Source organism: Vigna unguiculata, chromosome 9 (genome assembly GCF_037176805.1).
Source record: "Vigna unguiculata cultivar grain cowpea cultivar isolate G323 ecotype 2 chromosome 9, ASM3717680v1, whole genome shotgun sequence".
NCBI lineage: Eukaryota > Viridiplantae > Streptophyta > Magnoliopsida > Fabales > Fabaceae > Vigna > Vigna unguiculata.
Window position 1 is genome coordinate 3,700,728 of NC_140800.1, and position 72,089 is coordinate 3,772,816.

The window sequence follows — 72,089 nt, forward strand, 5'->3', positions numbered from 1 at the left end:
TATGACTCAACTAATTTGGATACATGCATTGAGATTAGATCCAGGCAGTTTTACACTTGTAATGGCATCTCATGCTTTGTAGAGGGACAACAGATTAAGAGTGAAACTCTACCAACATACAAAGTTAGTTTGTTAACACCTTTGGTTAAGGAAAAAACCATAGGTTAAGACCTTCTGCTCCTCTCACCACATATTTTATTCCTCTCTAATTAAGAACTTGAATGGTTATTAGAGTGTCGGGATAACTGTCAAGACAATCTCTACTTCAATGCATACACTACCACAATTCACATTTAATTCTCCTTGAATTAGTGCTAAAATATTTAAATGCTAATCAATCAAACATAATTATAAAAATATCAACATCAAAGTCAAACAATATCCAATAGATACTGATATTCTCACTCAGATTCCATAATATCTCGCTTAAGCGACAAGTACATGCTCGCCTAGCGACTAACTCCTTAGAGCTCCAGAGGAAAATTAATCACTTAAATCGCCCAGCGAGTAAAGACTCGCCCAATGACATAAGTTGCTCAAGCGAGACATTCTCGCCTAGGTGAGAATTCAATCAAAAATGATTTTCTTGCTATTTTTTGCTTAAGCAAGATCCACTCGCTTGGGCGAAAATAGTAGATTCTCACCTGCTCACAACATATAATTCCAGAAAGCTAAAGCAACACCAACCAACATTCAATTCAAGCCAATACACTCATCAATTCAGTGAAGATTACATAGAATCGAACCAAAACAAGCAATACATTTTCAAATCTTAAAAAAAAACAGTCTAGATTCCCTTACATGTGAAACAGTGCAGAAGACTAAGCTCGAGTATCAACCCCCTCTAAACTTAGCAGAGATCACAATTCAATCTACAAACAACAATAACATGATTAGGGTATATGAATCACTGATTAATAAAGAATCATAAGGACAACTCAGATGACTCATGCAAGAGAAAAATTCTCACATGCAAAAGGATTTCCATTAGACAATAGTTAAGAGCAGAAAATCAACTTACTATGTTGGAGAAGTTGATCGAACAGAAGTTGAGGGATTACCTAGTGGTCTCTAATTATTAGATAAATGAATACATAAGTCGGAATTTTAGAGAGAAGGTAGAGATAACTTAAGAAACAATTTCTAGATAGATAAAGTCTTTATAACTAATGAAAAAATCGTTTTTAGATTTTCTATTTATATTTAAGTATTTTAATAATAAAATAATTGAGTTCCATTATTTTAAACACTTTCTCATTCTAAACTACTATTTTCTAGGTTCTCACACAAATAATTATTATTTTTTCATAAAAAACAATTAAATAGAAAAATCTAATTAAAAAAATATGAATTCAAACACCTACTTAAAATATTTACAAAATATTATCAAATGATTAATTTACATGCGAATTAACCTTAAATAAACTATTCATATTATTTCTAAATAAATTCAAATTTGACATAATTATGAACTTTGACATCTCAACTATAATAATATTTTAAAGTTCATTAATTAATTTATTACAAAATAAAAAATATAGATAAAGCACGAGGATACCAAATAACTCATTATAAAAATTATATTTCACAAAACATAAACAAATTATATTTATTATGAAAAAAAATATAAATAAATACATAAAACATTAAACCATTTATATTATTATATAAAAGCTAAATTAACTAATAAAGTAATATATCAACAATAATGGATTATCTTGGTGGACTAAGCTAACTTTAAAAGATCTTTCAAAGTAAATTATCATTCCATTCATAAAAAACATGTGTGATATGATATCCGATTGGTGTTTTGAAATTAAGAAAATTTAAAATAAATATTCGAAATTGTTCTGTTTGCATATAATCTCTTAAATATTCTAAATATTCCAAAGCTACAATGTGAAATTATAGTAAATTTTACTATACTATCTGACTTTTAAGCTATGATGCACAAAAACTTCAAATTGGATCACATATCCATATCCGACACGTATCTGTATACGATACTTTAGGATACCTTATCGATACTTATCAGTGAAAAATATCTAATTTGTAAAGTTGTAGTACAGTACAAGAAAATCTTTGAATAATGATCAATTTTAGTAACAAAAATAATTAGCCACTATATAGTGACCAATTTAAGTATCAATTTAAAAACTAAAAATTATTGGCAACTAAAATAGTTCTAAAAAATTATAATTAGTCTCTAAATTGATAATTAAAATGATTTTTATTATGAATTGATTTCTAAATTGGTCACTAATATTAGTTACCAAGATTTTGACTACCAAAATAATTGGTCACTAACATTAGCTACCAAGGTTTTGACTACCAAAATAATTAGTCTATAAATTGGTCTCTAACATATTTTTTGTTACTAAAATTGGTCATTATTTAAGAATTTACCTACCTTGATACTTTTATGATGAGAATAATTTATATTTTTTATGTTGATAATTTTAGTACATATAGTTTTAATTTGGATTAATACAATAACAATCATATATTTATTATGTTTTTAAGAATTATTGTACCCATTTTTAATATTCATATATCACGTATCGTATCCTACTATTTTCAAAATAAATATATTGACGTATTAAATACGTCTCGTGTCTGATATACGTATCGTATCCATGCACCATAGTTTTTAAGCAATTCACATCATATTTTTATAATGTATTATTATAATAATAAGATCTCGCCTCAATCCCCTTTTTTTTCACTAGTTTTACAATAATTCACTCTATTTATATTTTTTACTTCAATTTTTAATTAATTTAATTATTTAAATATTACTATTATCTGTTATATGATCCATCTAAAAATTTGTTACGTTTCTTGTGTTGTATATTCACAGGTGTTTACGAATATATTCACTTCCAAAAATACTCTCGAAATATCGTATATTCACAGTTATTATAAATACTCATTGATATTTTTTATTTTAAAAGAATTAACTAAGGTTATTTAAATTATAAAATAAAATGAAACAATTATTTTAAATTATAATTCAAATAGAATTATAATATAAAATATTATATAAAAAAAATTATTTTTTTCTAAAATGAAAATTCAATAAGTTACACTGCAAAATACATATTTAAATAAATCAATCTCTTTAAAACTGATTTTAACTTTATAAGTTTAAATAAAATATCATAAGTTTATAAAATTAAAATTATAAATAATTCTTCCGCTGATCAATATTTTTCTTACTAATAAATTTACTTTAATAAAATGATTTTAAAATACAAATTTAAATATCAATTTTGACCAAATATAGTCATTCTCGTTCATTCTATAAGATGCATGATATTCATTCTCGTTTTATTAGTAAAAAAAAAAACAATTAAAATAAATGTACCCATTATCTAAACATATACACGGATAATGATATTCGTTACAAATATCCGCTGTATTACTTTGTTTTTGTCATCCTTTGAATAAGGATGCCCTGGTGGAAGTTTTTTATTTATTAAATTTTAGAATCTATTTAAAACCTCTCCTCAATTGGACCAGTATAAAATTAAAAAAAAAAAGTCATTAGATCATCATCATAATCATAATAATAATAAAATTAACATATATTTAAGGATTAAAATGATGATAACAAGTTAAATATAAAGATTGAGAGAGAAAATAGATTAAAATGATTTTTTGTTTGTTTGAAAGAGCAACGTTATACTGATCGAAAAATCAGAAAACCATAAAGAAAGTAGGACAAAGTTTGAGAAAAAACAAGGCTATGATGGGTTAGCTGAAAATCAACAATAGACAGTGATGAAGAAAGGTTGAAGAAGATATATAGGAGAAAAAAAAAAAGCACGCGTGGAAGAAAAATGGAAAAGGTGGCAAGGCTTGTTGAAACTCTGATACGTACAAATGGCGACAAGACATGGACAGAGAACATTCGCGGTGGCTCTGACTATCATTAACCATTCTTCCAATACTTGTTATCGATTTTGATTTTGAGCTGTCATTCAATTGTTTTCTTAATTATCATAATAATTTCTACTTATTGAATACTTTCTTTTGTTTCTTCCTTCATAATGCACACGTGTTGTTGTAAAATAAGTTGACTTGAGTAAAATGGTTGTAGTATGAAGGCTTCGCTTATATTCAAACGCGCTTTTCCTCTTCAGGCAGTAGGTGGTGAGAGTGATTGGATCGCTTCACGTCATTAATCATAATCATAATCATAATTATAATTATAATTTATTAATCATTATCAATAATTATTCTATATTTAATGTTTTAATGGATTTAATTAAATGATTACTTTTGGGTTGGATAATTTCAGTTACATTTATATTTATAAATTGGATATGTTTTTTTTAATGAAAAGTTTTTAAATAAATCATCTTAATATATTTTATCATGCTCTCTTATGTATTTTATACTTATATTTTCGTAACATGCTATTAATGAAGAACTTGTATTTTTCCAAATTTATGTTTAAGGTTAGTTGTGATTTTATTTTCAATTGTTTTCCATTTTTGGTGTTATTTTATTTAGATTGATGACTTCATTTATCATTTGTCTAATGGCACAAAAGGAGGAACCGAACCATATATGTATTTTTTTACTAAAAGGTTAAATTATGTCATTAGTTTTTATTTTTATAAGAAAATTTCAAATTAGTCTTTTCTTTTTATGTATTTTAGTTTAACTCTTTTTTTTTAATTTGGTCTTATTTTATAAAAAAAATGACGCAATTAGGTATTAGTCATGGACTAACGTGTCATGTAAATTTATTTTATTTTTTAATTTTTCTTTAAACCAATTTAAACATTTGTATAGAACCAGTACATTTTTTTAAACTAATTTAAACATTTGTGATTCAGAAATAAATATAAATAAATAAATGAGAATAAATATAAATTAAATATATAGGACCAGTACACAACTTAAAATAAATATAAATAAAAAAATTAAATAAGAAAAGGTACTAAATATAACTTGAAATAAGGTTAGGGACACTTCATTAAAATGATAGATGTCTCTCCCACTTATCTTATCTTAGTTGTGATGGAAAATACTTCAAGGTTGTATTAAGACTTTGATGATATATAGAATTTTCCTCTTTGTTGTTACTATGTATTAGGGGTGGGCATAGATCGGATTTTTAATGATCCAATCCACATCGTTTTAGATCCAAATAATTAGATTATATTTTCAACTCAAATCCATTTTTTTAGTAAAATTAGTTTGGATTTTTTTAAAATTCAGATCCAAATATTTGAATCAAGATTTAAATCCAATCCAAATATATGGATCAAGTTCAAAATTTAGAATTCATTTTTTATAAAAGAAATTTAAATTGAATTTTCTAAAATTTGTGTCCTTAAGGCCAACATGACTCAGTACGTACAGGTCGTCAGGCATGACTCGTCTGAGTCGTCAGGCCGACCCATCCTAGTCCATCTGAGTCTTCGAGCCCACCGTGCCCGTTTAGGTCATCGGGCCCGCCGTGCTCATTCGGGTCATCAGGCCTACCTAGCATGTTCGGTTCTTTGGGTCTGCTTGGCCTGTTCAGTTCTTTGGGCCCATTTGGCCCTTCGGGTCTTCAGGCACGCCTAGCTCGTTCGGGTCTTTGGGCCCATCTAGCCCGTTAGGATCTTCGGGCCTGTCTGAACTGTTCGGGTCATTGGGCCTGCCTGGCCCGTTTGGGTCATCGGGCTTACCCGAATTTTCCTTGTCGTTGGGCCCGTTCGGGTCATCGGGCTCTCCCAAATTCTCCAGGTCGTTGGGCCCGATCGACTCGTCCGGTTTGTCGGGCCCTCCTAGCCCTTTCATATCTTTAGGCCTGCCCAACCTCTTATGGTCGTCGGGTCTGCTCGGTCCGTACAAGTCATCGACCAAGGCCCGTCTGAGTCTAAATTTAGCCTAGTACATCTCAACCTTTAGCTTAACCCAACTAAAAATCTAAACTTAAAATTTGGATTGGATTTTTTGGATTATCCATATTTGAAAATCTTGATTTATAGAATGGATGCCCAATCCATAAAATATATAAGATGTAGATTAGATTGAAATCCAAATCCATTAAATGAATTTTAAATGGATTGAATTTTTAATAAAATGAATTTTAAATAGATTGGATCAAAACAAGAGTGGATTGGATCAAGAAAATTAGATTTTTTTCCCACCCTATGTATCTAATTCTCTCTTGCTTTATCAATTCTTCTCTATTTTATTTTACCTCCTCCACATGCCTTCACCATTCGTCCTATTTATACTACTAGAAAAGTAATGATTACAATTAGTTTTTTTTAACCAAATTCTTTCCAACATTTTGCTAATTACATTGATAACTAAAACCTCGTTCTCAGATTTTTTTTTTCAAATTGACGTTCATTTATTATTGTACTTCGCATGGTTACATGATTTTACTAATATATATATATATATATATATATATATATATATATATATATATATATATATATATATATTATACTAATTATTTTATTTATTTTTTACTTTTAGATAAACTTTGGACTGTAACCGTATTTTTAAAAAAATGTGGTCACTAAATATAATTCAATCATTTACCACAAATATTTGTTTTAGATTCATATTTTTTGTTTCTTCTATTATTATATTAAAAATGATTCTTTTCCATTACATATATCTACATATAAATTCTAAAATATTTAATATATTTTCTTATAAAATATTCAATTATTTGTTTATTCTAGATATTTATAATCTTTATATTTATATATTCATGATTTATTATATCATAATTTATTATATCAGATGCAACATACATGAAGAATAATATATTATAAAATTTTAGATGTTAACATAATTAAAATATGATGCTATAAATTTGGAGATGTTAATATATTATCTTTGGATCTATACACTAAAAAAAATTAATTAAATAACAATCAATTTTAATATTTAAATATTATTAGTCATTATATCGACTAACTTACATACTATTTTATAGAAGGCTTAAATATACATTTGGTCCATATTTTTGTTGATTTTATTCAATTTGGTCCCTATTTTCGTTTTATGTTCAATTAGATCCTCATTTTCGTCAAATTGTGGTCAATTTGGTCCTTTTCACTAACGGTGTTTAAATAGTTAACGTTTTTGAACAGTACATGCCACGTGTCAGCTCCTGGTTTTTTTGATTTTTTTTATTTTTTTTTTTAATTTTTTTTTAAACTTTTTTTTAATTTTTTTTAATTTCAAAAAAATGGTCCACGTGTCAAGTCACAATTGTGCCACGTGTCAGTTTGTGGTAGTATTATTTTTTTTGTTCAATTTAGTCTCTATATTCGTTATTTTTGTTCAATTTAGTCCCTATATTCGTTATTTTTGTTCAATTTAGTCTGACACTAAATTTAATATCTTTTATACAAATTATATTAATATCTTTTCTAAAATTGATCTTTAAATTTATTATTTTTTAAATTCAATTATAAATTATTAAATTTAATTATAAATTGAATAAATTCTTATATTTAATTTCTAAATAGAATATAATTATTTAAAATATTATGAAAATATAATTATTAATTTTTTTGCTAATATTTATATTCTAAAATATTTTTAAAATTGATATATAAAAATATTTTAGAAAAATAAACTAATATTTGTAAAATTAACATTTACATATAAAATATTTTAGATTTTAATATCTAAAATGCAATAAAAATATTAAATATTTTAAATTTAAATGTAAATTTTACAAATTTTAATATATATTTTTAAAATTTTAATAATTATATTTTAATAATATTTAAATAATTATATTATATTTAACAATTGAATCTAAGAATTATATTCAATTAATAATTAAATATTATAATTTATAATTAAATTTAAAAAATAAGTAATAATAATGTCAATTTTAAAAATTAAATGGTTCTATTTTCACAAAATTTGGGACTAAATTAAACAAAAATAACGAATATAGGAACTGAATTGAACAAAAATAACGAATATAGGGACTAAATTGAACAAAAAAAAAATACTATCAGAAATTGACACGTGGCACTAGCATTGACACGTGAACACTTTTTTTGAAATTAAAAAAATTTTAAAAAATTTTTAAAAAAATCAAAAAAAATCAAAAAAAAAATAAAAAAAAAACCAGGAGCTGACACGTGGCATGTACTGTTCAAAAATGTTAACTATTTAAACACCGTTAGTGAAAATGACCAAATTGACCACAATTTGACGAAAATGAGGACCTAATTGAACATAAAACGAAAATAGGGACCAAATTGAATAAAATCAACAAAAATAGGGACCAAATGTATATTTAAGCCTACTTTTCGAATAGCTAAACAGTAAACCTTCGTTCTCGATCTAAAACCTTCGTGTAAGAAGTTTTCTGTATATAAATATTTTTATTCATATATTAATATTTTTTATTTTTGTCATACAAGAAACCTCAGTATATACTCCAATAATTATTAGACTTTTAGATGTAAATATCTAGACTTCAATAGAAATATGAGAACTTCTTTATTTAATTTTTTTAATATAAATTTAATTAAGTGTAAAATTAATTCATTCTATATAGATTATATGTAATCAATTACCTACTTTGTTTGAAATTGACTAGTTGTAAAAATATAAAATTATATTTAAAACAAATTTATAATCAATAAATTATTGCAACTCATTCAAACTTACAATATGAATAAGATAATGCATAAATTGGTTTTCGTCATTATTATTATCTTTTTATTTGGGTAACAGAATTATTGAGCAACTCATCGGTAGAATTTAATAAGAGTTAGGGTAGTCTTGGTCTCCCAATCTACTCATCGTTTCGTTTTCGGACATTTTTTTTTTCTGAGAGAAAATTCAAAGGTTGATCTTACTAATGATCAAGGACGACACAATTATTTTATATTATTTATTTGCATGTAAGATAAGGGTGATATAGTATACATGTAGAAAGAAGAAAAGATCGTAAACATTACTTTGCAATATACAAAAAATGTTGTCACATATACATTAAAATTTCGGTTAATTTGATTATATTATTTTCGCATCTCAAAATTATTAATTAAATTATACATAGTGAATGAAGTAATTGTTGTATAAATAATGTTAACTGAACATTTTATTATTATAATGGAAAGGCTTGTTCAGTTACTATCAAAGTATGCATTATTTGAAGATTAGGTTGGCTCTCTTCTACTTGGAATGTATAATTCTAGAACTAAAATGATGTTTTGGCTTTTTGTTATTTGTTAGTTACCATGGAAAAACTTAGCTATCTAATTTAATTTTTCTTTTTGAATATACAATTTGAAAGCGATCACCCTCACATAATTTTATTGAATATACCACAAGTATAACAAACCTATTTTGGATTAAAAAAAAAAACAAACAAAGCTTTGTGAGTTTTTCGGTTGAAATCGATAAAACCTATTCGGATACAAAGTTATAGAAGCTTTTGGAGTTTCTCTATTAAAAAAACTTCGAGGTTTTTTATTTTGACATTATTTTTCGTAAAATAACATTAAGTTTATACATAAACTAATTTGTGAAATTATCTTATATAGTTTTTAAAAATGCTTACTTTTTTCATGAAAAAATAATTTTAATTTATAAGATATTTTATCCTTCCAAATATTTATAGACAAATACTATGAAAATACTTTTAATGTGTAGGTAAATAATTCTAAGAGCAAGAAAACGCTACTAAATGACTAAGTTATTTTTTTCTAAGCATAAGACACCGGATACTGATAGAAAAATATTTATTATTACATTTTTTTTTTTGTAAAAATATGTGTAATTTTTTTTTCATTAAAAATAATTATGATTTTTTAAGTATTATTTTCTGAAAAAAAAAAACACCGGAGTTTCTTACAAAAGATTATTTACAAAATATTTATACTAGTTGCATCGATAGTAATATTATATGTTTATTTTTTATAAATAAAAATCTGTGTAAAATTTCCAGAAATCGTTAATTTCTCTTTGAAAAACAATTTATAAATAAAAGTATTTAATAAATGAGAGAAAAATAGGCTGATAATATTTTTCTACAAATGTTTTTACAAATTTTTTTAAGAAAAGTAAAATAAAATATAATTTTTTTTAAGGACCTAAAAAATAGTTTAATTTTTGTAATGGTTTTAATAATGACAGTCAATTATTTTAATCATATAAAGTTTAACTATAAATAAATTTAATCGAATTTATTTTATAAAAATTATTATTACTCTAGTTTTTTTTATTAGAACTTCCTTTCTCTTGTCTTTTAACTTTATTTTTTTTTGTTTATTTCTCATCGTTTGACAATCAAAGATCACAGGTGGATTCACCTACAATTAAAAAAAGAGTTAAATATATTTTTGTCCCTTAACTTTCAGTAAATTTTGGAATTAGTTTATTTTGAAACTTTGGACCAATTTAGTCCTTTATCTTTCGAAATACGTGGATTTAGTCCTTTTAATTAAATTTTGTTAGGTTTATTTGATGTTTTATACACATTTCAGTATTGTATTTGAGTTGTTTATACTTTTTGACACATTTTTGTTTTAATGTTAAGTCAAATACTATTATGAAACGTGCTTGAAATGTCAAATAAACTTAACAAAATTTGATTAAAAGGACTAAATTCACGTATTTCAAAAAATGAAAGACTAAATTGGTCAAAAGTTTCGAAATGGACTAATTTCAAAATTCACTGAAAGTTAAGAGACCAAAAACATATTTAACCCTTCAAAAAATTCATATTTTCTGTTAATTATGTTTTGATTTTTTTATTTGTAGAAAATATTTACAAATTTTGTTATGAAAAAAAATTGCAGGAAATTGCTGTCATTTTTTTTGCAAAATATTTTGTATAAAACATTTTTCGCAACAAATTTTGTAGAAAATACTTACGAATTTTATAATTTTGTAGGAAATAATTACACATGAAGGAATTATCTGCCAATTAAAATTCTTAAAAGAAATAGCAGAAAAAAATCTTTTCTTACAAATTCTTTTAAGAAATTTGCAACAAAAATTTCATGTAATGAGAATTTGTAGTGGTGACGATAGAGAGGTACACACTTATAACCTATCAGAATCTCAAATTAAGTTCCTTTTTTATTCTATTTTTAAGTTATTTTAGCATTTTGAGTTATTTGTTTAGTTGTGATTGTCATAATAGGATTCATGCATATAACTCAAAATAAGTCAAAGTGAATTTGTTTAGTTGTGATCGTTACGATATACTTATATATGTGATATGATATTTGTGTAAGTGTATTGTGAAAACTAGAGCTATAGAAACAACCTTGAGTCAGGGATATTTTTTACCGGCGGATCTTGAACAAATATTTTAGAGGTACAAAAATGAGTATAGTAAAATTTTAGAGATATAAAATGTATAAAATATACTAAAAAAATAAAAAAATATTTATACATTATTTACACTAGCGAACACACAAGCTTTGTCGCGCTTGTGTATTCACATTTTTCAAAATAGTTGTTAAATATAAAATTATAAAAAAATAAAATATGTAAAAAGAAAATTTAAATGATGATTTAAGACAAAAGAAATTTGTAGAAAAATGATTAAAAGTAAATTATTTATAAAATAATTAATTTTTAAAATAACTAAAGGTAAAACGGGTATTATGAAATGTGGACACAAAAAGAGAAATTCTTTTTATTGTTATAGATAGATAGATATAGATATTGCAAAACAAAACAAAAAAAGTATGGAGAGACACTAACCTTTGCCCGTGGTATTTTCTACTTCAAGTAAGTGAAGCTTTTGTATTTATAGTAACTTCCAATTAGTAATTTGTGAATTTAATTTTAATATGCCCAAGTTAAGTTAATGTGTATGTGATGGATTAGTAACTACTACTATTATTACTTCTATTAAAATATTATATTTATTTATTTAATCGATTTCTTATATTATATATATATATATATATATATATCGTGAAACAATAATATAACTCTAGTATATTTTATAAAGAAAAATTATTGTACTATAAAATTTAGGTGTTGTAATTGACCAATACCAAATTGTGAAACATGTTGGACTGATGACTTATGAGATTGTCTTACTTCCTTAGTTAGCAAACTTCATCGAGTATTTCATGTCTCTTAGTTGAGAAAATATATATCTGATCCTTCTCATGTGCTACAGGTGGAAGATGTTTAGATCATAGAAAATCTCTCAATGGAGGTGCAACTTGTTGGCATAGAGGATCGCTAGACAAAGCAATTTAGAGAGAAATTTATCAGTCTAGTGAAAGTGATATAGATAGGAGAATAGGTGATTCTACTTGAGAGTTAGAAGATGATATTTTTTTTTTGGGAGGAGAATATGATGAAGTCTTACCCTCATTTGTTTTTTGGTAAGTCTAATTTTTGAGATCGAAAAATTTTTTGTTAAGGAGATTGTAAGAATTAATAAAATGGTCTTTTAGAACCGATGGTGATTTTAAAATAGTGAGATTCAATTATTTTAAGATTAAAATGTTTAAGTATAAATAGAAAGTTGATAAACGAGTTTGATTTTTAAAACACATTATCTCTCTAAAAATAACTTTTCCATTTTTTATGTTCTCTCCGCCCTCTCTCACTCTTTATTCGTCTGTTTGAAGATTAGAGACCGCTCTTGTGATCCTTGCGGCAAAGCTTTTGAGTCTAATCGATCAATTATTTTATTCGAGTAAGTTGATTTTTTTAGCTTTCCTTGGGTCAAATTTGTTACCTTCTTGCATGTGTTATCTTTTTGGATCGCATGTGCTCTATTAGTCCTCTATGTGGTTCTCTACTATCAGAGATCATAATGATGTGATCTAATCATGTTTGTGATGTTTCTATATATATAAATAGAGCATAATGTGAGCTTGGAGGTGTGTGTGATGTTTCTATATACCAAGTAAGGGAAGCAATTTTGTTGTTGTGATTATTCTTATATGTTGATATTTACACTACATGTGGATGGTGTGACAAATCTAATGTATAAATTATTGTTGAATTTTGTGTTAATTGTTGTAGAGATTATGATTTGTATTGAATAAGTGTTGTGGTATGTGTTTATGAATATAATGAACTTGGTTTGACATGGAAATTGAAAGAGAAGATTTTAAATTGAGAATTTTTCCTTATTGGTATCAACTAAAAACTGGTTTATAACTGTTTGAATTAAAGAAAGAAAAGTAGGTACCAATTAGAGTCAATTGGTCAAGCTAGATCCTTCCCATTCATTTTTCTAACTTTTGATATGATGTTAAGCGGAAACAGAAGGGCACCAACTTCAAAATTTCAAGGTTTGGAACCCTTTTACTATAGTTGTCAAAACAGGTCACCCAGCTCGGTCCGATCCACCACATGTTTGGCCACTTAGTAAGTCAACCCAACCCGACTCACTTATTAGTGAGTCCAAAAAATTTGAACTCGATCAGCCTAACTCAGGTTGGTGGGTTAAAGGGGTTGAATCACTTAATTAAAAAAAGGTTAAAATACTCCCTTTGTGACATCCCATTTAAATAGATTAATCTATCAAATAAAACATCACATATTTATAACAGTAAAGAGCACAAACTCACAGATAAACCATAACCTAGAAAGGCACTATTACAGTCATCCACGGAAGTACTTGCAAGGGAAAAATTAGGCATACAACCATGCCATAACCAAAACATAATCCAAAAGTTCACAAAATACCAAAGCAAGACTCTTAGAACTAGGAATAACAAAAGACTACTGCCATTTAAACACTGCTCTCAAAAGTCAAAGGGGACAGGGCCTTCTACTCCGCACCACCGTTACCGTCAGGTCCACCTTCCACATGCTTCCCATCTGCTCCCACCGACAAGGTGATCATTGCAAAAGAGAAACAGACAAGCACAACACGAAGATAAAAGGGTAAGCTAGAGTGAAAATATGGGTTACAATTTATAGAGCACGTACAAGGCAAGGCAAGTCATTACATTTAATAAAAGACACTCAAATCATGCAAGAACAAACCAATGCAGTTACTATGACTCGATATCTGGATCATACACTTGATATAGGATTCTAAAGGAAGTATGCGCCTGTGCTGGTTTCTAGACTCTGCAGAGTTTAGACGCAAGGGGTTATCACCCAACCACACACAAGGTTAATCCTCTATTGTCTCGGGCCCAAACTGTCCCAAGACAAGGACCTCCTGCCACTCTCACCACATAATCCATTCTGCTCTACGTGAGCGTGAATGCTTATTAGAGTTCAGGATACCCTCCTTTATCTAGACATCTCCTATATCAAGATATACACTAGGCATGCATATATATATATATATATATATATATATATATATATATATATATATATATATATATATATATATATATATATATATATATATATATATATATATATATATACATATCACTAGGGGTTTCCCATGAAACTCCCTCACCAACTCTGTTCACATGCCTATCCATCACCCAATTGTCATGAAGTTTCACCAACAAATATATCATGTTTCTCATTTCATACTTATCACATGCATACCAACATTCAATCCAACAAAATCATAACTTATCACCTAATCAACACTTTCATTTAAAACCCATTCAGGCATACACACCAAGCATGGCCACATACTATGAGCAAAGAATTAATTAACACACATATAAAGTCACATCATCCAACACAGTAGTCCCTGTCGCAATATCTCGCCCAAGCTAAAGGTCCTCGCCCAGGCGAAAGGGTTCCTTTCGCTCAGGCGACCCCTCCTCGCATAGGCGAGAGCGCGACAGTGGCCACTACAAGATTCTAGCGAGTTCTCGCTCAGGCGACAGCGTCTCGCCTAAGTAAGACTGCGCCTCGCTTAAAAATAAAAACTAGTCGCCTAGGCGACAACACGAGCTGGAACCCAGGGTGAGTTCTTGCTATTCTCGCTTAGGCGAGGTCACTCGCTCGGGCGAGATTAGTAGGTTCTGCACCTGTTGATACATGCATTACCATTTCAACCAAGCATACACACGAGTTTAGAATAGATTCACACCACCACAGACATCAGCCAAGCACTAGACTCACAAAACAGACCATAAATGAGCAAAAATAACCTAAGAGCACAAAGTTTTTAGCTTCCCTTACCTTTTTGGGGTACTAACACAGAAAATGGGAACCCAAGCAAGACCAAACGAGTTCTGGAGCAACCTACATAACTGAAAACGACCACTCACGAAGATGAGAATGGGTATTAGGGGAAACCTACAACAAAACCGAAGTTTTTAACTGGAAAAGAGGAAGGATGAAGTTAAAGCTCAACTTACCTGAGAGCATTAAACAGAGAAGGTAGTTGGAACAACCGGACCTATGCCCTAGCAGAGCTCTACTGGAATTTGAGAGGTGTTTGAGGGAGGGAGACAGTCTCTGAAAAAAATTGGCACAAGAGAGGGAGTGAGCTGCAAGAGTGACAAGGGCTCCCTACAAGGCTGGCCTTGGGCCTGCGAAAGGTCAGGCCCAAACACAAGGAGTTGAAAAGAAATGGGGCTTACACCCTTGGTCCATGTTTTTGTTGAAAAATCTCAAATAGGTCCTAAGATTTTTTTTAGTCTCAATTAGGTCCATATTTTTGAAAATGTGTAACAATTAGGTCCATTCCGTTAGTATGGTGTTAACGGTGTTAAGGATATGTCACGTGTCAGCTTCTCATTTTTTTTAAATTTTTAATTTTTTTTTTAAATTTTTTTAAATTTTTTAATTTTTTTTTGAAAATTATTCATGCCATGTGTCACATCAATATTGTGCCACGTGTCAAGTCAGTAAGGTGACACGTGTCAAGTCATTGTTTGAATCTCAATCATATATTTGTTATTTTAATTATATTTCAGTCCATTTTTTTTTAATTTTCAATTTCATCCTTTCCAAATTGAGATCAAATTTAACTTTTATATAAATTTTATAATGATATTTTTATTAAACATTTTAATAATATTAAGTTTATTTTATATTTTGTTTTAAAATTTTAAAATATTTATTTTAACTTGTTACAAAATTGTTTTGAATAATCTATATACAAATGTTAGAGTTGGTTTAAAATTAACAATTTTATAAATTTAAATATAAAATTTTAAAATAATTTTGTAAAAAGTTAAAATAAATATATTTAAAAAAAATTTTAAAAATGGACTAAAATGTAATAAAAATAACAAATATATGGACAAAATTGAGATTCAGACAATGATTTGCCACGTGTCACCTTACTGACTTGACACGTGGCACAATACTGACATGACACGTGGTATGAATAATTTTCAATTCTTTTTTAAATTATAAAAAAAATTTAAAAAAATTTAAAAAAATGTGGAGTTGATACGTGGCACATCTTTAACACCGTTAACTCTATACTAACGGAATGAGCCTAATTGTTACACATTTTCAAAAATATGGACCTAATTGAGACTAAAAAAAAATCTTAGGACCTATTTGAGATTTTCAACAAAAACATAGATCAAGAGAGTATTTTAACCTTAAAAAAAGTATTTCAAATTTGTTTTTCTTCAATAAAAAAAATTACAACATTTTTCTACAAATCGTGAATGCAAGTCCAATATACATTAATTAGCATTTCTTGACTATCCAAAATTTACTTATCTCATTCATAAATATGAAACACCATATATAGAAGGCTTATAATTCATTCACTACTAAATGAACTCTAATTAAACGAAAAATAAAAGCCCCAACAAACCAATACACCATCTAAAATCCACTAAAAAGTCATTAGGGTTTCTTTTTGTAATATAATTTAATATTAAGAATTTATGAGTGGGTTGGTGAGTCAACCCGACTCACCACAGGTTTAATCTAGATGAGTCGGGTTTTAAGTGGGTCGGGTCCATTTTTGGTCTGTATCAAAATTTGTAATTTTTTTAACCCAACCCGGCTTGAACTCGTAATGGATTGAGTTGACTGACGAGTTTTAACCATTTTAACAATCCTAAATTTTGCTCCTGGTGCAAAATGGTTTCGTTGAGTGACACTTTGACAATGGTTTTTGAACTTGGTTTTTGCTAGGCAAGTCTATGCTCCGCTAGGGAAAGCAAAGTCAATGAGCTTATTAACTTTGTACCGCAGGGTGCCACCATGTGCCACTAAGCATCGTCATGTATCATTAAACGTCTATCTTCTATATATATATATATATAATAATAATAATAATAATAATAATAATAATAATTTATAGATATGATATTTTTTATTCAAATTTATATATTAAAATTTTTAATTTTAATAAAATTATAAATAAATAAAATATATAGATGAATAATATATAAAAAATTAAATTAAAATCCTATTGATATCATTTTATATTTTAATTTCTATAAACTAACTTAATTTTAAAATGGATAAATTAATTTTATGATTTTAAAAAGAAAAACTAATTTATTAAATAATATATTACTAAATTTATAAAACTTATTTGATGTCAAATAAAATATTTGATTAATTATTCTTAGAACATGTACAATTATTAGTCATTTTAAATTTTTTATTTAGTTGACTCAATTATCACTTGTTATTTTTGAAACAATTTTATAATAAAATGCATTCTACCAAAAAAAAATATATATATATATATATATATATATATATATATATATATATATATATATATATATATATATATATAAAAGTTAGATATATTTTTACAAAAAAAAATAAGAAATATTATAATTTATTTTTATAAAATAGAATCTTTATATTAAATTTTAATTATAGTCATAAATTTATCTTATTTTTTTCAAAAACTGGTTATGAACAAGGTTAGGTCCGAACAGACTCGCATTATCCTATGCTCACGAGTGCAGACTCACACTAGTTGGTTCTAGAAGGGTCCATTATCATCAGATAAAACCCCTATCTCTATTTAGGGTTTTATTATCTTCATTTCAGCTTTTGACGCCCCTTCTTCCTCATCCAAACCTCTCTTCTTCGCATCTACTAAGGTAGATAATTCCATTCTTTTCTCGCAATTACTATTCTTTGCTCGTCTAAACTTAAAATTGTTTGCGTTTTCACTGATGAATTTGGTTTGTGCAGTGTAAGCAAGTTCCAATCAATGGCCAGCACTCAGCTCACAGCAATAGCGTCATCAGTGTCGACGACGTCGTTTGAAAGGCTTCGGCCTTCGGCATTTCAGATGGGCCGTGTGAGGATTGGGAATCTTCCCCAGAGGTCCTTCAGGGGGTTGGTTGTCAAAGCTGCTACTGTTGTGGCCCCAAAGGTGTGTGTGTATGTGTATATATTCTTTTAACTCTTACTTTTGTATATGAAAAAAGATGAATTATTTATAGCTTCTTTTATGTGCTGAATTTCTAATGGTGAAACGAGAGTTCTAGAGTAGGTTTCTGAATTCTTTATTGTGAGTGTATACTTAATATAGATGAATGAGAGATTATTAATGTATGTTTAGTTAGGTTTATGTATCCACATCCAGAAAAGAGAAAAAATGTTAGCTAGAAATACAAGTAACTCTTCTGAAAGTTAAGATTAGTTTATTCATAAAATAATATGTATTATTAAGAGGAACTAGTATGAAACAAACTTATTTGATTTCTATATTTGTTTTGTTCTTCTAATAATTCTTGTATAATTAATTAATTTTAGTAATCTTCTTTAATTAGAGAATATTAATTCAAAATGAAAATTCCTCATTTTTTTGTTCCACACAGTTGGACAATGATGTACCAAATATTTAGTATTTTCTCTTGGCTTTTATTTTATTCTGGATTTTCTTGTAATTTAGTTATGCAACCAAATGTTATATAATTGATGATTTTGAAGCACAGAGCGTATTGCTACAATTTTGGTTTATTGAATGAAAAGTTTGTGCTTTGATAATCCAATGCTTCATGGAGCTGTTGGTTTATTGTGCAGTACACCGCAATTAAGCCTCTGGGTGACAGAGTACTGATAAAAATTAAGGAAGCAGAGGAGAAAACTCAAGGTGGGATTTTGCTTCCCTCAACCGCTCAAACTAAGCCTCAAGGGGGTGAGGTGGTTGCTGTTGGTGAAGGAAAGACAGTTGGGAAGTCAAAAGTAGATGTTAGTGTGAAGGTAATGCTGCTGCTACGTTGGAGTCTTTAAACCTTTAGTGTCTGTGTTTAATTTTCTGGGGAAGGAGTGAGGTTGGCTCTCATTGATGCTTTGATGTGTTGGGTTGTCTTTATACAGACTGGAGCGCAAGTTGTGTATTCTAAATACGCTGGTACTGAGGTAGAATTCAATGGTACAAAGCATCTTATTTTGAAGGATGATGACATTGTTGGTATCCTTGAAACTGATGAGATCAAGGATCTTAAACCCTTGAATGATAGAGTCCTCATAAAGGTATTTCCTTTGCTTATTCCAGTGTTTGGATCTTTAGGTAGAGAGTGATATTAGATCACTTGACAACCATGTTCTTAATTATATAATATAATTCTCTTGATGTATTTAGGTTCTGCTCAGATGGTATGTTTTGTTAATCTTTTTATAAGCAGCATCTAAAGGCGCTGTGGTCCCTTGGGAGGCATGTTTTTGCATTTTTTTCATACGTCTGTTTCTGATATTTATCCAAACCTTTAGACAAAAGGTTATGAAACATCTAATATAGCCAACATTGTTCTAAATTGGGGTAGGGTTTCGTTGTGATATTTGACACTGGGAAAACAGGATTGTTGCCGCTGCAATTACTGTTGCTATGCATATATTGTGAATAGCCATCACGGTAATGGATCGCAATTCAAAACCGTGAAACCGTGATAGCCAAATGAAACACTGAAGTATGTATAAGATAGAAATGTTTTAGTTCCAGATATAGTAGTTGTCTTCTATATGAATGATGCTCAAGAAGGGATTATTAATTTTAGTTCCACTTGCAGGCAATATGTAGCCGTTTATGTTGGTAATGCCTATGCAATTCTTATTATTGGTTTAGTGATGCTGTAGAAGTATCTTTTTAATTTGAATTTTCAGAATAGCTGTTATATTGGTTGTATGTTTTTTTGAATTAGCATATCTAAATATGTAGCCTACATGCAACCTCCTGAAATCAAATGTATATCTAATATATTTTTAGTATTGAATTGCTGCATGAAATGCATATCAAATTTATGTATCCTCTGATTGATTAAATATTGAATGCAGGTTGCTGAAGCCGAGGAAAAAACTGCTGGTGGTTTGTTACTTACTGAGGCAACCAAGGAGAAACCTTCTATTGGAACAGTATGCACTCTTATAATATCCTATTAGTCTTCTTCTGTCTGAAAAGATATTCTAGCATGTCACTGATTAACTGGATTATGTTTAGGTCCAATTTAACTATACTTTGTTTTGGATTAACAATTGTAAAAGTGAGTAATGTTTTTGTAATACTTGTTATGTTACAGGTGATAGCAGTTGGTCCAGGGCTTTTGGACGATGAAGGCAACAGAAAACCATTGTCCGTGACTCCGGGGAACACGGTTTTGTACTCCAAATATGCTGGAAATGATTTCAAGGGCAAAGACGGTGAATATATTACCTTGAGGGTCTCAGATGTCATGGCCGTCCTCTCCTAGGAACAATATGTCTGGTTTTTGTAACTTCAAATTTTCGTGTCCATCTCGAGGATAGTGGATTTTTTTTATTGTAATGACGATTGAAAAATATAGTTGATTTCTATCTATTCCTTAGACAATATGCCACATCATTGGATTTTGAATCATCTTCTGCAATATCTTGGAACATTTTGTTAATTAATGTGAAGATAAAGTAATGGATTTATGAGGATTAATTAAAATGGGTTAATTTGTAGGGTACTTGTCAGCATCTGTGTTTTAAGGGACACATTGAACATATTTAACAGGTTTTTTATTGAACATTATAACATTAATATTATGATGTTAATTGATATTTTAATTTAATGGATTTTAAAATAAACGCATCTATTTTGAATTGATAAAATTTCAATTTCAACCGTTTTAGTTTACTAACTATTATGCTCTCACTAAACTGGAGTCAGAAATTGGTTATTACAGTTATCTCAAATCATATTAGATCAGAAGTGAAATAGATTGTTAAAGGGAAAGATAAAAAGAAATAAGGTAGAATAAAATAAAAAATAAAGTAATATTTTACGAAAATACATTATAAAGAAATGCTCTAGAGACTACGCTGGTGTAGATTGGTTAAGATCACCGTCATAAAGGAGTAAGAAACAGAATACACTTGTTAAATCTGGTGCGGCAACCACAAGTGAAATTAAAATAGGTTGCGACAACTCTTTACTAACTGCAATTATTAGAGAATATCAAGTACATTAAGCTTGTTTACAATAATCAATTCTCTCTTTATATTGCGTCAAATTCAATCTTCCGTTAATGAACTAAACACCTATAAATTGTGAGAGTAAATGTTTAGTTATGGGTGATTATTGAAGATATAATCTTATCATGCAGTAAATAGAGATTTTGTAATGTTGAAGATATGATTTGATTATTGAAAATATACGACATATTTAGCATATATGTAGAAATTTTATTTGACTTTGTTACCATATTTATCAAGTACACAAGATTGTGCCTATAAAGATTGTTACCATAAACAGTCATTGTGCCAATAGCACAATTCCTGGAAATCCACACAAGCTAAAGCACATTATACCAAAAAGTGCAAATAAGTGAATAATTGACTTTTCTTGATCATAAACAAACTTCATAATTTCCATCATGAAAACAACGTAGGCACTTGTACAAAAAAACTAGCATTGACAATTTGGCATGTATTGCTTAGTCTCCCTATCATCACTTGGTTACCTAATTTCTTCATCTAACTTTAAGGACAACCAGATTTACAAAACTGTAAGTAAAACACTTTTATATAAGAACAATACAATCATATATATTATACACCAGCTGACCTATATGTCTGTATCTTGACAAAAAGATAAAAAATCCTAAGCTTGCACTAGCAGCCACAAGAAAAACAGTTCTCAAGATAGAATCTGCATCTTTCTGGCAATGGAATCTGGTCTTGGGACATCCAGGTATCTAAACTTCTCTCTCACCATTGACATTGAACCGGATGCCTCTATGTATCAACCTGCTCTACACTACCCCATCATCTGCATCCCGTGCAATGAATTTATCTCCTTTCCACTGGTGATATATAGAAACACCAACAAGAAATTTTAAGGGTTAAGTTAGTCTTCTTCCATGTCTCAGAATATACAAGTTGATGACTGCTCCAAAATGTCAATACTAGACATCCTTATCGGTTAAACGAGGCTGCAGAGTTATCATCATACTGTCCCCTCCATGCATTGCCATTATCTGTCCCACTACAAGCTTGATTGGGGACAGGAACATGTCCTAAATCTCCATCTAAGCTCATTTGCTGTACCTCAGCAGATGACAATATCTTTATGCTCTGGACACAGCTTACAAATTCTCTGCAAGGAATTGCAAGTTTTAGACTAAGACCAAAAAATCTGAATGGATGAAATATTAGTGACTATGAACAACTAGGAATTGACTACTTACTCCCAAGGGTCATCACCAACAAGAAGAATGTCGTTTTCATGATCTACGTAGACTAGTTTCCACTCTGTCCTTTGAGGATCTTCTAGCTGCCCTTCAATTCCAAACATCCTAGCCAAATCATGCCGGAGTTCATCATATCCCTTGTAACGGGTGACATCAATGCATCTTCCAACAGAGCCACATTTTTGAACCTTCAAAATATGTGAAACAGTATCAAGCATTTGAATATCATCCAAATAATGTATTAAGCCACGAGTAATCGAGGCTAAAGCATTTGAGGTTGATTTTTGGGTAACAATGCTGAACAGGAGTGACAGTTATTATGTAAGTGTAACCACCCCCTTAACATATTTTCAGTCCAACTATGAACTGATGATACCCACTTCATAATCAAATAGTCTCAACGGACAATACAGGTTAACAAGTACTACAAAGTGCAGCTTATACTTTTATTGATCAATCAGTGAAACTTACATACAAAACTCTTATTTCTAACAAGCACATTCCGAATCAGAAAAAGATAAGGCCGTTGGTCATGATTGAATTGGAAAGGAAATCATTAGGCAAATACATATGCAGTGTTAAGATGGGGCAAGATCGTGACCGTACTGGTGTTATGCTAAAATTATTACCTTAATCTTAGTGGGTCAAAAACTGAGAACGTAACTTAGGATCAAGAGTTGAACTAAGAATTTCAGACAATAAAAAAAAAATATAGGAAAGGTATCTGATCATGAACATTTCACATATATGCCACTAAAATATAAATACCAAAAAGATGTTTGACTTGCATGACATCCCTATTTCTGTGTTTCACGAAACATTAAGACAGCGTATGTGTTCAGAAAATATAATAGGTGATAGATTTTTCAATAAGTAAAGGACGAACCTTAGTATATGTTCTCATTCTTTGAGTCTGACTAGCCCACAAGCCATTATTCAAAACCCCAGGATCATTGATTGCAATGTCACTGGAGCATCCAGGCTTAAAAGGCATGTCTGGCACCCCAAATGGCTGTGAACTAATGGCAGCAGTGGACAGCTCGGTTTCAATGTCTCTTGGAGCACCACCATAATTGGACAGCAAGTTTTGAAGATCTTTTTGAGAATCATACCCTCTTGAGAGCAAAGTATCAGGTGTTAATCCATCAAGATTAGAGGCAAATGGAAGATTATTTCTTGGGTGTGATTGGACATCACCGTCCATGCAGAAACTGGGAAGTTGGAAGTTCTGGTGGATATTATTAGGATCAATAGAGTAAGATGTTCCAGAAGAAGCTTCCATCTGATCTGCAATTGTCCCTTTGCACTTCAGCTGGTCAGGTCCTCTTACACCGGGTAATTCGTGTTTGATCTGCATCTCAGACTTTCTATGAAGCTCCTGTATCAAATGATTGGTTGGTTCAACTACCGAAGGTCCTCCTAATGGGGTTGGTACCTGTTGATTTCTTTTAATCAGATTTGAAGGAGATATCTGACAATTATTAGTAGACGGTGAAGTTGAGCATGATGGGGCATCTCCATCTGTAAGTGTTGAAGGAGCTCTAGTATTAGTTAATGATTTCTGTGTATTATGGGATTGGTTCATAGGAAGCTGCTGTGTTTGCATCAAAGCCGAAGAAGAGTAGTTGTTGCCATTGAAAAGCTTCTCCATTGAGAAAGCATTGTTGCCAAGCTGTTGAGGCTGATGACACTGTGATAGAGGCAGCTGCGGTAATTGCTGGTTTTGTTGCTGTAGAAGCTGAGACTGCAAAAGTGGGCTAGAAGTGGAAAGGAGTTGTTGTTGTTGCTGTTGTTGCTGTTGCTGCTGTTGTTGCTGCTGCAATTTCTGTAGCAACTGCAACTGTGGTTGTTGCTCTGAGCTGTTTTGCTGTGACATTTGTGTCATTTGTGGTTGCTGTGGTGCCCTCTGTGACATGCTTTGTTGCAATAACTGCAACGGAGATGATTGCAACTGTGTCTGTTGCTGCTGCCTCTGTAAGAGACTAGCTTGCTGGTCTATTTGCTGTTGAAACTGAGATTCTTGCGGTAAGGATGTCATCAGCAATGCATTCTTATTGGGTGATTGAAAACTTTGTTGGGGTGGCATATTTCCTGAGAGTAATTGCTGTTGCTGAAGCTGGGAGTATGTCACTGGTTGCTGCACACACTGATTTGGAATCTGATTAGAAGAAACTGCCCCATTATTCATGATGGTCTGTTGACATGGCTGCTGTTGCTGTTGCTGTGGCTGTTGTGCTCTCTGTTGAGGCATTTGGGGCTGTTGTTGCTGTGGTTGTGACAGGTTTTGCAGTACAGGCATCTGTTGTTGCCTCTGTTGCTGCTGTTGGAGCGGGTTTAAGGTTGTTGGCATCAGTGACTGCACCTTCTGCTGTTGTTGCTGCTGCGGTGGCCATGATGTTTGGGGTTGTTGCAATTGGTTGACTTGGTTTGGTAAGTTAGGTTTGTTAAATTGTAGATTTGGTGCAGAGAGGACAGGAGCTTGAAAGTTCAATAATTTGGATGGATCATCAGTGGGAAGGTTACCATGCAGTGTATTGGATGAAAGCATGGATGGGGGCATAAATCCAGATTGGGCAGCGGAGAACTGATTATTCTGCTGCATGCTCATCCATTGCACCAAACTCAAACCTGGGAAGATTGAACTTGAGGCATCCTTCATTCCAATGTCATCTCCAAGCCAGGGCATAGCTCTCTTGAAAGCATTTTCTATATCAGAATCATCATCTGCAAAATCAAATAAGCAAGCAAATATCATCTGTTAGAATCAATCTATAGACAACTAGCCAGTGATAAGAGAAGAAGAGGAAAAAAGTATACAGATTTCCTGAATGTTACTCTTCAATAAAGCTATTAGATGTGAGATTATACTTTCTTCATAGAAGCAACTTGATTTCATTTAATAGTGAGTAAATGACAGATTAAGAACATTAGATTCCAAGAACAGTAAAATCTGAATAAAATTTAAAATTTTTATGGTGAGTACTCTTGCTACCTGGCATTCCTGGCTGCTTGGGAAACTTCGGCCTAAAAAATGGAGGAGGACAAATGTAGAAAGGAGTCACTACTGGTTCAATATCCCAAATTGAAACTCTGCTTGGGCGCTCACCAGCTGTTGATTCATCCCATCCAACCTATCAAAATTGAAAACATGATTCCCTCTCTCATTATTGGTCACATTACAGAGTTATGCACATGCTCATGTAATGTAGATTACAGGACATTAAATGCATGTTTTAGATCAATTTTATTTATCTTTTCCTATTTCAACTATACAAATAATGCATTTCTTATGATAATACCTGAAGATTGCGCCACTGTGAACTCTTCCATCTGACAGGATCCAAGTCACTGATCCCAGTGATTGTACCCATATGTCTGCGCACCCCTGACTCCTCGGTCTCAAACATCATTCTGAATCTCATTCCAAGGGAAACTTGATTGTAGAGAGCTTTATTATACTTGGCCAATGGAATTACAAATTCAGCGGGGCTGGCCCTGTAAAATTGACAAATGTCTATAAGAGGCTGTCACAAATATTCAATGGATGCATTCTGGTAATTAAATAGTAGTAAATATATGCCAAAAATATATACAGCACCTTGGATTATAGAAAATAGTAAATGGGCTGTTATTTGAAGCAGCATGAGCTGCAGCAGCAAGAATGCCAATGTGCATGCTGTCACTGGATATTACTGATGAAGATAGTGCTGGCTGCTGTCTGTTAGCTCTTTTAATACCTAAAAGAAGTTGTTGTTTTTCATCCCTGAATATAATCACAATTAATTGACTCAGCAACAGGGTGGAAGTTATTTCCAAAGTTTCAAATAAAAAATTTTATGCCTTACCTGATAAAAAGAACTGAATCTCCAGCAAAGAGCCTTTTTGTGCTAACAAAGACACTCCAACCCGTAGTCAATAGATGCCTCTTTGGTTGTCCTGTAACCGATGTTCTAGAAATTTTAGCATCCAACCATGTAAATCATCAAATTATGCTTAAGTTCTATGATCATAATTTGGTCAAACTTATTATACAATCCCAATGTTGATAATCCTAGAATTTTTCTGGTGTAAGTTTAGTTTAAGTCAAATGATGTGTTTTAGATAACAATGAATCCTGTTGGGGAATCAATGAGGCATACATAAAGAGAAAGAATGATATACTATAACAAAGGATGAAGACAATGAAGACCGGTAAGAGTTGCTTTGCTATACCTCGATAAATATGTCTAAATGTCCAAGTACTGTCATGCAAATCTTTGGCAACAATCTCCTGAGCTGGAGGTTGCATTGAAAAATCCTATCAAACACACTTCTAATCAGCATGAAAAGATCACATAAAATCTCCAACCCCGTGCAAATGAAAAAAATATTAAATACACACCAGAAGTGGGAATATTTTCTCAGCAGCTCTGCGAGGCACAGAGAATCCACCATGAGTGCTTGTGTCACTAGCTGTAAGAGTTTTGCAAAAGAACTCAGTAGGTTGTTGGTTTTGTTTGAGACCCATGTCAGATGCCAATATTGCTTCCTTGTCATACTGTAGAACAGTTACATCAAACACAGTCTTAGATAACAGGTTTAGTGGGAATTAGATCTTAGATACACATCAATAAACTAGCTGATTGAACAGCTGACCTACTTTAGTAACAGGTTGAAGGGTCATCTGTGCATAGACCTCATCAGTTTCAGGATCAGCCTGATCCAAAACAGAAAGAATTATCAATATATGTATTATGCAAGATTCACAAAAGAAAAAAACCAGAAAGGGCCATCATATCAAATGCTTGAGAAATTGTAATGACGTTGCTTCAAGACATCAACCGAAGGTGGTCTATAACTAATACATGGATGATGTGGCAAATGATATCCACCATCTTAAGCAAATGAAGAAAAAGAAACAGAGCTTGCAAAGTCTTCAACCTCAAGATTTGGTAGAGGACAATTGACATAATTTGTAAAAAGACATGTCATGCAGAAATGTCACTCTTTTCCTTCAAAATGAACATTAGTTTATTCTAAATCCCTGGTGACTAACCATGATCCAAAAATAAGAAAGAAGGTGAATTATTTGTACATGTCCCTTCCAGGAAGATAAATTTCAGTAGAGATTGAATGCATCTAGTCTTGAAATTTCAATTTTTTTAGATGTCTTCAAAACTTGTGACTATAGAAATACTGCAATGTAAGTTCCCACAACAGGAAAGTGCACCTACGTGAAGAGCAACATTGTGAAGCATGCAAATCAACTTGGATGGAAGGTTAGGGTAACTAGGAACGAAGTCAGCCTCCTTTTGCATGGATGCTGCAACCTAAAAGTAATAAGTAGTCAAAAGAAGCTCCATCAGATATCACAATGAAGAAATATCATGATCTTAGAATTATGGCATAAGAAACATACTTGCTCACTGTGTCCTTGAGGAAAGTAAACCACAAGACTTCCAACAGGAGGTAAGGAAACCAATGGTCCAGCACATGCATGCCATAACTCTGAATTGATGGTCTTCCTTTCCCCTGTAGCAAGCACAGATATCTTTATCACAATTATTCTTCAAGCACATTCAGATTTGGCGCTTACAACCATGAAAGTTTATCTTTAGGTCAAAAGAATAAAAGATGACAAAAAATGAGGGGTGAAATACAACAAAATAAAGACAGATTAATATTCCAAGGTATCACTTTTGTTTAGGCCGCAGGTAAAAGGAAGCATCTCATGAAGAAGAGGGCTAACAAAGCAACACCAGAAATTAACCAAAAGATCAACTTTAAACTCAGATGAATAATGTCAACTTCCCTTCAGTACGATATAATCATATTTATTATTCGATCTACGATGGTGTTATGTTGATTCAACAATATAAATCACCGATTTTCTTGAAAGTAATCATCCTCGGATTCCTTTAAGCAATGTTAGTGTTTGATGAAACAGGAAAACACAACCACACAGAGGGAGAGACAGAGAACATGAGGCTGCAAGTAAAGGTTGAGAAAAAGTACCTTCCCCGGAATTAGGCAAGTAGCCATTTGGAGGAGCCTTCATTACCACCTGTTAAAGTGATGACCCCAAACAAGTTCAACACTCTTCTTCCTGAAACAAGATTTAACCTTGTTCGCCAAGTCTTCCACAAAAGCAACAATTCTAACTCCAACTCATAGTCCAAAAAAAGCTGCAACACTTTCCCAGAAGCAAAGAAGAAGATGCAGACCCCCTTTCGGTACCTACCACAAAGTTCTCTAATAACATCGAGCAGAAGTAACAAAAAGCTCACCCTTTTATTCCCAGAAATGCTTCTAATTGTTGCCTCCAACCCCACAAGTTTCGAATTCAAAAACTAGCAGAACCACAGCACAAAGTCTCCCCTTTCTGCAATTCCCTCCGCCAACATCCAAGGACTCAATGGAATTCTGCTACAGCCAGAACCAACACTTCAAAACGAAAAAACAAGAACCTTGCAGCTGAAACCAAATCAAGCTGAGGGTGTCCAAGAAGCCAAAACCTGTAAAGCACAACACAACACAACACAACAACCATTTTAACAGTGACACCAAGCAATCAAAGAAAGAAAAACAAAGCAAACAAAAAGGCCTTGGAAACTGATCCCCACATAAAAACAAGCCGAAATGAATGACCTTGTAGGCACCACAGTCATGAGCAGCATGAAGAAGCCCAGAGAATGAACCAAAATGGAGAAGGAGGAAATGGGAACTACACTTCGTGTGGATTAAGGTAACAAGGTGATGTCTGAAGGACCAAAGTGGAGAAAACTGACTTGTCGCCGAGAAATCAGAGGGGCTGAACAAAAGGAAGACAGCTTTTCTTTTGGTGCTTTATGTGAACAAGCCGACATGAAATATAGACTAAAGCAATCAATCACAGACAGGCATGGTTAAAAGAACTCATTAAAGAAGTAGGGTATTATTAATAAAAAATATATATAAAAATTAATAAAATCAAACAAGATTAGCCTTGCTTAATTACATGACATGATCGTGTTTTAGACAATATTCCTTCCCGTGGTTAAAATTTGGGTCCCAAACCCACCTTACATTCCACTGAAATTTCTTGCATTCGGGTGCTTTTCTTGTACAATAACCACACATCAACACTTCACATTTTCTCATACTACTAATTCAAAGTCTTAAATTCAAACCTTAATGTTACATCATTGTACAAAGGAAAAAAAAAAAGTGATTGAATAGAGTCTTAGATTCAAATCTTACTGTCACATCACTGTTCATTGGAAAAAAAAATGAGTACTTTGATATAGTATGTTAAGAGTTGAAGATTTATGCTGTTCATGTTCATCTCTGATTTTAAATAGTTACTGTCCAAATTAGTAAACTTATCATGTTATAAAATATTGTACTTAGAATCATAATATCAAATGTATTTTAACTAGTTTCATGTATTAACATCACAAGTTTTGTTAAATGAAGTCGATACTCTGTTCAAAATCTTATAAAGATCATTTATTATATATTTGAGAAAGAATTACCTTCAACTACTTAGAATTATCATATACTACCAACACATTTAAAATAAGATTAAATATGTTTTACATCTTTATATTATTAAAAAATAAAAATTATATTTTATATTTAAATAAAATTATAAAGTATTACATTATATAAAACTTTGACTTCAATAAAAAGTGTAAAATTTTTATGTGTCTTTTTAAGAATTAAGAATGGTGTTTTACATTATTTGTAAAACATACAACAACTCAATGCTTTACAATTTAATTTATAAACAAAAACATAATTTTTTATAATAGACGATAAAAAATAAATTTAACTCTTTAAAATATTAATTAAATAGAATTTTTTTAGTATATTATTTCCTTCAAGTTCTTTTTAAGTCTTAATTTAAAAACAACGGTATCAGATAAGAGTTGCGAGCAAAACAATTTTGTAAATTTATTTTGGTCACAAACATGTTATTCATTATTATTATTAACTTATTCATTAAATCCATTTAAGATAAGTCATTTTTATTGTAAATTTTTTGATTTAATTTTTGCTTCTTATTATAATATATATATATATATATATATATATATATATATATATTAAATTTTAATGACTACTAGAAAGAATCATATTTTAATTAATATTTTATTTGATTAATGAAAAAAATATATGTTTTCCAGATATTTTGTTTTTTATTTTTATACTTTTAGATTTTAAATTTATGCCATTTTATAGAGAAGTTATTATGAAATTTAAAATTCAAACTTGTGTATGATTTTATAATAAAAATGTTAGTACCAATTATTTGATTTTTTTTTAAGAGTTCATTATGGATATATATATATATATATATATATATATATATATATATATAATTTTAATCTGAACAAGTGATTATCCTTAATTTTAACTTAAAATTTAAATTTATTTATTATCCATTTTTATTTTTTATTTCTTCTCAAAAATCAAATAAAATGATTGAAAAAAGTAAAAATATAAAATAAAAGAGAAATAGAATGAAAAACATAATTGTATACATTGAAATAATAGCAAAAGGAATTTAACAAATTCTCTTGTTATTTATTTATATGTGTTGAAAAGACAAAAAAAAAAATGTTAGTTCACACTAAAATATATTAATAGTAATTCTAATTAAATTTTACATTCTTTAAAAATAATAATAATTATTTTTTAAAACTGTATTACAAAGACATTTAGTTACTTCTATTTTTAAACATGCACTTCCATCTAAAATCATGTTTAAAAAACCCTAAGAAAATGAACGCAATGTAAATGTAGATTATGTACTCAAATTTCATGTAATTTCAATTTCACCAACACAATCTCTAGTACACTCCAAATTGTGTGTGTGGAATTTCTATAGGAGTTTTCTTCACGTTCACTAGCTTTCATTGTATATTTATGTACTTACAAAGCATTTCTATATTTGACTTTTAAGGTGGAATGGAAAGATTCAATATACTTTTCTCAAAATAATATTAAAAAATTTATATCTATTAAAAATATTATTAAATTATTATTATTATTATTATATACATATAACTATACAAAAATTTTATAAGTTGGTAGTATGAAATTAAGTTAAATTTAAAATTTTATTTTTTAAATAAAATATTTCTAAAATATTAAAAATTGTAAATTAAACTTAACCCAATTTTATAAAACCAATTTTTAAGATGTAGTTTCGTATTTGTAAATGATCTTACAAAAGTCTAATATTGATAACGTGATAAACTATTAAAACATCACTAAATTATCTCACAGTCTTATTAAGAAATACAAGCATTAATTTTAACTCAATTTCATAAATTTAATTTATAAAATAACATTTAAACTTATTTATGTATTATAATTTAATCAAGTTGGATTTCTACGATAAACAATACTACATGTAGACTATTCTTTACTGATGGAAGAGAGGTAGAAATGAATGTTGACTAAAGGCACTTGAAATTAGATGCATGAATTTAATTATTATTTTTTTTTTGGTAAAAATGCTTATGCATTTTCTTCATTCATCAATTAATTAGGGTAAAGTTTTTTTTTTTATTGTGCTGGGTAGTGTGGCCATCAACTTTATGTTTAAAAAAATGTTGGTGATCAAATTTCTTATTATTATTATCTTTAGAGGGATTTATTTTTCTTGTTAATGATGTATTGCTCTTTTTTGGGGATTCTTTGTGGATGCTTGGACCCACAACACCAGAAAAGCCATCTATGAAACATGACATCAATGATTCTCTTGGCCCAAACACTTCTAAACTTTGAATATCATAATCATATGTTAAGGAAATACTTGTCGTAACAACAATAGTTAATTTATAGCCACATTTCTTCCATCTTTTTTTAATTTTCTCCATGCAAAAGAATATTAGTTATTCATCTTATTTCGTATATTAAAAGAAAGAACCAAAAACTAAAGCCTCAACTTTTGTTGTATCATTACTAATTGTTTTTTATTCTTGATCATAAAAAAGTGTGGAAAGAAAAAGAAAGGAGAATTTTTATATACACGCTAGGACACACCCACTAGCCGCAAAAGCAGGAAATCTTCACATGTCAAAGGTTTTGGTTCTTTTTTAAGAGATCATTGCACCTTAATTATGCTAAAATATTAAAATCAATGGTTTTATTAAGAAAATTAAAACTAATGAGGGAGTTTTTGAAGAAATTCTTGATGTAAGGAACTTCCCATTTCTAACGTTTTTAATTTATTGTTCATTCAATATAATTTGCTTACCCTAGTTGACCTTTTATTCATGACTATTGTATAATTTAATTTTGAAATAAAAAAAAATCCCTAACTATAAAAATTTATTAAATTAATAGTTCACCTTAACTTTGAAAAATGGATAAAATTCATTCTCCTAAGCGTATACGTAAAAAAGTTTTTAGTTCAATTTTCTTTTATCTTTTACTATTTATAAAAACCACATCATATCTTATCTTTAATATCCCTTTCGTAGTTCCTAAGATTTATACTCTTTTATTTAACTACAAAAGATTAAATTATTTTTAAAGTTTCACCTAAAATACACAATTTGAAAGACCTTTCAAGTAATTAGCAAGATTTGTGATATGTTTGTTTTAATGTTTGAGTCAATTAAATAGTTCTTGAATGTTGAATCAACTAATTTAATTTATTCTAAGTTTCTTTAATGTCAAAATATCCAAATTTGCGTTGCATTCAAAACATCATTGATGTTTTTTCATTAAATGATATTATTCAACCAAATTTAAGTTTTAAAAAAATTAAGTTCAACTAAACTTAACTTTTTCAACTGAAATTCAAATGCTTATTAAAAAAGTTTCTCAATTATTTTTTCGTATTCCAAGTCCACGGAACAAAACACTACAAAAATCAAGAATATATAGTGTAAAACTAGATTTTATGAAATAAATTCATTATGCATAGAAATAAATATACTGTTTCCTAATAGTGTTACATTCTTACAAGAAATAGTCTTCAACTATAATCATAATTATAAACAATTATATTTGCTGTACAAACATAAGGTTTTATGAGAAAAAAAAAATATGTATTTCTTAATCACTATTTATTCACGTTCTCAGTCAATCTTCATGCGGCATGTATTAAATATTATTAATTATTTTATTTCATTTAAAAAATAATATGTATTACATAGAAATTGGATGATCTAGTGTGAAGCTCAAGCTAGTAGGATTTTATTTTATTTTTCTTTCTTTCTCTTTTTTTCGTTTTTTTTTTTTGTGATTTCTTTCTTTAATTCTTTAGAGTCCTTTCTCTACATTTTGTTCTTTAACTTCTTTCTCCATTTTTCAAACCATTTTTCAACTTTTCTACATACACATCATACTACCTAGAAGTTAATTAAATGTAGAACATTTCGATCTAATCAAAAATCAATTTGTAACAAATTCATGTTTGGTTTACAATCTTCCTACTTAATTCTTTAACTTATTATTTTGAAGTTTCACACATTATTAATTAAAAAATGTTACACTCATAACTATTTCATTGTTTAGTTCGTGTTTTAGTTGTTTCATTGATGTTTCATCAGGTTCATAGAAATTTTGATATATTTCCAACTTCGTTTTTCTATTTTTTGGAACACAAGCATTGTCATGTAAAGGGATATTTTGAATTTGGTTTTGAATTAGGAAGTGTTACTAATGGTGAAATTGTTAATATTATGATCGATTTGAAATATTTGAATTGAAATGAGTTTTAATTGGGTTGTTAACTTTGAACTTGATACTAAATTTTTAATAGTCAATTTAAATTGTACTAGCTATAATAAATAAATCGTATATCTAAGTAGTAGAAAAATGTATTAGAAATTGTTTCAACTACGATATTTGAATTGCATCATCAAAGCAATGTCATAAAGTCAAAATCCATGGTAGAAATAAGAGTAATGAATTCTTTTCCATGGTATCACTCTTCTTTTATATATATATATATATATATATATATATATATATATATATATATATATATATATATATATATATATATATATAAAAGAAAAAATTGTTAAAATTTAATTATTAAAAGATATTTTTCATTTTTTTTAAAATTGTTAGCAGAGAAATCAAATTGACAACATTTCTTTCTCTTTCCTTCCATCGAATCACAAGTCCACGACTCATAATCTATTAATAAGAATTATTTATATTTTTATAATAATTATTTATTATTTTTAATTATGTAAATTAACATTTTAATTTTTAAGATTTAAATTATTTTTTAAAATATTTAAATTATTTGAATGTTTAATTGATTATTTTATTGAATAATATCAGCTAATACTTTGATTTTTATTTAATATCTTTTAATACTTCATAATTATGGTTAATGCACAGTGGAAAAGGTAAATAGTTGATGGACCAATTAATTCACTCTAATTATACTGCTGCAATAAATATGTCAAACAAATTAAAAGAATAAATATATTTAAATAAATCAACCTCATTTAACTAATCAACTAATCAAATAATCAAATAGTAACAAGTGAGTTGGACTAAAAAATTATGACTCATTAAAAATAAACTAAATCAAATAAACTCATTTTGAACTTAATCCATCATAAACTAATTTATATCAATTGAGTTAACTCACTCAACTACTTAATAAATTTGGTAATTATTGAGATGCATATATGTTCATTATTTAACTTTAACAAACTACAAGTACCTTTTTTCTATACAAGGTGAAATGCATATTTTGTTTGATATTACATTGGTGCAAATTTTACTTTTTAATTCGCCTTATATGTTTTAGTTGTCCAGGAATTGAAACATATAATAACGTGGTAACATTTTTGTAATTTCAAACAACTTTTATATCTCGATTCAAAGAAAATCCGACGCAAAAAAGGGTAATAGATTTCGATTCACCAAAAACCTGTACCAAAAAAGGGTTAAAACACAAATTAATATTACTTGTTATGTTTATTAGTCTGAAAAGAATGGTCAAAACACATAGAAATGAAGTACAAATTTTGTGTTTATAAATTATTCTAGTAATAAGAGTACATAGTATCTAAAGAGTACATCTTCACCAAGGTTTCATTAATTATATTCATATCAAACTAGGCAAATCTGTTGTCTCCTAATGGTCTCTTTGTCAGTCCCACCAATTAAAATTTTAAAATTTGTCAAATCTATTAATGAACTTAGGTTTAGTCTATATATTAATTATTACTATGTAAACATATCTTATCCCATGCATTGCACATTGTTATTGAGTCTTCATTCAGTGTACTATAAACTGCATTCCACTTGCACATTCCCATGATTATAAGCTTTTAGAGCTTCTTGTTGTAGCAACTCATGCCACTGTGCTACAAAGGAGAGTGAACAAAAGGGTTATAGGCTTTGTTGCATCAATTTTTTCTTCAATTATATCTTCTTAAAGTCAACATATATAGAAGATGTGTTGTTTGATCTCTTATTCATGTGAATTGAAAAAGAAAAAAAAATAGTAGAATCTATTTTATTAGTTTTATAATTTAGGAATTAGTTTTAAACTTGGTTGTGTATCTGCTAAAAACTAAAGTGCATGAATCCAACGGTGGATGAAAAGTTATATTGGATATAATTTGAAAATTAATTTTAATTAATAAATGTAGGCAACTATCACAATCTTTTATTAAAAAAATTTAGAATATGTGATTAAGATTAGATATTTATGATAAAAACTTGTTTATATATTTAAATTAAATTCATTTACAAATTGTGAATCTAATATATATTTACACAAACATTTAGCCGAACAATTATTTTATCGTGAGACTGTGTCAATAAATAGAATAACATTGTAAAATAAGTATAATATAGAATATTGATAAATAACTTTAAAAAGTGTTAATTATGGTACATATTTTAAATTTTATAAAAAAGGAAGTTTGAATGTCGCAATGAATGTGAATTTTTGAGACAAAACCATTTATAATTTCATATTTATTTTTTTTATCGGATAAAAGTGTTCATAACTTATATTAAAACTAAAATCATTTTAAATAATTTCAAATTTCAAATTAAAAACGTAAATTCAAAAGTTTAAAGGTCAAATAATTATTACTAAGTGATTTTATGTTTTATACCAGCATATTTATTGGTGAAATTGAAATTGTTTCTAAAAGTATATAAATGTTTATTTTTTTCTCTGTATCTGAAAAGATAAAAATAAGGCAAAAACAAAAGTAGCATCTAGTTAGCCAAAGGGTATAGCAGGATAAGGCAGGAACCTAGCTAAGGGTTGCAGGGAATCTCAACTGACACACGTGCATTGTAAACTGTAAACATATATATAAAATCTTTATCATATCATGCTAACTTTGTTTACTTATAACTTAGTTTATTAAAGTTTTATTTCAATTTCACAATGAAACACGAAATAGAGAAAAAAAGAAGAAGTTAGAAAATGAAAATTTTAAATTAAAGAGAGTAAAAAGAATAAAAAATAAAATAAAATAAAATATTTATTATTGATAAAAATATGTATTTAATATTTGTATATATTTTGACCAAATCAAATAACTTGTGTAATTCACTTTTGCTATCTTTCAAAGGAGAATATTCATTTACAGTCTTAAGATCTTTCAAAGATAAATAAGTTGATAATATGATTAACATAGATGCTATTTTTAAATATATAATTTTATTAAATGAAATCACTCAACAGTAGGACACGAAAAGAAGAGCAGTATTAAAAACTTTTGAAAGGAATGTGAATGATTCTTTGGCAAATTGATATCTTATTTATAATATGATAATTAGTTTTTTTTAATTAGAAAAGAGTTTATTGAATTAATAATTTTAAGAAAAAAAAAGTGATAATTAAGTAAAAGAATATTGAAAATAGGGCGAAGATGGTTGAAAAGAAAAGCATGTGAAGAGTGATGTGAAGGGAGTGCAGCTTTTGTCGGGTGAACCACTTGCATGTGGGGGCTTCTTTTGCTTCTCCAATCAGACCACCCATTTCACTGCTTTTCGTGCTTCCTTTGTTACCTTGCATTGCATGCTCTCGGTCAATGGTTAAAAATTCACCCAAAATTCATAATAATTCTAAAATTAAGTGCGGTTTCACGTTAAATTGATATAAAATTAATTAAAATTGATTTTTTAGCGTAAAATTAATATGTTTGAATTTCAAAATCAATTAAAAAAATAAAAAAGTTCACATTAAATAAAAAATAACTAATTACTATTTTTCGTCAGAGAATTGAACGTTTTCATGCAAAACCAAACACATTCTAAATTACTTTTTAAATTACAGATTTTGTCAACGTTCTGGACTCATCATATTTTAAATTAAAAACAGATATCAAAATCAAACTTATTCTATTTAAATATGATATTATGTATTTAACTCAACGAGACACATGTCAATCTCTTTGCTAATGATAATTCATTGTAAAATCTTACCAACCACACTCAAAAGAGTAGACTTGTAGTAATATTGTAAGTTACCATCAAATTTTATCAACTTATTCCAAATTTTATAAAATACGAGGAGAAAATGGGTCTCTTAAAAGTTTTATGAAGAGAATTTAATCTTAATGCAATCCAACTATAATCATACCAGCAATAAAAACTAATTGAAACATTTTAAATATATAAAACTCAACAATTTTAATATATGATATTTTAATTAATCATGGTTTATTTTTATTAGAAGGACCACATGGAATTAACGAATTTATTTATTTTTACTTTAATCGCTATTACTTTAGTTTGTGTATTTCACAAAGTTAATATTTATTGTTATATAATAAAAATTTATAGGATATTTTTTAATGTATAAAAATAAAATATCTTTTAATGTATAGACTATATTTTGGATTTATAATAAAAAAATTGAAGTTGTAACTAAAGAATATTAAATTTTTTTAACAACTTTCATGAAAATTATTACAATTTAATTTAGAGATAGAAATGAAAAAGATAGATCGAAAGGCCCGGATAAATAATTAAGTATATCAAATATATAAATAAAAATAATAATTTAAAATAACTATAAAATTTAAAAGTTTGTTGCAAATATATATATATATATATATATATATATATATATATATATATATATATATATATATATATATATATATATATATATAAGGATGTTGATAAAGTGGCACCAAACTATTCGTACAAATTTGATTGGCTCTTGAAATTTAAACTAAATCCATTGGAGGATAATGTTTTTTTTCTCCTTGATCATTCGTCATATGAGATTTGATTTGTCAAATTTGAATTTGGATTTCTTTTCGGCAGTAATAGTTCTCTCATACAAATCACTCAAATAATTAAAGCAATTTACTTTTATTTCTTAAATAATTTTCTTACAAAAAATGAATGTTTTTATTGATAGGTTTTTCTAGACTGGTTTTATAATTTGGTGGTGTTTTAACTTTATGTTTGTTAAGATAATATTGTTAGAGTTAATTATTGTATTTTATGTATTGTTTGGTTTAGAGTTTGAATTTCTTCTACAATTTTGTTTGTAAAAGGTATTTCAGAGAGTTGAAGGAATATTTAAACGAACTTTAGGCTTGACGGGTCTATCGATATATTGCCTACTTTAGAATTTAAAACTCCTCACGATTTTATTTTTGAAAGACATATCAAAGGATTGAAGAAAAAATATATTTAAACTGATATTGATCTAGACTCTTAAAGAATGTATGATTATTGATTGGATGTACCAAAAGAGCTAGAGTTTGGGCGGATGAGTAAATTCTCGATAGCAAAAATGTTTTATGAAAAATTTAGAGATATTGAGGTGTTTGGGTTATTGGGCGAGCCTTTCCCAATGTTTGTAATTCTTAGGCAAGCCCTATTCTTGCATAGCGAAATTGTTTTTATAAAATCTCTTAATGGTCTTTCGTTAAGTGAGATGAATTTTTGTTAGGTGAGTCAAAATTCATTTGTTTTGCTCAAACCTTTGACTGAGCGAGTAGATTTTTGACTGAGAGAATTTGAACTTGTGTTTAATTCACTAAGTGAGTTAAATTCTGGTTGAGCGAGAAAAAGTTTTATGAACTTCAAAAATTTAAGTTTGAAGCGTTTCTAAATGTTAAAATGACTCTATATATCATTGTTTTGATATATTTGAATAAAATATTACAATTGAATGTTTTATAAATAAATGAAAAACAAATGATGATTTATTAGTATTTAAATTGAAATGAAGAACACATGATTGATTATATTTGATGAGTTTGGATTAAGATAAGGTACATACGTATAACATGATGTGATGTTTAAAATTCATATGAGAAATTGATCATCTTGTTTGGGATTTAAAAAATAAATGTTTTTCAGATTTTGGGATAAAATGGTTAGGCATCTATCGCTGAGTAGAGTCAGGGTGTTAGCTATGATATATTCTTTTTATGTGGGTGTGTAACTGAGTAAAGTAAGGGCATAAGCCATAATATATTGTGAGATGTTGATTAATGTGTGAATGTAGTTATTTTTAGGGAGATTGAGTGTTGATTTTGTGCATGAAATTATCCTGACTCTACTAGTATTAGACTTACATAAAAGAAGATGTTTAGGTGGTGGGAGTCGACCAAAGCTCCTCTAATCCGGAGGGGCAGTATGAAAAAGAACTGTGTCTCACTGATCAAAATAATTTACCTTGTGATATAAGTAAAGGACTTAGGTCTTGATATATACACGTGGCTTTGTGTGAGGGAGAGTTAGTGAGACAAGTGTAGAATATTTGGGTGTGTTTAATGCATTAGTCTTCTAGAAGTAGAGTCAAATATTTATGATGTGAGTTTGGGCCAAATAAACTGTTAGTAGATTAAACCAGATGGACCAATTAGTATTTTGAGTCAGATGGATTGTTGGTAGTCTGAGCCATATGGGTTGAGCCAAATGAGTGAATTTATGTTTTCTTATTCGAGTTTTAAAGCGTTCAATGATTATTGGTTTTCCAACTACTATTGAGAAATGCAATTGGATGTTGAAAAGTGAGAAATTGAATGGATGAATATATATAGAAAGAAAAGAAAAAAATGTACTAAAAAACTTATACCAGTGAAAGAAATAGAACTTATATATAAAATTAAATTTGTTCTTAAATTAGATTACACGTACCATTACATGAGTCCTTAGTTATTTGTCTTATTAACATGACAACAACATATTGAAATTGGATTGGTAGAATTTACATATGACATCAATAATGCTTCTTTGATGAACCATATACATGATAATTACATGTGTGAAGTGGAACTCCACTCATCGGCAACTAAGATAAAATTCTAAAGGAACAAAAGTTTGAGATTTTTTTAGGATTTAGTTCTTCAGTAAAGTCTAGGCTTCCATGAATATAAGTACTAAGAATAAGTAGTTTGATACAGAAGTCAGTAAAGATTCCGGTATAATGATGATATATAATAAATATTTATTTTAATGTTGCTGAATGTATTTATAGAAGTTTGAGGTGAATCTCCCAATAAAAAGTCATAATTTAATTTAATCTAATTAACATTTAAGTTAAAGTGCCCCATTGTATTAATCAAAATTCAAATTTAACCAAATACATATAGAAATAATTCATTTAATTAGTAAATATTAAAAAAATTGTTAACTACACTAGCCGACCACACATCCAACTAATAAAAGATTTGTACGAGTTAATATATATTTTAAGGAATAATAACAATAATTGTTATTATGATATTATTTTAAGAAAATCAATTAACTAACATTCAGTGTGTTCAATTAAATATTTTTTTTTATGAAGTAAACACCACGTACTTTATATATAATAAAACTTTTAATTAGAAGTTTTATTTTATTTCATTGATGAATATTTTACGTCATTGATATAAGGCGATAGTCATTTTTCGCATAATAATATTCGACCCCGCAATTCTTCTTCATAATCATATTCCACTCGTAATTATAGATTTCACCATATCTTCTCTTACGACCAAATTCAGATTCAATTTATATGTTGCTTCCTATTTGAAGGACAAATCCTAAAATACACTCTACTTAATATATAGAGCACTCAAACCAAATGAGAAAAAAAATATATTAACAACCTTATGAAATATGGAAGATAAAGGGAAATGGGGTTAGACATAATTTATAAACAATAAAAATGTTACAAATCTCAAATCGATTAAAAATAAAATAGACAAATATTGTTTTTACAAACTAATTTTATAGAATTAAAAAAGATTTAAAATTTAATTCTTAACCAAGTTCATTCTTAAAATTTGAAGCAAGTAGAATAAATACATTCATTAACTTGAATAAAGTGAAACATTATTTTTGATGTATATATGTAAGAAGATAAAAATGAGATGGGGACATAAACCGAAAAATGGACACATGGAGTATATAAACACATAGCAATAAAAGCAAGAAGGAATTAGTAGAAGGCATGGTTGAAAAGGAAGAAAACAAGTGAACAAGACATGACACAACTAAACGCACAAACGTGTGATGATGCAACCAAAATAAGCAAAAGCTACGTCTTATGCTACCAATTTTGGCATTTTGGGGAACAATATTTTGCTTATTTCAGCAGCTTAATTAAAAGAAAAAGCTTGTCTGCCATTACCAAAATCAAGGCCAAGATATGCTAGCATCAATACGCGTGATATTGTGACAAATTACAAGACAAATACACACTAAATATATTATGGGTTGAAAATCAAGGGTTAATTAGGCATAAAAAAATGTTAGTATTAAGTGCTTCCATGAAAGCTTTGAGAATCTAGGAAACGATGGAAGCAAACAGAATGATTCCACTCTCTCTTCCAATCCCGTTGCCTTAGCCACCAGACACGCCAATGGATGCATGTCAGCTATATATGCACATGCTTGTGCCCATAGTGCCTACACATATCATTATCATATTCATAATAACAAACTTAATTAAACTATGTCGGTTGGAAGTTCCACGTCGACTAGAGATAAAATCAATTCACAATATATAAGTGGAGTGTAAACCTCACCTTACAAGTTGGTTTTATGAGGTTGAATTAAGCGTAAAGCCTATTTCTAACATGGTATCAAAGCCATGTTAGAGCCTATCACTTTACAAGTTGATTTGATAAAATTGAGTTAAACTTAAGGTTGACTTCTTAATAAGTTGGAAGTCACACATTGATGATTATATATAAGATCAGTTCACAATATATAAGTGAGTATAAATATCACATTACAAGTTATTTTGTAAGGTTAAGTTAAGTTTAATTTTCATTTCTTAACATGGTATTAGAATCATGAATTAGAGTATATCTTAACAAAATTTGTTGTTTGTTATTAGGACTATTATTCCACTTGCTATCAGACTCTTTTGAATTACTCTTTAATGTCTAGTTTCATGCTCGATATGTATATGTCTTGACGTAAGGAAGCTGTGTTAAAATCCTAACATCAACTAGAAATAAAGTTAATTTATAGTATATAAGTAGGTATAAACCTCATTTTATAAATTGTCTTTGTAAGATTGAGTTAGACTTAGAATTTAAGTTCTATACAAAAAGAATTGACTGATATTTTAGTGAAGGTTATTTTATAATTATGTTTTTTTTTATAAATTTTAAGTTGAAAACCTTTTTTAAGTAATATATTAGTTTATGTCAATCAACAATGTATAAATCCATATGAGATCACCAGTGAGTTTGGACATAAATTTTTAAGTGGGTAATTTGATTGTATAGAAAATTTAAAATGTTTACAAAATATTTTATTTAGATAAAAGAAATTTAGAAGAGAATGACATTTTATAACTTTACAAGAATAACTGAATTAGTAAAACTAAAAAAAGAAAAAAAATCAAAGCTGTGATTAAGCAAATCACGGGATGATTAGTTCGATTAAACAAGTTAGAGGTGGTTTTTGTATCTCCCATGAAAATTTGATGCATGGAATGCTATTGATTGTGCAGACAATGGCATAACATGCACATATATACATATTTTTTCCTTGATGGGGTCCCTGCAATGCTGAATTTAGCATCAACCAAGAGAGAGAAATTAAGAGGCAATAATAATGGTGGGGTCACAACTCTTTAAGATTTTTGTATTCTTAGATGCTTTAGGCTCACAACACACTCATTCTTGCTGGTTGCCCCTAACACCAGCCTGGAATATTACTCTCAAATTCATACATATGCTTCCTTCGGATAATGAAATTCAACCACTCATTGGTGCAACCAGAATGGTGTACAAATTCTATAAGCTAGACATTGGGAAAAAGTTTCAGAAACTTTTAATCACTATATTCAATTTCAATTAGTAATCATATTCCAAAGTTCAAAACTACAACTTGTGTTAAAGTTTGCGTCTATACAAGTTATTCCTTTTAACATTCAACTCCGTCACTAATTACACCTTTTGCGTCAACTTAGTCATTAATCTCTCAACTTTATCATAATTTATTCAGTTAATGATAGAAGGGTTACTTTATTAGTGGCATATTTGAAAACTCTACGTGTGTATGTGATTTTTCAAACACAAATCAAACAACTTTCTACTTTCAAGAATGAAATCATATATTTATTTCAGGGTCATATATAAATAACCTAGGGTGAAACTTGTTGAGAAATCACCCACTAAAAATAATAGAAGCACACTTATAAATAAGAGCAGAAAAATATAAATAAAAACATACAAGAAATTTAACGTGGTTCTGTACTTTATCCACAAATACTCAACAAAAAATATTATCAAACTTTCGTACAATTTTTTATAGACCAAAACTGTAAACTCTTCACATTGCAATTATTTTGTGGAACAAAACTACAAACCCTTCATAGTGCAATTTTTCGTGGACCAAAATTGCAAACTCTTCGCAGTACAATTTTTTTGACAAAAATTGCAAACCTTCCAATGACACACAATTACTCAAGCCCCTCATATATCCAAGAGACCTATTGAGTTGTGGTGACAACTCCAAAACCAACTCTTTACTTTTATAGTATTGCTACTCTCTTCTTCATATTACTTGATATTGGACTTTGGTAAATACTCACTTGAAAATCAACAAAACTGATAAATATAATTTTTTAAATGGTTTAATTAATAATTTAGTTTGTAAGTTTAAATATATAACCGATTACCTAAATATGAAATTGAAATTATGAATTAAGTTTTTTGTTGGTATATAATTAAACGTGGAAATTTAATTGATGTTTTTGATGTAGACATGATGCATGAGGGACAGAGAAAAACAGAGAGAAAGTGAGTTGATGTTTGAAGTGTAAAGATGGAGGCACTAAGGTCAGCATCCAGGTGATTCAAGCATATCTTGCAGTGAAGAAGAGTAAGTGGTTTGTATTATCCAGTTAAGAAAGAATAGACACAATGTTTTGTGTTGGTGGGTCCAATATTAGAGAGGTGGGGTTCAATCAATCAACTTCCATTACCAAGCACCAACAACTTGAAGATGAAGACTAGATTTGGATAGGGAAGTGATTCGTGTGGACGTGCTTTCTGTGTGAGACTGTGAGAGGCTTTTGCAATGTGACACCCTACCCGTCTATTATAAACACACTACACTCCAACTCCATTTGCTTTTTATTTCCTATTTCTAAAGTCAAAATACACCATTAATATTTCAAATTTGGTTTTTTTGATAAATATACCCTATCAATTATGAACGAGGAATTTCACAAATACTCAAAAATTTCAACTTTTCCTATTGTTTATTTGTTGAAGAGTGTTTCAAGAATTGACTTTGCATTACTAAAGTATTGTTAAAGTATATTTATCATGCCTTTTGGAAAATGTATATTGCTTTTCAGTGAGTTTCTTTCATGTTTTTTTTATGGTATTAACTAATAAAGTTTTTTTTTGTTATTTTATTTTACCTATCAAGTAATATGCTAGTTATTATTTTTGATATGATCTATTGAGAAAAAAGTATGATAGTTTCTGAATTTAATTCCTTCTGTAACAAAAACAAAGAAAATAAGAGAAGAATGCGAAAATAAGATAGGAAAAATAAGATAGGAATAGAGACGACGTCACAATCTATCATACTAATGAGTTCATAAAGATTTGACACAAAGATCTCAATCTTTTGATAAAAATCAAGGTTCTATGATAAGAACCAAAAGAGTTCTCTCTTAATGAATTCAAAATTCATATGATGACGACTAAAAGTGTTTACTTCTGTTTTTTTTTTTTTTACAAATATGTATAGACCACAATTGTTTAAATTACCCTAAAAATTCAAAGGAAAGTCTAAAGACACTGAATCGCAAAAATAACTCAAAAATGTAGATTATAAACACAAGCATTCGTCTATAGAGCAAGAGTGCTCATCTAGGGAACCAAGTCACTTAGCAATCTTAAAAAATAAAAGATAAATTACAAACACTTTTTAAGTACCAGATTACTCTTTAAATGTGCTATAAGCCATGATCTTACTTTTCTTTTAGTTCAAGCTTCATGGAACATCATAAGTTTCAAAGAGATTTGTTCTTCCAAGCTTTTGGTTCTTGCTCTTGTCATAGATCCTTTAACTTGTAATTACTCCTCAAATTTCTTCATTATCTTTATTAAACAAAATGAAAACCTTACAAACGTGTTGATAGAAGCAATAACTTTCAACTAAAAAAATTGAAGTAATAAGAGAAAAAACATCCAATTTTTTATTCTATAAAATTATAGCATGTTACCTTGATTGTTTACATGATTTTGTTATTCATAGAAGTTAAATAACTTAAAGTAAATAACTTTGTCATTATATCATTATAGACATTTTTCAATTGCCATTACATATCAAGCAACATTTCAAACAAATAGAATTATAATGGAGTAGGTGCATGTTTGGTTATATTCATTCCTCTTTTTGAAGTACAAATTTACACCAATACTTGTTCCTATTGGTTAGCATACTTGTGCTTGTACCCACTCACCCACCCTACAAATATTACTAAAATAATTTTCTTACGAAAAGTAAAAATTATTAAAAAAAATAGTATTGTCAAGAATTCAATATTAAAAACATATTTTGTTTTCTTTTTTAATATCACATTTCAAGAAAAAAAATTATAGCTATATAAATGTTAGAACATGTACTCGGCCGACATTTATGCAGACTTGGACGATATCATATTGATAAAGACAACATCTATGCGACCAGATCATTAACAAGGGTCAAAGGTAATTAATTAAAGGAAATATTTAAAGCATCATTAGCATACCACTCAAAGTTAATTAAGGTAATGAATCATATAAACCAAGACCCATGAAAATATAAATAACACAATACTCGAGGTAAATTAATTACATTCATTATTACAATATTTATTGTCATTTGACATACTTGGTTTATTTAAGCTTTGGAGTTGCAGGCACAACCCTTGTTTTGGACATGAGAGAATGATATTTGAGGAATTGGCTTGTGAGAGTGTAGGATTTAGGGTTTAAGATAGGAGCATGAGAAGATAGCAGTTTGCGGAGATCTTTACATAATATAGCTAGTTCTACAAATAAAAATAGGATAGAATATCAAATAAACAATGGTATAAATATCAAGTAATTACATGAAAAATTACATATAATTGAAATTTTGTTATAACTATAATATTTATTATTTTAACAAATGTTGAGTGAAAAAATAAATACTTTAATTGAGTGAAGTTAGTAAATATAGAATTAATTGAGTTAAGAGAGAGAATGAAAATTTTCGTGTAGTAAACTAAGAATTCTTCAAAAGAAAATGAAACTAAAATCTAAAACCAAACAAAAGAGATAAGATACATTTTTTAATTGCCTAATAAACTAAGAATTTACATAATTGAGTGCTAAATATTGATAGTTATACATTTTATCACATGAGAATAAATAAACATAAAATAAAAGTACTTAAAAATGAATAAAATTATGAAATTGATGTCTTAGAATTAGAATGATTTAATTCGATAAAATTTTATATTTTCTAAAAGGTAAAACATTGTTTCAATGAAATTAGGCAAAAAAAAAAGTTTAATTAAGAAAATATTATATAAAGAAAAATAATTATTTAAATAAACAGATAAATGGTAAAAGATAATAGTAAAATTAAGTTTTTTTATAAAACATTTAATAAACTAAAGATGTTACTTGTAATTTAAAATGAGATCCGGCATGTAAATGAGAACAGAACCACTATCTAATTTTAAAAAATTAAATATTAATGATACCTATCTATTTATGTGCCCAACTAAGGGAAGAATTCACCTTTAAAATCGAAATAAATTCAGACAATTCCAACATGTGTATATCAATTGTCATTTCTACTCACAATGTAAATTAATTCTCCAGCTAATTAACCAATATGATGGTTTAAAAAAATATCCCAAAAGTTTAATTATAAGATATTTCTATTTTCTGAATATTTTCTACATGGGGATTTTCAAAGTGAGTTTGTATATACATTTAAGCCAATCTACGAAGTAAAGAAGAAACACTCTATCCTAAATCTATTTTATATCGGTTAATAAATAAATATATGAAAATGAGGAAGTAGTTATTTATTCATCAAAATTCAAGGTTAACGAACTAGGCTTGGTTGAGCTATAGTACATAAGAAAAAAAAAAACTAAACATTAGGTTATGAATCCAATTAATCTATGAAGTAGAGATAAATATACAAAAATGGGTATTTTCTGGATTGGTATTATTAAAAGTCATTTTCCATGTCCATTGCGGCGAGAATTGACGTAGAAAGCATTAAAATATATAAAATGAAAATGCTTAGGTAAGAGGACGACTGGGTTACGTTGGTTTGACTATCATTTTCTTGAGACATATCTTGAAGCAAAAGAATAAGATTTTAATAATTTAAGGTTTAAATATTTTTTTGTCGTCATTTTTATAGTATTTGTTGTGGATAGTCCTTATTTTGACACAATATTTAAAATGATCTTCATTTTTATCGAAGGTTTAAAATGGTCCTTATCTTCGCAATTCATGTTTTATTTGATCCTTTTCTGTAACGCCATTTAAATCATCAACGGAGCATTGTACAGATGACACAGTTTGTATTAGGGTGTGTTACGTGTACTGTACATATTGCTAATTAACGTCAATTTTTTAATTTAGGGGAAATTTTGCAATTAGAGAAATTTCTTCATCTTTAATTATTAACATCACTATTTCCCAAACTGCTGGGTGTGTGCTCCTAACAACCTTCCACATGAGTATCTTTAAGCCTTCCACATGAGTATCTTTAATTTTTGGTTAGAGAATCTTTTTCTAAAATTTGCATACAGATGCCTCATGCAAAATATTAGCTGCAACTACAATCCAATGATGAAATGACAAGTAGAGATGGCAAATAAACCCGTCCCCGTGGGTATTGCCCGAACCCGTCCCCGTTTTGACGGGGAATCCCCGCATTGACTGGGTATGGGTATGGGTATGGGGAATCCCGACTTTTTCAGTTGGGTATGGGGATGGGTATGGGGATGTACATATACCCGCCATAATACCCGTCCCCGCCATATCTCCATTCTCGTTTAAATTATTAAAATATTCACAATTAATCAAGTAACCCCTATATATATATATATTTTTTTTTCTATTTTTTATTTCTTTTAATTATTTCATTTGTCATGAAACTCATTCTCATCTCCAATATATTTTTTATCTTATCATAACCTTTATGTAATTATGTTAAAATGATGTATGTTAATTAAAAAAAAATTATGCCTCACATTTGAATATTTATATTATTTTTTAATATTTTTATTTATTATAAATTTTTCTTTCACATGAGAATGTTTATACTCTCAATTTAAGATAATATAAAAAAAATTCTTTACTTATTATTATTATTAATTTTTGTTTAATTTGAAGAACTCTTTTGTTTCATTAAAATAATTTTCGTTATTTTTCAACCATTAATTATATGTTAATATTTGAAAAGTTTTCTTAATTCTCTAAGATATTTTTCGTCTTATCATACCTTAGTTATACATTTGATTTCCTTTGTGTGATTTTTTTCGATAGTCTCTCAAATTATTTCTAAAACACACATTTGTTAGTTTTTTAATATTTTTATTTATTTTTTTTATTTTCATCATGTAGAATAATATTTCGATATATTCTATCTAATTATTTTTTATTTTATAACTCATTATTAATCATAATGTAATTTTTTCACTTTAAATTCTGTTTGAAGTGGTTAAAATTTTATATATATATATATATATATATATATATAATGATATTTAGGAATAGTATATGATAATTCACTACAAGAAAAACATGAAATGGTGACTGATTTAGTCAGTAACCCATATCAGTCACTATTTTTCGTCATTGGTGGTAGTAGTTGATTTATTGTCTGAATCAATGACTAAATTAGTGACCGATTCAATGATCGAATCTGTACTTGATTTAGTGACCAATTTAATTACTAATTTATATGTAATTTAATGACAAATTTTTTGGTCACTAATGATATTTCTATTTAATTTTAACCACTTCAAACATAATTTAATAATTAGTTCTGTAAGGTATTTTTCATTTTATCATACCTTAATTATACATTTGATTTCCTTTGTGCGATTTCTTTCGATAGTCTCTCAAATTATTTCTAAAACACACATTTGTTAGTCTTTTAATATTTTTATTTATTGTTTATTTTCATCATGTAGAATAATATTTCGATATATTCTATCTAATTATTTGTTATTTTATAACTCACTATTAATCATACTGTAATTTTTTCCACTTTAATTGTATAAATAACTTTTATTTACTACAATATAAAAATTTAATGTAATTGCTATGAATATTTTTTTGTCACTATCCAACATATATTGAAGTTCAAAAGATACAAAATCTATGTCAAAATTTTATTATTATGTTTATTATTTGTTCTTTGTGTCATTTTGATCAAGTGATGTATTATAACTTTTATTAGTGTATAAAAAAGAGATTCATTATAATTTAAAAAATTGAAGTAAACAAACATTTAAAATATATTTTAATTTGAATATTTGTTTTCCTTTTATTATTATGTTTATTATTTATTTTTTGTGTCATTTTGATCAAGTGATATATTATAACTTTTATTAGTGTATAAAAAAGATATTCATTAGAATTTAAAAAATTGAAGTAAACAAACATTTAAAATATATTTTAATTTAAATATTTGTTTTCCTTTTATATTTTTTTGAAATATTTTTTAATTTTATCAACTAAGTTCATCAATGTTGTAGTTTGCAAATTTAACAAATGTTTTGGTTCACATGAAATTTTATTTGGTATTCTAATATAAAATGTAAACAATTATAATTTATTTTAAGGTATTTGGCATCGAAGAAAATCCTCCTAATATTGAATATTTCATAATATTATGTTTTCTTTACCGTAATTTTTTTTCTTTTATAAAAATTAATATTGAAGTAGTTAGAACACGGGTACGGGTATGGGTACGAGATTATACCTGTTACCCGGTGGGGATGGGGATGGGAAAAAAATTTGATACCCGTTGGGTTTGGGTATGGGGATGGGGATGAATTTTTTATGCGGGGATGGGTATGGGATAGCGAAACCCGTCCCCGCCCCGCCCCGTTGCCATCCCTAATGGCAAGTATTAGCTATTCCATAATTGCAAAATTTCTCCTAAATTGAAAAATTAACGTTAATTAGCCATATGCACAGTACACGTAACACACCCTAATACAAACCGTGTCACCTGTACAATGCTCCGTTAATGATTTAAACGGCGTTACAGAAAAGGACCAAATAAAACATGAATTACGAAAATGATGACCATTTTAAACATTCGGTCAAAATGAGGACCATTTTAAATATTCTGTCAAAATGAGGACCATCCGCAACAAACACTACGAAAATGAGGACCAAAAAAATATTTAAGCCATAATTTAAATAGGACCAAAACCATGAATCAATTAATGTTTTCTTTTTTTCTTTAGAATGATCATACAAATCTCTCTTTTTTTTTTAAATTAGTATAAATACAAATTATCTAAAAAATATTAGGTTAAGAATTTCAAAAGATGAAATAGAAAAAAAAAACACATTTTACATTAAATATTAGAAAGAAAGGATAAAAACAAATTCTACATCAACTTTTTGCACTATTAATATGAGAAGTCTCGAAAAAAGCTCTCACTTTTTAAATTTATTACGAAAAGCTAGTGTGGAATATTTATTGTTAAAAAGTTAATCTAAATTAATCTAAATCGATTTTGTTAAAAAGTATTTAATAATATATTATTGTAATTTTCTCTTAATGAAATAAAAGTAATCTAAATATCTAACATATAAACTAATTAGTAATAATAAACATTATTAAAATATTAAGTTTTATATGACAAAATATTTTATTTTAACTCTGCACGTGTTTTAAATGTTTAAAACATATAAATTCAAGTTTTATTTAAGATTTTAATTAAACTTTTTAATATTACTTAATTATTATAATATTCTTATTGGAACCTTTTGATATTGATGGATACATCATTGAAGTCATAAATAATATTTTAATCAGCTTATCAACTCTTTAATGTTGAGAAAAAAGTTAAAAAAAAAAAATATTACTGTCTCAGTATATCATATATTATATAAATTTTTCGTATACTAGAACAACGAGTTTAATTATTAAGTCAGATCTCATTTTTATTAAAATATTTAGTAATATGAGATTTATTTCCTCAGGGATTGAGATTTATATGCATAAATATATACATACATTTCTGTCATAGTATAGAAGAGTCATAGGTTAAGGTGAACTGCACAGGAGCAGAAGGTGAAATCTGAATTATTATTATTTTTTTCTTTGGAGTAGAAAGTGAGACTAGCTTTCTTTTCTGGAGATTTTTTTTATTTATTTTTTAAAGGAGATGAACTTAACTAAAGTCAGTTTCAACTACAGCAATTTCCAAAACCATATTCATATACATGAATGTACCAAATGAATAACACCAATAACATTATTAACCCATATACCTTTAGACATGAACACTTTTCATGCAAAAGCCAACAAGGTACCACTTAACAGTTACCTAGCTCCAACACTGAGTAGACCAACCAATTAATAGTGAGAACAACTTAAATTTAACCTGTTATAATACATAGTAATAATTATCTTGGACTATGAAGAAAAAATCATCGGAGAGATACAATATTATTAAGACATGAGTTTAACCCACACACATAAAGAATTGACACTAATTTATTGCGGGTGACAGCAATTGTCCTGTGGCAGAGACTGGGTGGACCGAGTCACAATCAAATCATGACGCTTGAATTCATACGCTCTTAAGTAGAAAGAGTTGCACCCTAACTAATAACTATAGTTTTTGGTTAAGTGATAAGCGTTCAATCCAACATAAGTGATGAGTTTATAAATCTTTATTTTTATATATTATTCTACTTTTTCATTTTTAATCGATGTGAAACTAAGAATCACTTTATTATGGACGTAATTATAATAATATTAAATCTACCTAGCAAATCAAGACGAATGTAGCCTTAAGCCTGACACAACACACCTAGAGAAACCAACATATTTGTTTGAAGAAAAAAAAGTGACAGTAATATAGTAATCTAAGTTGTGAAAATTGTACAGTGAATTTGGAGTGCAAAATGATGCATGGAGCCCTGAGAAGGAAGCAAGAAACGAGAATCATGGCAGAAGTAACTATTGGAGGGAACCTTCCCTTGCAAGTGTTCCTATTTAATATGAATATAAAAGCTTCGAAGGTGGTAATGTGAATGTGTCTTCTGTTTATGTCTCGTGCATCAGACACACCCCACGCATCCCTTCTTTCAAATTCTCAACATCCACCTACGCAACACAAACCTGGTTGGTTTCAGCTAAAACAATAAAACGTTAAGACAAATAAACAAATAACAGTGTTTTTTTCATTTTTTTAATGAAGAAAGGACAGAAATTAGGGTTTGTAATTTGATTAGTTATTATCATCACCGACAAGCTACAGAAGAAGCATTGTGCAGCTTTCCTTAGCTCCACGCACACTGCAATAAACAAATGTGATGCTATTATTGACTTCGCATGGGGTTCTCATCATTGCTCAGTTTTCAAATTCATTAATTCTCATCTTTGCTATACTTTCGAATTTTAATTATTACAACCCTATCATCACTTCCTGCATAGCACCATTAAAATACTACTCAACCATTTCTTATTTTACTCAAAACAATTTTTTGTTCTAAATTAAATTATGATCAGATTTTTATTTTTACTCACATGAAATATATATATATATATATATATATATATATATGAATTAATTAAAAATTAAATATTTTGAACAGAAAACGAGAAATAAATAACGGTATTTTTTTTCAAAAATTAATATGATAGCTAACATACATTTATAGAGTTTATATTTATTTTTTAGGTATTATGTTTTTTACGCAAGAAAGGATTTTTTTTGGTACTGTAGATATAATAATTTTGTATTAGGGTGATGATGTAGAAGAAGATATGATATTGCTATTTTAGTTAACTAGTTTTCTGATAAACTGGTTGTATTAAATTTCCTTCTTTAACTTGTTCTACAAACTTTCCTTATTACACTTTGGATCTTTTCAGTCCTTTTAGAAATGAACAACTTGCAGGCATGTTCTTCTCAATTAGAAAAAGGCACCTTTTTTTTTTTCTAACAATTAATATATAGGTATTTTACTAATTAAAAAATAAAGTCCCTTATTAAATAATTAGTTTTATTTGTAAGATGTTAACGATTATTAGATTTCAAAAATTTTATAACATAATTAATTAATCCCTTGAAAAACAAAATTAGCCATAAGAATCGTTTTAATTGGATGTAGATGACCGTATCATGTTCACCACCATTAAAAAATTACCCATTAAATAAATAATAATTTTCATTTTTATTTTTTCTGTATTTTTTGGCTGTTATACTTTTACATTATTAACCACTATTTAATCGATCCATTTTTTAAAAACTAATCGACTGCACAACTTATCTTATGAAAAAAATAAAATTATTTTAATCCACATGTTAATTTGTTATTTGTAAAATACAATGTAAGACAAAAAATTGAAATATGTGATTTGTGTGTATTGTAATAACATGCTTACATAACAAAGTTAACAATATTAATATTTACATATAGTTTGTTATGATAAATATCTTTATAATACGTTCACTTATTATTCACAAAACAAAACTAATGTTAACTATAAATTTTGTATGTGGTAATTAAAGTCAACCTCAATTAAACATTTGAACAACTTTGTAACACACCATATATGAATCATGAAATGTAGTCACCTGCATTTATTTTTAACTACTTTCTGAGACAAACTAATCATATTTACATATCACATGTAATAATTAATAATTATCAACATTATTAATTTTTGTAAAATAAAGTTAACCATTATGTATTCTTACTTGCAAAAATATAACATCAACTGTATTTATGTATATTAATCATATTGTTTGTGGTGGACGTACATTAGGTGGAAAAACCAGCTTTAAGAATGTTCTTTATTCCTTGTTTTTTACAACTTTCCATCTCTAAACATCTGAGTAAGAGGAAAAAATGTATGCTTATTTGGAGGCCATAATATTGTTAAGCATCGCGTTCCTGAAATATTGTCTATTTTGAAGTATTTGAACTATGTTACGGTGTTGTTTTTAAAAGATATCTCAAAAAATGAAAGAAAGTAAGAGTATTTAAATTTTTTTAATTTTAACTTCTAAATTATGTAAAATTTACTGGGTGTATAAGAAAAAATTCAGCTCTTTATAGTAACAATAATAACTGCTATTGTGGTGTAAATATCTGTGCCTTCACACGAATAATCAGAATTTAAATAAGGATTTAGATATATATGGTAATCATCAGAAGCTGATTGGTAAAATGTAAGCAAACACTGTTTTCATAGATCCAAAAATCAATCAGCATAATGCAGTTGCAATAATGGTCACACTCAAACCTGCATTATTATCATTCATTACAGCAAGATTCAAAATCATATTGCTTTTTTTTTCTTCCTTTCTTTTTAAATTACTGTTATTTTTGTGAGTGCCAAAAATATATTTCCATTGGTGGTGGTACTGAAATTTCAACCAATGAATAGCATTTGCAGTAGCTGCCAAAGCTTGAATATAATATGAATTTATTTACTGTCACAAAGCATGGAAAATTTAAACCCTACAAGAAATAATAATTATATATGCATCAGTTTTCAGCAGAAGGTTACCTCTCATATTTTACATGTCATAAAGTGTTATTGGTCCCCACTTCCTCTGTATATTGCATCCAAAATTAACACAGACCAAACGTATTGTATATACAACTTCATTATTTAATTGAATATGTGAAAATGGTTTATGATTTTCTTTTTTATAAGTTAGTTCAGACTACTTTTAACAAATGTTACTGTCAAATTTAGTAAGGTAGGCACTTGTCTGGACAAGATTTTACCTAAGAATTAATATTAAAAAATTAAATAACTTTATTAGTTAAAATTTAATTTTTCTAGTATTTTTAGAGAAATTTGGCCAAACACATCCATGTAAATGCTTTATCCATATGTGTCTGGTAATAGAGTAATTAGTCGTAACAATAAGACCTGGGCTTGTTATATTACCTCTATCAAAAATAATTACAAATTTAATCTTTCAATAAAAATCAATTATAAATCGATATGTGTACTCAGTTTTTCATGATTTTTTTTTTCTCAAAAAGCTTTATGAAGAAAATAAAATTACTATAGTAAAAATGTTCTAAGCGACACATTTATAAGACCATGGAAATATATTTTAGTCACGGATTTGCGTCCATGTGATGTTTCAAAAAGCATCCATACTCTATCAACATAAAATTTTAGTTTGGTGAAACTAATAAGATATAGATTTTAAATCTAATTTAATTATGTAGAGGAAGATGAGCTTTGTATTTAGTTATATATCATAAATTTATTTTATCTCATAGTCAATAGAAATCTTCAACATATTTCAAAAAAAAAAAAAAAAAAAATATATATATATATATATATAAATTGAATATTAATAAATCATCAGATAATAGTCACACAATATGTGACACAATAGATTTAATAAATAACAAATTTTATTAAAATATATTTTAAAATTATCTTAAAAAATAATTTTTAAATTTAACTCAACCGCAAAATCAATTCGTAAAATAAAATTCACATTACTCGTATATTCATCAAAAGTTATCAATTGATGAACAATAATTAGTAGAGGAATTATAAGAAAAATATACATGAATAAATGAATTTTATAAATTGTGGTAGATTTAAAAACAAAGAAAGAAACTAAAAAATTGTGAAGTATGAAGAGAAAGAAATGAAAGAATAGATTTTAGTTAATTTGATCCATGAATCCTAATTTGCACATGATGTGTAGCATTTAATATGTGTGATGACGTTGACTAATTTGGTGTTTCAAGTTAGATGTCGGGTTTAGGTGGCGTACGATGGCATCAAACTTCAATAATACATATACCATTGTCATGTGTACTCTCTCTTTTGTTGTTTTTAAGGTCGTATTCTCCCATTAATCACTTCACGTTCAAATGTTGCAAACACTATTTAGTATTACAACAAACACAAAACACAGGTGGCAACATTATAACCAAGTCATAATCACACCACAACAATAACTAACGTTTCCTTGTATAACTAACTTCTTCCGTTTATTCATTTGGAAAGGTAAATCTTCATCTTTTGCTACCTACTTTGGCCTTATTTTTTCCTACACTTATTATTATAGTGTCCAACAAAAGGTGAAAACCTTCAACCAAAGTCACAATTTTATCCATGGTTTTTTAAACATACTAAATTATTAACAATCATGAGAACCATCATGGATCTTTATTAGGGATGAATTGCACAGTCGATAGTATTTATGAAATTGGCTATATTTTTTTTTTCAAATTCAAAATTTATCTTTATTTTTATTATTTTATATTTAATATATACAAATTTATTTCCCATTTTTGGTTTTTTGATAATAAATATATTTGTAAATATGTTTTTATCTACGTAAATATTCATTTTTTAAAAAAATAAAGGTGTAATATTTTTAATAATTCAATATTTAATAATACAATTGTTTTTATTTTCAATAAAAAAATATAATTATATAAATTTTAAAATCAAATTCTAAATAAATTAAGACTTTTTTAGTTTAAAACGGAAATACATACAAAAACAAAAATGAGACACACACACACACACACACACACATATATATATATATATATATATATATATATATTTATTATATTCGTATTTAATAAATATAAATATTTTTTTTATCAACGTGGAAACAAATTTAAATAATACCTATAAGTAGAGATGTACTTGTAATTTTTAAAAGGTAGTTATATGCTTGAAATTTGGTTTATGGCAAACCTACGCATATATTTTTATAAGTAAAAAAATTAAACAACTAAAATTATTTCATTTATAAATTTAAATTAATTTATGTATAACTTAATTTATAAAAGTGTTTTCATGTATTTTTAAAATTTTATTTTTGACTTAATTAGTAATTTGATTTTATATTTAAACCTAAGATACATTTCCTCTAAATTGAGGCTAAATAATAGATGTCAAAATCTGAATCATCTTTTTACTTTGAAACTCCTATGTTTTTTTCTTTCTTTCACTTTTCTCCACATCTCACCACCTTCCTCCCCAGGGTATACTTAACAAAGTAAAATTGAGTTTTTAAAGTTTGTCACCTTGTTCTATTGTGCTCTCATGAAAATTTTGCTTTTGGAATTGTATAAATAAGGTTAACATTTTGATGTGGTGGTGTTTTATTATTATCTGGAAAATGGTGCAAAATGAATATTCATTGGGAGATGGAGGGAGATGTGAAGAAAGGTGAAAAGAGTGAAAAAGAAAAATAAACACAAAGTAGAATGTGATCTAAATTTTAATACATAACATTGGCAAATAATGTTAATGTCTATTTAAGAGAAGAAGAAATCACGTATGTGGACTTAATTGAGTAAAAATAAATATAAGAATTAAAGTGAATTATAAACTTAAATATAAAAATCAAATTACTAATTAATTATTTTCATTTATGTATATATTAATTTTAGTTTATGGAAATTGATATATTTATTCTTCTGTTTTCTTAACAGTTATATATCTATATTGATGTCATTACAATCCTCATTCTTTTTTCCTAAGGTAGGAAATCATTTGAGGAATTTGTGTGGTTACAAATTACAAGCTACAATAAAAACTTGACTGAGGTATTTGATATTTGGTTGTTGATAATGTATTTATATTTCAGTAGAAGTGAATGATCAATGATTACTCGTACATGCCAAGAGACGATGATCAGAATTATTTACGTAAAAGTTATTTACTTAGCAAATGTCAATTTGGACATAGTAAATAATAATAATAACAAGGTCAAGTATGTTTTTAGTATCTGAACTTGTATGTGAAATTATAATTTGTCTTTATCTTCACTTTTAATATATTTTGGTCCTCAAGCTTTAAAAATGAATATATATAATCATTGAAATGTGTCAACTCAAACGTCATATTAAAACGTGTTTGATACATAAAAAAAAAGTTATTATAATTTGGTTAAAAGGACTATATTAATTCACTTTTAAAATTTATGAAAAAAAGTATATCAAAGTTTGACAAAGAGATAAATTCTAGTTTTGCATTCAAATTTAGAAACTAAAACCATATTTAATTCTGATAATAATAATAATAATATGTAGTTTTTTTTCTTTATTTTGTTGCATTTGTCATTTAAATTTCTAAAAAACATTTGACACTTTAGACTATACAAATATTGATTACTTTTGGATGGTATCTCTAAGAAATATATAAGATATAAAGTTACAATTATAAAATGCAATTAGTTAGGGTTTTAGTTTGAAGTACTATGGTTGATAATGAAAGTTTGAAGTAGGTAATTGAAAAAGAATCTAGTGAGGGACACGATCTTTGGGCTAAGAAATAGGATGTAATGTAAGTGTTGATTGATTGATATTTTGAGGGTAAAATAAATGGTTAGCTATGGCCTCTTGTCAGCGTCAAGATGAAAGAAGTTGTGAGAGTTTAGAGTGAAAAATGAGAAGGTTATGTCCCATTCAAAAAGATAAGTGGGTTACGAATTTAGGAAAAGGGATCCCCTCCGACACACAGGACAAATTGTGGGCCGTCTTAATGGGCCTAAACACATTCAATCCTCACAAAAAATGACCAAAAACAAAGAATCAAGACAAAAGGAGAATAGTGTTTTCGACACAAAAAAGTTAAGAGGTTCCTTCCAAGCTTTTGCTGTGCCAACAAACACACATATTAGAGATGGAAAAACAACCACCCCATCACCATCCAACTCATAAATTTATCAATTCGTCTACTTCGATTCTATATTAGACCAATGAATTTTTTTTTAATTTAGAATATAAAAAAATAATTTAAAAATTTGAATTAAAGTTACACAAATAAAACTAATTTGACTAATTTTAACTTTTAGATGTGACGATATATGTATACTTTGATTAAGCATTTTTATTTTTCAGTACTTTACAAATTATTATTATTTAAAACAGGTATTTCCAACTTAAACTACAAACTAAAAGAATTGGATTAAAATTAGTTGCCTTTGATTTATGCTATTACTTTTTTAATCTATTTTGGATTAGACCTATAGTTTTCACGGATCTTTTTTTTATCTATCTCCGTTACGGTCTTATTTCATATCATACTTTGTTTTCCGTATTTTCTTTTCATTGTTAAAAGGTGTTATTAAAACTAAAACTGTCAAAGTGTGTCAGAATTCATGAGCTAACCTGGTCCACTAGGAGTTTAAGTCAGGTTGGGTTAAAATATTTTTACAAATTTTCATACAGGATTAATTTTTGATCCAGTCCACCAAGAACTCGGCTTATCCGGGTTGAACCCGTGGTGAACCGGACGGGTTGCCAACCCACCAACAAATAAATGGTTAGACAATTGTTTTGTATTTGGGTTGGACTGCGTTTTTTAGCCAATATATTGGTTGGCAAATGCAAACATAATATTTTTGTGATTTTTGTTTATATTTGGAGTTGAATATTATTTGAGATTGTATTTGGACTATATTGAAGTTTATTTAGATTTTAATCACAATTAAAATTTATTTTTTATTTTTGGGACGGAAGGAAAAAATTGTATTTTTTTAATTAAGTAAGTTAGTGAGTTAACCTGTTGAACCCACCAACTCATGCTGGGTTGGACCGAATTTAATTTTTCTTGGCTCATTAATAAGTAAGCCAGATTTGGTTGGCTCGCTAAATGACCAACTCGTGGTAGACCGAACTGGGTATTCCATTTTGATAGCTCTAATTAAAACATCAAGTTAGCGTGCCATTATTCTTACCAGAGTTTGGAAATACTTTATATGTTTATTTGCTCATATAAGAACACATATTTTATTTATATTACAAGACTTATGATTTTAAGTTATTTTATACTGGGTTAAATATGTTTTTGGTCCCTCAAGTTTCAATGAAATTTGGAATTAGTCCATATTCGAAACTTGATACCAATTTAGTCCTTCATCTTTAGAAATGTATGGATTTAATCCTTCTTACCAAATTTTGTTAATTTTATTTGACATTTTAAATACATTTTATGATAATATTTAAGTTAACATTAAAGCGAAAGTATGTTAAACGGTATAAAAATTCAAATACTATCATGAAATGCGCTTGAAACGTCAGATAAATTTACCAAAATTTGGTAAGAATGACTAAATCCATACATTTCTAAAGATGAAAAACTAAATTGGTATCAAGTTTCGAAGAGGGACTAATTCCAAAATTCACTGAAACTTAAGGGACCAAAAACATATTTAACCCTTTTATATTTATAAACTAGTTTATGTAAACACTTATCTATTAATCTAATTTATGAACTCAATTTATAAACTAGTAGTGTATATGGTGCAAGTTAACCTCTAAACTAACTTACTACTTACAAACTTACAACCTAGCTTATTGAGTACAATAATTAAAGAGTTTTAAATTTTTTAAGGGGTTTTGAATTGACTGATATTTCTGAGTTCAAATCTTCTATTGAGTTTTTTATGTGTTTTTTACTTAATATTAAAAATACACTGATGTTAATTCTTTACAAATATTTTAAATCTTCAAAATCGATGTCCATTAAAATATTTTGAAAGTATAGTAATGGAACAACAACTAAAATCCGACATAAAATCTAAATTCTATTTCTTTGTACCATACTAATATTGTACAAATCACATTCAAATCTATTCCTAAATCGTCTCACTTGTAATAAATATGTGATTCATTTAAATTAACTCTTAATCTCCTTAGACTATTGACACCAAAATCTGAATTTCATATACAACATAATATATGTTTATTTTCGAAGGATTTCCCTACTGTTGGAATCTTTTCTTACCTTAAGTAAGTATCACGAGCAATGTATTATGATTTATGCTAAACTTCAGTTCAAGTTACTCAAACTTATTATGACTTGTTATGAATAATATTGAAGGTGTTGTCGTAAATGATTTAAACAAAACAAAAGAAGATTGAAAATAACCAATATGTTTTTGACTTTTTTATTAAAAGTAAAATAATATATTTTTATTATTTTAAAATATGAGTATTAAAAAAATGGTGTTTTTAGAGATAAAACTTAAATAATTGTTGAATTTGAAAACATGAAGAAACAAGACAACATTTATATGATATTAATTTGTTTTTAAGTGTCCAATATCATATTCAAATGAATACTAGTTTAAAAATTCAGTTTCACTATTTTATCGTAGATACCTTTAATCATTCAAATTTGATGATTTTATCAATCATATTTAAATTATGTCAATCTTTGGTACGAATAGAATGTACATTATACTTGAATGAAATTTTATTTTTGTTTGTAATGATTTATCAAAACCATATTACAAAATAAAATGTGAGATAAATTTTTTGCACACAAATGATTATTTACATTGAAAAAATAGCTAAAAAATTTAGATTTGATTTAGTTATTGATAGTCTCTATAATTTGAAAAAACAAAGAACAATTAATTAGATATATGTAATTTTTTTATAGCTATAATTATATTAAATTACATATTCGTTTTTGTTATATTCGTGATAAGGATAAAATATATAAATTTTGACTCTTCCAAAATTAATGGTCAAGACTTGTCACTGTATCTGACAATAATCAAGTGTCATTGAAAGTCCTTATGTAATTCTAAATCAATTCCTTAAGTGTAAAATCTAAGGGTCTTAAACACAACATTGAATCCTCAATCCTAACATTCAAATGCATTAGATGACTTGGTTGGACCTTAGATTCGATATTAATTTTCCAACTCAATCCATATATATATATATATATATATATATATATATATATATATATATATATATACACACACACACACATATATAAATATATAAATAGTAGTAGTGCAAAGAATTAAAGTAGATTATGTATCCAACCTCAATACAAGAGAATTTAGCTATCATGTTGATTATTCTTGCTACAAGAATATGGAGTGGTTGTCTCTCTCTCATAACTCTCTTAAAATGTTTCAGTGAATACAAAGATGAATTCTAAGTAAGAAGAACCTCTCAAAGTAGAGTAGCACTCTATTTTTATAGAAATTAAGATTGACACTCAACTCCGGTCTTCAATATTCAATAACATAGGTTTTCTCCCGTGCAGGTTTTTCTTGTGGCTCAAGCTTCTACCTTAGTGTTCCAGTCTTGAGATTTCCTTCCTAAGAAGGTCTCGTTTAGGCTAAACTTTTCCTCATGATGCCAAGCTCTCTAGTTTCAATCAATTTAGGTTTCTTTCACTAGAAAGTTTTCTTCTTGGCTTAACACCTTACTTTGATGTTTAGTTGTGCAGACCATATTTGAATTTTTCTTAATTGTCTTTGAGCGCTCAGCCACAATCTTGGAGCTCAACTGTGCAACACTTCTAGTCTTGCAAAAACTATTGTATTTCAATAAAAATTAAAAACATTAATTTCATAATTAATCAATTCTCCATATAACATTGTTCTTTCTTAGCTAAAAAAAACTGATTTACTAAAAAATATATCAAATTCATGCAATTTATGTTCCAAAAACATGCATGAAGTAAATTGAAAATATTAATAATGGTTTAAGTGTGTATAATTTTTTTAAATAACAAATTTTTTTAGGCATGTAAAACAATAACCATTGAATAGTTGTATATTTTACTTTATAAATAAAAAATCATACCTGACTTTAACAACTAATAAATATTAAATTATAATTAGAATTGAGAGTTGGTGATGTAACATGATTTTGAACATGAAAAACTAGAAAATAAAAATAAAATCCAAAGAAAAGCTCATAATAAACAACAATTGAAAAGAAAAATAACTTGATAGTGTATCACTTATATCTTTTTTTGTATTTTCTATAATATTCATGTGTAAAATGAAAATAGATTCATAAATAAATGACTATAAATTAAGGTATAAATTCATGAACTTCATATAATGATTGTACAAAAATTGGGAAATACAGTTAACTATTTTATTGAGAGGAAGCTTAGAAAGTGAAATAAGCTTCAATATATTTGATATGTAGAAGATAGATTCATATATGCAATCTTCTTCTAGATTGCAAACATGTATTTGTATGAAAATTGTTAGTACTTAAATTTTTGACATCACTATTTTTTTTGGTCAAACAAATTTATACAAAACAAATTGAGTTAATTTAAAATCCTAGAAGAATCTCATACCATTAAGGTGTTCTTTAGGAACATTCCTTATTATTAGTTTCAAATCCTAAAAGAATCTCCGTGTGGAATTCTTCTATAGCTCTACGAAGAAATATATTATGCACATTCAACCAGTGTAAGTACCAACCAATACGAGTTATGAAAGCAATAGAAGATAAAATTACTGTACTCAATATGAGAATTTCTAGTAATTTTCACACCTTTTATTTGTGTTATCTCAAATGTTTCAACGTTATCTCCAGGATCTTTATTCACATTCATCAAATGAAATCGTCGTTTTCAAATATATATAATTCATCTTTCGTAATTTCAAAAAACTTGATATATTTTAGTAACTTAAAAAAGCAATGCCACACGACACCACATTATATTCGTTAAAAAAAAACCTAACATGGAGGCAAAATTTTGAAGAAAAATGAAGGTGAAATTTGTTTGGAAAGTAGAAAATGCAGTGGGGTGATATCGAAGGATCCAAGAGTTGCATAATTGTCACATGAAGGTGTTGAAGCATTGACCCTACAGAGGCATGTGCAATGCAGAAACAATTAATTGCATGAAGCTACTGAAAGTGTAGTACAATGTTAGCAACAAATGTGAAGGAGAATTTGAGCAACATGGTTGCTTAGATTCACACCCTATGCTTCTACTTTTAGTCCTTATTTCTTAGGGTTCAAGGGATGTTACACTTCCACCATTATCCTTTCCTTTCAGGGTTGTCTTACAAACAACAAACAACCCATTCTCATTTGTTGCTACAATTAAGGAAATAAGAATGCAGAGGTAAGGCCAAAATAACCCTTTTGGTGTCAAAACACTCATGTTCTTCCCAACATCACACATTCATGTTTTTTCACATACAAAACTGTTTCAACCTATTTTTATTACCTTCAGCAAATTACTCTCCTTTTGTTCAACTCTCGTGACTTTGCTAAAAGGATAATGGTTTCCGACCGATATGGGTCCAGTATCTCCAACCTTATCATTTAAAACTGTCTCCTTTAACTCTTTAAGATTGTTTTTAACAATAAAACCATGTCAGGAGCTTCAACCTCTAAAGGAGACATACATGAAATGCAGTAATTAACCTAAAGGTTATTACTTTTCTGCATATGGAGGAAAGGTGTTATGTTCCTTTTGGTGGTTGAAACATATAGTGTCATTAATTTTGTTCTAATGATACAAGATATTATTATTATCATTAATTTAATCCTTTCAATGTAAATTACTACCAATTTTTGTTTCTAATCATGCAAAATATTATTACGTAAGTCTTAAATCAGGAGTCCAATTCTTCTATATTTTGACGGTTGGTTTGGTTGCGTTGAATTGCGGTGAAGCAAAAAAAAACATAACAATATTACTCCGACTTTTAAGTGTTGTTAAAAGGATCTTTTAAAGAAACTGAAAATATGATAATATTTTTAACTTAACATATATAAGGTTTTATATTTTACCTTCTTATTTATATAAATGGTAAAGAGAATTGTTTTAAAAGTAATTTATCTATTCATAGCACGTTTTTTATATTTTTTTATATGTTACATTCATTAAATATTAAAATTATAGAAGAGTTAAGATTTCGTCTAGTTTTTTTTTTTCAAATTAAAAATTTAGAGGATCTATTTTCCTTCACTGATCATTGTTATGACAAAATATTCAATTGAAAAGTTGATAATCAAATAAACTGAAAACTTACAGAACTGAAAACAGAAAAAAAAAAAAAACAAACTTTTTCACAGGATTGGATTAAATTTTAGTTACCATGTTTAACATATACCAATCTAAGTAAAACTAAAGTTTATAATACATTTAAGGTTATTCCATATTTAGTTACCTTGTTGTATCCAAGATCTGTATAAACTAAGAAGTTACGTTTATATCTGTGCTTTGAACCGCAAAGAAAGTGCAAATAGAAATCACATTTACGATAAAAAAAATATTTTTAAACGTTGGTGTACAATATATCATTGAGATTAAATTTTGACAATATTATTCTTTTTCAAAATATAATGATAATATAAGTCATTAATCATGTTACATTATAAATCAATTTAGTGAAAAAATTTCATGTTTAATTTCCAATGTGTATAAAAAAAAATCTTATTGAACCAGCAACATTCACAACACGTGAAATTAACTATGATCCAGTGGATCAGAGAAAATCCATTGCAAGACCAAAAAGAACAAGTTCTGAAAGTCCAAAACAAAAGCCTTGTTAGAATTCCGACTATGGGCTTAGCTAATAATTTGGACTCTTCCAAAGAAACTACAACTGTAAGCACATTAGTAAGTTAACCCCCACCCATCACAAAGAGTTTATACATAATATCAAACAAAAAGAATTAATTAATAGTATACATTTTAGCATCTGGCTTGAAATGAACGTTAGAAATTTGGGCAACAGAAATGAACAGAATCGTAGAACTTCACACTATCTCATCTCAGGTCTCTTGGAAACCCCATTGTTTTGACTGTCTTCTTTGGATCCATCATCCATAGTCATGATCATTTGTGACCTTGTTTTGTCAAAACTTGTATGAGCCACTTTCATGGTCTGCGTTCTGTCACACTCCCAACTTTTCTCTTTTTTGACACCCCAGTTTTCCTCTCAAATATTTTTCTCTTCTTAGCTTGCTTCTGGAATGACTGTCCAACTAAAGAGGGTTGCTGTTTCAATGCAAAGCTTTTTGCTACGTGCCCCAAGTGAAGTTTCTTGATCATAAATATTCTTTTCAACTCACCACGATGGGCTGTGTATGCACGAACCCAAGAGCAAAATGCCTTCTTAGCAAGTTTATCTACCTCGGGCTGAAAAGGACAGGGTAAAAATTGGTTTAGGAATACACAGAAGCATCAAAGAATCCCCCTTCATGAGTTTTTAGCTAAATCTTAAGGAATATAACAGTTACCAAAATTAAAGACGTGAGGGGGATAAATACTATTGTTCATGTTCATTATGGCCCATATATCTTTGATATAGTGCATGCTTTAGAACAAGGATTATCTCACATCAGAGAACCATCATTTCATTCCACATTTTTTATATTATAAACATTTCATAAGCTTTAATTAAATAGCAGAGGTAGTCCTTGACTTCCAACAAGAGTATAACTTTCTATGCTCAATTTTTTCTAAATTTTAAAGATAACAAACTTGGGGGCAATTGTCTCTTTAATATATTGGAAGTGTAACTCTTGGGTAAGGAATGGCAATCAACAGCCATAGGGAAGGTCAAATCCACAAGTTTGTTGGCTACTTCGCCCTTGTTTTCCAAGAATCAAGGGTAAACAAATCATTCACTATTCAAAAACATAAAACCGAGAAATCTGTAAAAGGCGCAAGAAGCATGTAACATAATTCAAATAATCAAATCCAAAAAGCTTTCTTCACACCATGTACTATTACAACTGCTCATAAATTTAGTTATCGGTATTTTATGTACAACAATAACCAAGTCTTAACCAACTAGTCGCAGTTGGCTATAGGGATCAATTGAAGGCATTAAGCTCAATTTTTTTTTAAACCACTAGTGCCGGTCCAGTGGTGGGGGGGCCTTGGGTAATCCTGTGCATGAGATTATAGGTTCTAACCTCAATGCATTCACCCCACCGTTTTAATTGGAAGTTGATCAAACTTATTGCAGGAGTCTTTATTGTTCTACTTATAGTATGATCACATTGCCTTAGGTAGGTTTTTGTCATCTCATTTGCTTAGCATAACTGGTATAACTGATTCATACCTTAATAGGAAGATATAAGAAGGAAAAGATGCGAGAACTCTCAAAATTTGGGGTTATTATAAATTAACAGATGAAGATTTAACAAGGATTTCTGTCATCTTCTCATTTGCTCAAGCATATTAGGGGAGCAAGATGGGGAATAAAGAGGTAAAAAACCTCAATTGGAATATTTGAGGAAAAGATAGGGGAGAACTCTCAAATCTATAGCCCCTTCCCCACCCTTGAATTTTGGGGTTAATTTTAACAGGAAGATTTAAAAAGGTTAAAAAGGTTCCCTTTATTTCTGCGCTCAGCATCCAGACACAATCCCCCTCCTGCACTCGAGGGCCTAATTTTCCAAACAAATCTACCTGGCATTTTATTTTTACCATCAGTAGTTTGTAAGTTGTATAACTTAGTAGAAGAACTTAACCACCATGAAATATTTTGTTTTCCAACAGTAATGATTGTATAGTTAAACTTCGAAGCAATGTTTTCCATGTTAAGGATTATAAAGTTAAAACTAGATTAAATAAGGACACACAAGGTCAGATTTCAAAGAGATCAGCAATGAAGATCACCTTCGACATGATGAAAGCTTCAAGTGCCTTCTGGAGAGAAAGGACCCAGGGATGTGAATCTAAGAACACTGACTTCTTTGTGTAGTTCTTTTGTAGTGGAAAACTATCCAACACTTTGAGGACAGGATACTCTGTGAGTGACACACCATGTTTTTCCAAGTCCTGTAAATAGTCTATCTCAACTGGTTGCAGAAATAGCAACGACTCTCCCTTTTCACCCAGTCGGGCAGTTCTACCAACCCTGCATTGGGAATTCATGACAAATAAAAAATAAGATATAGCATTTCAATCATAAAGAAACATAGCAAATAATCATAATGAATAACTGGGAAGATGCTCCATTTGCTCATGATTGGACACGTAAAACCCAAATCATAATTTTATGCTTTGGGGGAAAAAACCTTTAAATTTAATTTTATTATAAAACAATTGCGGGATAAAGCAAGTGAAAACAATGCTTAAAAACTTTACAAGAAGGGTTTTACATTTTCAATTTTATATTGGTCCTTGCTAGCTTATTTCTCGTGTAAATTTTAATACAATAATAATTATATTTTGAGTGCCTACTACGCTTAAGAAGCTGAGGCATTAAAACAAACCCTAAGACAATCATGAACCGAAATATTAGAATGACATCAGGAAAACAAACGACAGAGGAGTTCAAAAATTATTTTTTGACATTATAGCATCATATAATTCAACTTGGTTTCATATTTTGCATCACATTTTATGCTGTTGATCTCCAAGCCATTAATGTAACAAGTTATCGGCTTTGATGTGTGATTTTAAGGTTAAATTATGTATGAACGTTTAGACAATTATCTATCATCAATTAAAAGAAAATTTTCGATGTTTATATTTGCCAATACTCCTTTTTAGCAACTACGCTCACAATTAATGGATCGAACTACTTGTTAGAGCTTTATAGCGCACCATCTTTCCCTATTATTGCTCGTATTTGTTAACAGGTTAAAGCATGTTAATATATATATATATATATATATGTATATATATATATATATATATATATATATATATATATATATATATATATATATATATATATATATATACATAAAAGAAGAGATCATTAACGAAAGAAATACCTCATCATTCTTCCCCCTCCCCCCCTCAAATAAATCAAACAAAAAGAAACTCAAAGGTGAAAATAGGCAGATACCTATGAACATATTCTGTAGCTTCTCCAGGAGAATCATATTGTATGATGCATCTAACCTTTGGAAAATCCAGGCCTCTAGCAGAAACATCACTAGACAAAAGCAGAGCAGATTTCTCAGTTTTAAAGGTCTGAAAACTGGTTCTCCGGTCCTCCTGCACCATACTACCATGTAACTGAAAAATTTTGCATCCAAGAAACTTCTGTCGGGTGCCTTCTGTTTGTGGATAGGATGAAAATTGAAATTCACTTAACAGTGAATAGTGAAAATCTACTGCATCGCATGTTGAAAAGAATACAACAACCTGTGGAATCATGATGCCACTTACTAAGTATAAAACTTTTAATTTGTAAAAACTTTCATAAGGAAGTGGAAAGATAGATGCAGATTCATTCATGTTGAATATAAGTTCCAGTCCCATAGCCAAAAATAATATGGATTCTGGTAAGTTTCTTAATGACATATTGCCATATAGATGAGATATTTTTGTTCTTGCTCTTTATGTGCATTTTTCTTGAAACATTACACCAAAAGTATAAGATTATTCATAGTTCATGCCATCATATACATATTTACAAACAATAATTAACCTTGGAAAACAATAAAAGGAATGTGTACAGTTCAAAATATACTAAATTAGAAACCATCTCAGAAATAGATTCAAGGAAGAAAGGCAACAAAAGGGGGTGGAGATTAAAGTGAAGCTTTACCTTTTGTGAAGGTTCCCTTTCAAAGAGATGCTTTATAATTGAAAGAAGTATAGGTAGTCGTGAACCGCAAGGCACTGCATAGAAATCCAACTAGAAATTCAATATCTTAAAATAGCATCTAAAATTAGAAAGCTCACTAAAGAAATTTCTAATTTATCACATACCTTTCATGTATCTCTGAATCAACTGTACAGGAACTTTGTAATCTCCAACTGTTGGCATTTTACTGGAATACTGGTCTTCATTATCTTCATCAGATTCTGAATGGTCATTGCTTACAGCTGTTGAAATTTGTTCTATTTTCTTACCATCAAGACCAACCATCACTGGATTGTCTAGACTAATTTTAGCAAGGTGGTTCACTTTCTCGTTTAAGGTGGCAGATAAAAGCAAATTCTGTCTTTGAATTTTAGAGTTTCTTGGAACTGTATTCTTTTGGTCATCATGCGCTGTTTTCCTTGAGCCTAAAAGATCTAGTATTTCCTCTATATCTTTTCCAAATCCTAATTCCAAAATCCTGGAAAAAAATATGATACATTAATTCATTAATGAAACAATATATAGGAATGAAAACAATCCATCAAGACATAAGTATCATATTTTCTTTTGTTATGATAATTGTTGTAACTAAATACTCATGCAGTAACAGAAATAACAAATGACAGTTGTTTCCATTACTGTGTATAAAAGGCTGATTGAATAAGAAAGAAATAGGGAATTGAATTAGATTGTATTCTGTTTCTATCAATCTTTAATGAATCTCGGAATGTTTCTGTAATATACATTCCCTGTGTTCTTCGAGTGTTTCCTAGAACACGGGTTTTATACAACAATTATCATAACAACTTTGCAGTATGCAATATAAGTTGATTTATGTGATAGCAATACAATTGATGAAAACCATACCGATCAGCTTCATCAAAAATTATCCAGCGCAGACTTGAGTGCAAGAATGATGTTGTGTTCTTCAAGTGATCCAGAAGACGCCCAGGAGTTGCTATAAGAATTGATATGCCTGAAAAGGAAACAGAAAGGTTATAAATATGATCAAGTACTAAAAGTCTTACTTCAAATTTCAGATACAAGAAAGCACACCCCCAAAGCTATTTGTAATCATGACACAGCTTTTCATTTATGCACAATTTTTTTTCATTTAAACATAAAAGATACTGTAAATATCCTCAATTTTCTTCCATAACAATTTCATCCCCATCATTTTCAAGATTTTATTCTTGAACAACTAGAAAACAAACTTAAATGACGGTGTTGAAAAAGTGGAATATATGTTGAATACAAATGATGACACGATTTTTACCTTTGCGCAGCCTGGCTTTCTCCTTTGATCTATTTTCTCCACCCATAACATATCCTGGAACAATCCAATGAAATCGATGCAATAACTTCTGAAGAATTTCATAAACCTGCAAACATAGCTCACGCGTCGGTACAAGAACCAACGCTATTGCCGATAAATCAATTAAATTTATAACTAATATGAGCTTAACTTGCCAGAACAATAAGCAAAATAATATGTTTAGACACTATAAAACAGTGAAATCGATATGTTAAACAATACTTTCAGGAACAAAGTTTGATATATGTCTTCATGATGCGCTATTTTCAATTTTCAATATTATACATTA

The 72,089-nt window shown here is 28.5% G+C and overlaps 3 protein-coding genes across 5 annotated transcripts in view; 1 reads left to right on the plus strand and 2 right to left on the minus strand.

Annotated features, from left to right (window-relative positions):
• Positions 1-17,767: 17,767 nt before the first annotated feature.
• Positions 17,768-20,672, plus strand: LOC114164703 (20 kDa chaperonin, chloroplastic-like). The gene is made up of 6 exons (XM_028049448.2): positions 17,768-17,951; positions 18,046-18,229; positions 18,883-19,062; positions 19,180-19,335; positions 20,134-20,211; positions 20,376-20,672. The coding sequence occupies exons 2-6, from the start codon at positions 18,065-18,067 to the stop codon at positions 20,544-20,546; spliced, it is 750 nt and encodes a 249-aa protein (XP_027905249.1). The 5' UTR covers positions 17,768-17,951; positions 18,046-18,064; the 3' UTR covers positions 20,547-20,672.
• A 965-nt stretch (positions 20,673-21,637) lies between these two features.
• Positions 21,638-29,393, minus strand: LOC114162980 (auxin response factor 19-like). Of its 2 annotated transcripts, none has more exons than XM_028047012.2 (14): positions 29,139-29,393; positions 28,506-29,005; positions 27,910-28,022; positions 27,725-27,820; positions 27,151-27,207; positions 26,893-27,048; positions 26,724-26,808; positions 26,357-26,447; positions 26,110-26,274; positions 25,811-26,006; positions 25,504-25,642; positions 23,398-25,235; positions 22,509-22,699; positions 21,638-22,417 (listed from the first exon to the last, which is right to left on the minus strand). In XM_028047012.2, the coding sequence occupies exons 2-14, from the start codon at positions 28,546-28,548 to the stop codon at positions 22,237-22,239; spliced, it is 3,351 nt and encodes a 1,116-aa protein (XP_027902813.1). In that variant the 5' UTR covers positions 28,549-29,005; positions 29,139-29,393; the 3' UTR covers positions 21,638-22,236. The 2 variants fall into 2 exon arrangements, with proteins under 2 accessions (XP_027902813.1, XP_027902812.1); XM_028047011.2 differs by having other exon boundaries at positions 29,114-29,364.
• A 36,999-nt stretch (positions 29,394-66,392) lies between these two features.
• LOC114163784 (P-loop containing nucleoside triphosphate hydrolases superfamily protein) overlaps positions 66,393-72,089 on the minus strand; it is a 7,186-nt gene continuing 1,489 nt past the window's right edge. Inside the window, exons 4-10 of one of the 2 annotated variants that reach the window (XM_028048097.2) lie at positions 71,762-71,905; positions 71,353-71,461; positions 70,611-70,963; positions 70,447-70,520; positions 69,739-70,040; positions 68,559-68,799; positions 66,393-67,067 (exon numbers count right to left, since the gene is read on the minus strand). In XM_028048097.2, coding sequence (XP_027903898.1) covers positions 66,807-67,067; positions 68,559-68,799; positions 69,739-70,040; positions 70,447-70,520; positions 70,611-70,963; positions 71,353-71,461; positions 71,762-71,905 — 1,484 coding nt within the window. In that variant the 3' untranslated portion in view covers positions 66,393-66,806. The remainder of the gene's footprint in view (positions 67,068-68,558; positions 68,800-69,738; positions 70,041-70,446; positions 70,521-70,610; positions 70,964-71,352; positions 71,462-71,761; positions 71,906-72,089) is intronic. The other variant, XM_028048098.1, reaches the window with a different exon arrangement.

Bases quoted from the DNA above. Each gene is read 5' to 3' on its own strand.
- LOC114164703 (XM_028049448.2), top strand. From the start codon at position 18,065: ATGGCCAGCACTCAGCTCACAGCAATAGCGTCATCAGTGTCGACGACG. The intron at 18,230-18,882 runs GTGTGTGTGTAT...TTTATTGTGCAG, and splicing joins CTACTGTTGTGGCCCCAAAG to TACACCGCAATTAAGCCTCT. The intron at 20,212-20,375 runs GTATGCACTCTT...GTTATGTTACAG, and splicing joins AGAAACCTTCTATTGGAACA to GTGATAGCAGTTGGTCCAGG.
- LOC114162980 (XM_028047012.2), bottom strand. From the start codon at position 28,548: ATGAAGGCTCCTCCAAATGGCTACTTGCCTAATTCCGGGGAAG. The intron at 27,208-27,724 runs GTAGGTGCACTT...GTTTTGGATCAG, and splicing joins TTCACAATGTTGCTCTTCAC to GCTGATCCTGAAACTGATGA. The intron at 22,700-23,397 runs GTTCGTCCTTTA...CATATTTTGAAG, and splicing joins GAATGAGAACATATACTAAG to GTTCAAAAATGTGGCTCTGT.